Source organism: Macaca thibetana, chromosome 7 (assembly GCF_024542745.1).
Source record: "Macaca thibetana thibetana isolate TM-01 chromosome 7, ASM2454274v1, whole genome shotgun sequence".
In the NCBI taxonomy this organism is placed as follows: Eukaryota; Metazoa; Chordata; class Mammalia; order Primates; family Cercopithecidae; genus Macaca; species Macaca thibetana.
The window spans coordinates 159,001,334-159,052,809 of record NC_065584.1 but is presented as its reverse complement, the minus strand read 5'-3'; the positions used below and the strand labels follow the sequence as shown (position 1 = coordinate 159,052,809).

At 47.5% G+C, this 51,476-nt stretch overlaps 1 protein-coding gene and 1 long non-coding RNA gene across 2 annotated transcripts; one reads left to right on the top strand and one right to left on the bottom strand.

Annotated features, from left to right (window-relative positions):
- The first annotated feature begins 19,961 nt into the window (after nucleotides 1–19,961).
- LOC126959982 (cholesterol side-chain cleavage enzyme, mitochondrial) lies at nucleotides 19,962–50,899 on the top strand. Its single transcript, XM_050799820.1, has 9 exons — nucleotides 19,962–20,300; nucleotides 40,687–40,842; nucleotides 43,469–43,668; nucleotides 44,703–44,906; nucleotides 45,557–45,717; nucleotides 48,921–49,087; nucleotides 49,347–49,425; nucleotides 49,894–50,091; nucleotides 50,557–50,899. The coding sequence occupies exons 1-9, from the start codon at nucleotides 20,032–20,034 to the stop codon at nucleotides 50,686–50,688; spliced, it is 1,566 nt and encodes a 521-aa protein (XP_050655777.1). The 5' UTR covers nucleotides 19,962–20,031; the 3' UTR covers nucleotides 50,689–50,899.
- LOC126959983 (uncharacterized) lies at nucleotides 25,182–37,546 on the bottom strand. The gene is made up of 3 exons (XR_007727687.1): nucleotides 37,468–37,546; nucleotides 31,265–31,457; nucleotides 25,182–25,872 (listed from the first exon to the last, which is right to left on the bottom strand). It is a non-coding gene; the product is annotated as an uncharacterized LOC126959983 (long non-coding RNA).
- Nucleotides 50,900–51,476: the final 577 nt, after the last annotated feature.

Here is a 51,476-nt window from a genome sequence, read left to right as displayed (position 1 = left end):
GTTGTATGATAATGACCACAATATACTTTAGAATATTTTCATTTTCATCATCCTAAGAATCCCTACACCCTTTATGTCCCATCCTCTAATCCCTCCATCCCTTCAGCTCTAAGCAATCACCAATCTATTTTCTGTCTCTTAGATGTGTGTTTTAAATGCCTTGTTTGCCAGAAAATAAGATTTTGGGGGAAAAAACAGAGAAGCTGTACTCTCCAATGATAAGTATAAGGTATAGTGCAGATTGTTGTCATGAAATGCTCTACATGGCACGTGTGTGTTTTCTGACCTACACATTTTTACCAAGTGGGCAGTAATTTTGTTGAAATGACTTGAAAACTCTATAGGTGACTGACCCTTGTTGTTTGGGAAAGTGGTAGGTGCAGGGTGATGCGGGGTGGGTGTGGGGGATTTACCTGGGCTGGGAGAATGGGTCTGGGGGTATGATATAATGGGAGGGGGTATGGAAGCAGCTCTGAGGGGAAGGCAACACAGATCAAGTATGTGGACAGGGAAGAGTTGACATCCTGAGTTCCATGGCAACCAGATTTGCCAAGGTCTTAGAGTGTGTCCAGAGTGAAGCCTGACCGCAGACCTCAGCTCAAGGGATCCAGAGCCCCTCTGAGTCAGCTGTACTGAATTATAGCCCCAGATCTGGGTCAACTGGGGAGAGATGACGAGGATTAGGATTCCAAGGTGAAATTCCTTTCTTCATGTTTTTCCAAGGCTGGGGAAGAGCCACTCTTGACTCGGGCCCTTGGGGCTGCCTCTGAGGCCTGCCTCTGCCCTTGCCTCACTCTAGTAACTAGAGTGGCTCTTCCCCACAGCCTGCCCTGTGTGAGGCCAACCCAAAAATCACTGCAGACTTCCACAGAGGAAGTTCCTGGCTGATGGTGGAGGGCAAGGCCAGAGGAGAAAGAGGAGGGGATGAGGTCTTTATCCCCCAGGGTGTTGGGTCACATTGCTCACTGCCCTGCACCTGTACCCAGGTCTGCTTCTCAGAAGCATGGCCAGGGCCTGAGAGCCCAGGCCTGGGCGAGGTACAACTCAGGTTTGAATTCCAGCCACAGTAAGGCAAGTGAAGATCTAGAAGAATCTTCCATAGAGGAAATGATCAGCCCAATTGATAAGTTGTACAGGCACTGAGATTGGTGTCTGAGTCCTCCCTATCACCCTGCTCTGAAGCCACAGCCAGGTGAGCCCTGCCCACTTGTTCCAAACTCCAGCCAGTCACTTGGGTCCTGACTCTTAAATTTGGAATCCAGGGAGGACTTTGAGTTGACTGCCAAAAATCATTAGACATTTAAGGAATCTTTTTTTTTTTTTTTTTTTTGAGATGGAGTATCGCTCTTGTTGCCCAGGCTGGAGTGCAGTGGTGCGATCTCAGCTCACCGCAACCTTCACCTCCTTGGTTCAAGTGATTCTCCTGCCTCAGCCTCCCGAGTAGCTGGAATCACAGGTGCATGCCACCATGCCCGGCTAATTTTGTATTTTTAGTAGAGATGGGGTTTCTCTATCTTGGTCAGGCTGGTCTCGAACTCCTGCCCTCAGGTGATCTGCCTGCCTCGGCCTCCCAAAGTGCTGGGATTACAGGCATGAGCCACCAAGCCCGGCCCAGGAATCTTCTAATATGAAAGGCAGGGATCAAAACAAACAGAAAAAGGAATTCAGAGGAAAAAGACTATGCAGAAAGTGAAAGAAAACTAAACGAACAAACCAAAAACGATATTTGATATCTTCAGAGAGTTAAGAGAAGCTGTTACATCCATATTGTGCCTACATCCAGACATAAGAAAGGGCTGTAGGAAATTAAACAACAGATTGTGGAAATAAAAATTGCAGTGGAAAGGCTGGAAGCAGCCGGGCGCAGTGGCTCACGCCTGTAATCCTAGCACTTTGGGAGGCCGAGGCCTGCAGATTGCCTGAGGTCAGGAGTTCGAGACCATCCTGGCCAACATAGAGAAACCCCATCTCTACTAAAAATACAAAAACTAGCCGGGCATGGTGGTGCGTGCCTGTAATCCCAGCTACTGTGGCCAACATAGAGAGACCCTGTCTCTACTAAAAATACAAAAACTAGCCAGGCGTGGTGGTGTGCACCTGTAATCCCAGCTACTTGGGAGGCTGAGACAAGAGAACTGCTTGAACCCAGGAGGCGGAGGTTTCAGTGAGCTGAGATTGTGCACTCCAGCCTGGGCAACAGAGTGAGACTCCATCAAAAAAAAAAAAAAAAAAAAAAAAAAAGGTTGGAAGCTGAAGTTGAGAATTATTTGGTGGGACAAAGAAATGGAACATGGGAGAGAAAATAAAACAACAAAGATAAAATCAAGAGGTTCACATATGAACCATAGGAATTCCTGAAGTAGGTAAGAGAGAAAGTAAGGGAAGAAATTATGAAATAAATTATATGAGAACAGTTATAGGGATTTGAGAACTTGTATTTCCAGACTGAAAGGACTCACCAAGTCTCTTGCCCAAGGACTGATGTGATGTGGCAAGGTGCATCGTGAGATTTCAGGGCAGCCAGAAGGTCCTGGGAGCTACCAGATGGGAATAAAAAGAATAAATGCAAGGATACAGGAACCAGAATAGCCTTGGACTTCCCAATGGCAGTTCCAAAAAGTGGAAGACAAAGGAGCTATGCTTTCAAAAATTACTTTAAAAGATTGAAAATTATTACCAACTTAAAATTTTACATCCAGCTAAACTCTTGACCAAGTGTGAGGGCAGAATAAAGATATTGTCAGACAAGCAAAGGCCTCAAAACTAAGCCTTTCATGCACTCTTTCTAAGCAAGTACTGAGAGGTACATTCAAGCTAAACAGGAGAGACATGGGGTAGGAAGAGAGGCAAGAAAAAGGAAATCTCCAAAATGATGGTGAAGGGAGGATAAAAGCTATGCACAGGCTTAGAGATAAGCAGCGTGGATCAGGGAAAGCAATGGCTGGGAGATGCTTCTAAGAAAAAACAAATGGATGGGAATCTGATTGGTTGATTGTGGAGAAGAGATTTCCATTCCCCTCTGGGAAATGGTGTCAGGAGTAGGGAGGGCTGGGGTTGGAGCAGGGGGTTGCCCTCTTTCCTTACAAGTTTAGTAATCCTGTTGATAGTCAGTTTTATGTACAGTTTTACATATAGTAGTAGCCTTGACTGATAATTTTATGTGCCATCTAGACACAGTTATTCAATCAAACACGAATCTAGGTGTTGCTGTGAAGGTATTTTAAAGATGTAATTAAAACCACAAATCAGTTAACTTTAAGAAATGGAGATTATCCTAAATGATCTGGGTGGACCTGGTTCAATCAGTTGAAAGGCCTTCAGAGCAGGGCTGCAGCTTCCCTGAAGGAGAAGAAATTCTGCCTGAGGAAAGTGGCTTCATCCCATCCATGAGAGTCCCAGCCTGCTCTTCCTGATGGGCTCCCCTACAGATTTGGGACTTGCCTAGCCAGTCTCATGATTTTATAAACCAATCAATGTCTTGATACATATCTCCTACCTGTCTTCTTTTCTGGTTGAGTCCAGACTCATAGAAGAACTACTTGAATTTTTCAACCACCTACATGGATTATTTTGATAAAACTACACGATGAAGTAAAAAATGAATAAATATTTTATTTTATTTTTTTGAGATGGAGTTTCATTTTTGTTGCCCAGGCTGGAGTGCAATGGCGCGATATTGGCTCACTGCAACCTCTGCCTCCCGGGTTCAGCTGAACCTCCTGCCTCAGCCTCCTGAGTAGCTGGGATTACAAGGGCCTGCCACCACACCTGGCTAATTTTTTTGTACTTTTAGTAGAGACGGGATTTTACCATGTTGGCCAGGCTGTTCTCAAAGTCCTGACCTTAGGTGATCCACCCACCTAGGCCTTCCAAAGTGCTGGGATTACAGGCATGAGCCTCCGTGTCCAGCCAGAGTAAATAAAATTTTAACCTCTCAGAAAACAAAGCAAAAAAATAAATAAATAAGAATTAATGCCGGGCGCGGTGGCTCAAGCCTGTAATCCCAGCACTTTGGGAGGCCGAGACGGGCGGATCACGAGGTCAGGAGATCGAGACCATCCTGGCTGACACGGTGAAACCCCGTCTCTACTAAAAAATACAAAAAACTAGCCGGGCGAGGTGGCGGGCGCCTGTAATCCCAGCTACTCGGGAGGCTGAGGCAGGAGAATGGCGTGAACCCGGGAGGCGGAGCTTGCAGTGAGCTGAGATCTCGCCACTGCACTCCAGCCTGGGCGGCAGAGCGAGACTCCGTCTCAAAAAAAAAAAAAAAAAAAAAAAAAATTAATTAGAAAAGGGATTAGAAAAAGGACTAGAAGAAACCACATCAAAATGTTTTTTAACACTTACCTAAGGGTGGTAAAACTACAGGGAATACAGTAGCAGTCCCTTTCACGCACATCCTGCATGTCCATGTGAAGAGACCACCAAACAGGCTTTGTGTGAACAATAAAGCTTTTTGATCACCTGGGTGCAGGCGGGCTGAGTCCGAAAAGAGAGTCAGCAAAGGGAGATATGGGTGGGGCCATTTTATAAGATTTGGGTAGGTAGTGGAAAATTAGAGTCAAAGGAGGTTGTTCTCTGGCTGGCGGGGTGGGGGGTCACAAGGTGCTCAGTGGGGGAGCTTTTGAGCCAGGATGAGCAAGGAGAAGGAATTTCACAAGGTAATGTCATCAGTTAAGGCAGGGACTGGCCATTTTCACTTCTTTTGTGGTGGAATGTCATCAGTTAAGGCAGGAACTGCCCATTTTCACTTCTTTTGCGATTCTTCACTTGCTTCGGGCCATCTGGACATATAGTGCAGGTCACAGGGGATAGATGGCTTAGCTTGGGCTCAGAGGCCTGATATTCCTGTCTTCTTATATTAATAAGAAAAATAAAATGAAATAGTGTTGAAGTGTTGGGACAGTGAAAATTTTTTGGGGGTGGTATAGAGAGATAAAAGGCAATGTTTCTCAGGGCTGCTTCAAGCAGGATTAGGGGCAGTGTGGGAACCTAGAGTGGGAGAGGTTAAGCTGAAGGAAGGTTTTGTGGTAACGGGTAGTATTGTGGGGTTGTTAGAAGAAACACTTGTTGTATAGAATGATTAGTGATGGCCTGGATGTGGTTTTGTATGAATTGAAAAACTAAGCGAAGACACAGGTCCGAATAAAAGAAGGAGAAAAACAGGTATTAAAGGACCAAGAATTGGGAGGACCCAGGACATCCAATTAGAGAGAGCCTAAGGAGGTTCAGCACAGCCCTGCCAGCAAAGATTATTTATTTATTTTAAGAGGGAGTTAAGAGTGGCGGTTTGGGGATAGCACCGGGAGACATCAGCTGTGGTGGCTTGGAGAAACAATGTAAACTGGCAGTGTAAACAAGAGCAGGGCATTTATGAGTACTTGAGAATGGCAAATAGGAGTATGACTAGACAGAAGATAGTAGGGATGACAAGTTTTTGGGGCACAGTCCAAGTTGGGCTGGTGTCTGGAATGAGACTGGGGCCTCATAAAAAGGAGTGTCCATACAGGAGCTCAAATGGGCTGTACCTTGTAGCATTCTGAGGACAGGCTCGAATTCTGAGAAGGGCAAGTGGTAAAAGTATTGTCCAGTCCTTTTTAAGTTGGTGGCTGAGCTTGGTGAGGTGTGTTTTTAAAAGACCATTAGTCCGTTCTACCTTTTCTGAAGACTGAGGATGGTAAAGGGTATGAAGGTTTCACTGAATACCAAGAGCCTGAGAAACTGCTTGGGTGATTTGACTAGTAAAGGCTGGTCTGTTATCAGGCTGTATAGAGGTGGGAAGACCAAACCAAGGAATTATGTCTGACAGAAGGGAAGAAATGACCGTGAAGGCCTTCTCAGACCCTGTGGGAAAGGCCTCTACCCAGCCAGTGAAAGTGTTTACCCAGACCAAGAGGGATTTTAGTTTCCTGACTTGGGGCATGTGAGTAAAATTAATTTGCCAGTCCTGGGCAGGGGCAAATCCCCAAGCTTGCTGTGTAGGGAAGGGAGGGGCCCTGAACAATCCCTGAGGAGTAGTAGAATAGCAGATGGAACACTGAGAAGTGATTTCCTTGAGGACAGATTTCCATGATGGAAAGAAAACGAGAGGTTCTAAGAGGCAGGCTAGCGGCTTGTAACCTACATGGAAGAGGTTATGAAATGACAACAGAATAGGATGGGCCTATGAAGTTGGAAGGAGATATTTTCCTTGGTGTAAAAACCATTTGCCTTGTGTGGGAAGAGATTGATAAATGGGAGTTTCAGTGGGGGAGTAGGTGGGAGGGACTGATGAGAAGGAGAAAAACTGGCCATGAGGGACAGAAGTTGGAAGCTAGCTGCTTCTTTAGCTACCTTATCAGCATAAGCATTGCCTTGAGCAATGGGATCTGACGCTTTTTGATGGCCCTTGCAGTGAATGACTCTAGCTTCCTTTGGAAGCAAAGTGGCCTTGAGAAGAGTTTTTATTAAAAAGGCATTAATGATGGAGGACCCTTGCATAGTGAGGAAACCTCTTTCAGCCCATATAACAGTATGGTGGTGCAGGATATGGAAGGCATATTTAGAGTCAGTATAAATATTGATGCATAGTCCTTTTGCAAGAGTGAGGGCTCGAGTTAAGGCAATGAGTTCGGCTTGCTGAGAGGTAGTGGGGGGGGGGGGGGCAGAAAGTATATGCATCAGGTGTGAGGAAGAAAATAGATTTTGGAAGTTATGAGAACTGTAGAGAGTGAGTTGAGCACAGTTTGTGATTTTGAGGGCCTCTAAAAGTATTAAAGCAGCGGCAGCCACCACACGCAGACATGAGGGCTAGGCTAAAACAGTAAGGTCAAGTTGTTTAGACAGAAAGGCTATAGGGTGCGGTCCTGCCTCTTGTGTAGGAACTCCAACCACACAGCCCTGCACTTTGGCTGTATGTAATGAAAAGGGAGTGATGAGTTAGGGAGAACTAGTGTGGGAGCTCTTTTTTAAGGAATGGAAAGGGGAGTGGGGAAAGGATTTAGGATCTGTGGGGTCAGCTAGGTTTATTTAGAACAGAATAGTGGGTTGTGGAGGGAGGTATTGAGGACAGGAGAGTATATGGGTTTGGCACCATGAGGTGGATAGGCAAAACAATTTGGTTGATAAGGCGCAGATCCTGAACTAACCTGTAAGGCTTGTCCGGTTTTTGGACAGGTAAAATCGGGGCTTTGTAAGGAGAGATTATAGACTTTAAAAGGCCATGCTGTAACAGGCAAGTGATAACAGGCTTTAATCCTTTTAAAGTGTGCTGTGGGATGGGATATTGAGCCGGGTAAGGGTAATTAGGTTTTAATGGGATGGTAAGGGGTGCATGATCAGTCGCCAAAGGGGAAGTAGAGGTGTTCCATACCTGTGGATTAAGGTGGGGAGATGCAAGGAAAGGATGTGAAGGAAGCTTTGAATTGGGGAAAAGAGTGGCAATGAGGTGTGACTGTAGCCCAGGAATAGTCAGGGAAGCAGATAAGTTAATTAAAATATCTCGACCTAAAAAGGGAACTGGGCAAGTGGGGATAACTTAAAAGGAGTGTATAAAAGAATATTGTCCAAGTTGGCACCCAGAGTTGGGGAGTTTTAAGAGGTTTAGAAGCCTGGCTGTCAATACCCTCAACAGTTATGCAGGCAAAGAAAACAGGCGTTTGAAAAGATGGCAATGTGGAGTTGGTGGCCTCCATATTAATTAAGAAGGGGACAGACTTACCCTCCACTGTAAGTTACCTAAAGTTTCTGTGATTGTCCAGGAGACTTCTGAGGCGATGGGGCAGCATCAGTCTTCAGCCACTAAGCTGAGAAGATCTGGGAAGAAGTCAGTCAGAGAGCCTTGGGCCAGAGTTCCAGGGGCTCTGGGAGTGGCTGCTGGGCGAGTTGGACATTCTGATTTCCAGTGGGGTCCTGCACAGATGGGACACGGCTTAGGAGGAATCCCAGGCTGCGGGGCATTCCTTGGCCCAGTGACCAGATTTCCGACACTTGAAGCAAGTTCCTGATGGAGAAGTTCCTGTAGGAATGTTTGACCACTGAAGCTTAGGCATGTGCGGCTTAGGCATTTTAAAGTTCTTGTGTGCTGGAGGTGCGGCTGGGGTTTTGTCTCACAGTGGAGGCAAGTAATTGTAACTTTTCTCTATTATTGTACACCTTAAAGGTGAGGTTAATTAAGTCCTGTTGTGGGGTTTGAGGGCCAGAATCTAATTTTTGGAGTTTTTCTTTTCTTTTTTTATGTCAGGAGCTGACTGGGTGATAAAATGCATATTGAGAATAAGACAGCCTTCTGGTCTTTCTGGGTCTAGGGCTGTAAAGTGTCTCAGGGTTGTGGCCAAACGGGCTACGAACTGGGCTGGGTTTTTCATATTTGATGAAAAAGAGCCTAAATGCTAACTGATTTGGGAGAGGTCGGATAAAGAAAAAGGAGCATTAATCTTGAGTGTGCCTTTAGCTCTAGCCACCCCTTTAAGAGGAAACTGTTGGGCAGGTGGGGGAGGGCTAGTCTCGGAATGAAACTGTAAGCCGTACCAGGTGTGAGGAGGGGAGGTGATAAAGGGATTATAGGCTGGGGGAGCAGAACCTGAGGAAGAATTGGGACCTGGCTCAGCCTGGAGAGGAGCAGCCTGGGGAGGAGGATAGGTCAAATAGGTTCATAAAAAAGGAAGATTGGAAAGACTCAGTAACACTTGGGGTTGGGACTGAGGGGACAGGCGGGAGGGAAAGAAGGAAGATTTGGGAGGAGTTGCATTGGGAACAGAGACTAGGGAGGGACCGATGCGTAAAAGAATGCCTGGACATCAGTCACCTCAGACCATTTGCCCATTTTATAACAAGAATTATCTAGATCTTGTAGGATGGAGAAATCGAAAGTGCCACTATTTGGAACCATTGTTGTGTTTGTATTGGGGTTAAGCGGCATTGCAGAAGAAAATCAGGCATTTAGGTTTTAGGTCAGGTGTGAGTTGAAGAGGTTTTAAGTTTTTGAGAACACAGGCTAAGGGAGAAGAGGGAGGAATGGAAGGTGGAAGGTTGCCCATAGTGAAGGAGGCAAGTCCAGATAAAAGAGAGGGTAGAGACATGGAGAGAAGGTGTGGGGGGTCCTTGCCCTCCTGGAAAGTGGAGCGAAAAGAGAGGGTAGAGACACGGAGAGAAGGGGTTGGGGGGTGCTTGTCCCCCGGGAAAGTATAGAATGGATGGGCAGTGCTTGCCCCCCAGGAAAATGGAGAGAAAAGAGAGGGTAGAGACATGGAGAGAAGGGGTGGGAGGTGCTTGCCCCCCAAAATAATGACACTGGCCACTGAGGGTGAAGGATCAAGGCAGGCATCCCCCTGGTGATCAGACACCTCTGAAACGTGGGTGAATAATCAGGCAGGCGTCCCCGCAGTGATTAAACACCAAGGTAAGACTGTCTTCCCGAGTCCATGACTGGTGCTGGAGTTTTGGGTTCATGAATAAAACGCGTCTCCTCTGTATCTACCAGAAAAGGAAAGGAACTGAAATTAAGAGAAGGGAGAGATTGAAAGATGGAGCCAAGATTGAAAGGAGAAAGAGGTTGAGGGATAGTGAGAGAGGTTGGAGAAGAGAGTAAAAAGAGGCCGCTTACCAGATTTAAAATTGGTGAGATGTTCCTTGGGCTGGTTGGTCTGAGGACCTGAGGTCTTAGGTGGATCTTTCTCATGGAGCAAAGAGCAGCAGGACAGGGGATTGGTCTCCTAAGGGAGGTCCCCTGATCCGAGTCATGACAACAAATTTCACGTGCGTCCATGTGAAGAGACCACCAAACAGGTTTTGTGTGAACAATAAAGCTTTTTAATCACCTGGGTGCAGGCAGGGTGAGTCCAAATAGAGAGTCAGTGAAGGGATATAGGGATGGGGCTGTTTTATAGGATTTGGGTAGGTAACGGAAAATTACAGTCAAAGGGGGTTGTTCTCTGGCGGGCAGGGGTGGGGGTCACAAGGTGCTCAGTGGGGAAGCTTTTGAGCTAGGATGAGCCAGGAGAAGGAATTTCATAAGATAATGTCATCAGTTAAGGCAGGGATTGCCCATTTTTACTTCTTTTGTGGTGGAAGGTCATCAGTTAAGGCAGGAACTGACCATATTCACTTCTTTTGTGATTCTTCACTTGCTTCGGGCCATCTGGATGTGTATATGTGCAGGTCACCGGGGATATGATGGCTTAGCTTGAGCTCAGAGGCCTGACAGTCCCCATAACAAATCTTTTGCCCTCCTTTCCATCAAGTCACAGTTTGCCATGAGACTTTCTCACTTTGGTTCCCAGACTGTCCCCTTAAGGAGTTAAAGCGTGTAAATAAATTAAAAGTAGGATTATCTGAGCTGGAACAAAATGTTTGGAGTAAGTTTGAAATATGAGTATGACAGGCCGGGTGCAGTGGCTCATGCCTGTAATCCCAGAACTTTGGGAGGTCGAGGTGGGTAGATCACCTGAGGTCAGGAGCTCAAGACCAGCCTAACCAACATGGAAAAACCTTGTCTCTACTAAAAATAGAAAAAATTAGCCAGGCGTAGTGGCATAAACCTGTGATCCCAGTTACTTGGGAGGCTGAGGCAGGAGAATCACTTGAACCCAGGAGGCAAAGATTGCGGTGAGCCGAGATTGCACTATTGCACTCCAGCCTGGGCAACAAGAGTGAAACTCCATCACACACACACACACACACACACACACACACACACACACACACACAAAAAAAAAAAAAAAAAAAAAAAAAAGGAAGAAAAGAGTATGACAAACTTTTAGCAATATAGTTAGCTGTTTACCAGGGTATCACTCACAGTTCTTAGTTGTTAACAGCAGAATTCACTCTAGCTAACATGTAGTACAAAAAAAAATGTATTAAGGGGACCATGTGCCTCACTAAATCTCTAGGAGGGTCAATAATCAGGCTTGGATGCCAAGGTTTCAGGAATATCACTGAACTCACATCTCAGAGCTGCCCTGGAGGCCACCCACTGAACCCCACAGGGCTCAGGCACTGCAGCTGTCCCAGGGTGGAGGTCCCTTCCACCCCATATGTCAGACTGGGTTTCACATGGTGCCTGTTTCATCATGTTGCTACCTTCTCAACAAAGATTTCATGAGGGTGCATCTGATTGGTAGAGCTCAAGTCATCTGCCTGCATCCCAGTTGCAAGGTATGCTGGGAAAGAGAGTTTCTGGCTTTTTGCCTTGAGTTGAGGCATAGAGTCATTAGCCGGAGAATTTCCAAAAACTCTGGAAATTTGTGCCTGGACAACCTACCCCCGGATGCCCAGCTGTTTTGATAAAAGCCAGGACCACATTCATAGGCCTCATAAACAAAGAGAGTCCAATGGCCATCATCTGGGTCACCAGGACGACTGTTAGGTGTGGTGATGCTGCCACCCTTACTGGGATCCACTGAATCAACTGCTGCCCCTTCCTTGCCAGATGTCAGTAAGTGCAGAGCTTCTCAGGGCAGCTGGCTTCTAGTACCCATCTCCTTGTTCTCTTCACTGTGTCAGGGTGGCCCATGCTCTGCCTGCAGTGACAATTTGATCTCTCGGGAGTCAGGGACCTCCTTCTTCCCACAGAATCTGAGGAGGAGGAAATCTGCACCAAAGCTTATTTGGGGCTTTTTCCTACTCAATGAGTCTGTGTCCTTTCTCTAAGGGTCATTGTTTTTAATACTGGAGAAAGGATTACCTAGGCAAAGATGCAGAGCTTTTGTTTACACTTTTATTGAGGTAACATATTTAATAAAATGAAACAAATCACAAATGTATAGTTCAGTGAATTTTTACATATACAAACACTCAGCTTAAGAAAGAACATCTCCAGCACTCCAGAAAGTTCTGTTGTACCCCCTTCCAGGCATTACCTGACAAGAGAAACACTTCTAACACCATAAATTAATTTTGTCAATTCTTGAACTTCATCAAAATGGAATCCAACAGTGTGTACTCTTTTGTGTCTGGTTTCTTTCATTCTAACATTAATAACTCACAGGATTTTAATTTTCTGGTTTGTCTTTTTCCTCAGCATTCTATAATGAACAAATACAACTGTAATTTAAAAAATAATAATGCAACACTTTCCATTTACATAATATTTTCAGAAAATATACAGTATTTTAAAATCAGGAAACTATACAAAACAGTTTATAATCACATATATATATACAATCACATGCTGCATAATGACATTTTGGTCATGTGGTCCCATAGATTATACTACTTTATTTTTACTGTACCATTTCTGTGTTTAGCTATATTTAAACAAATACTTGTGTTTGTGTTACAATTGCCCACAGTATTCAGTACAGTACATGCTGTACAGGTTTGTACTATGCCATGTAGCCCAGGTGTGTAGTAAGCTATACCATCCAGGTTTGTGTCAGTGAACTCTGGGTTGTTCACACCTCAGTGAAATAGCCTAAGGAGGCCAGACGTGGTGGCTTACACCTGTAATCCCAGCATTTTGGGAGGCCGAGGTGGGTGGATCACCTAGGTCAGGAGTTCGAGACCAGCCTGACCAATATGATGAAACCCCATCTCTATGAAAAATACAAAAATTAGCTGGGCATGGTGGCTGTTAGGCAGGAATCTAGACCCAACATGGCGGTGTTACCCGGTGTAGCAGGCCTTTTGTTAAAGACTCCCTTCACCCTTGTACACACCCGCAGACTTACATGCGTCAGAGTTCTGGCTGGGCAACCACCCTCCCCCATGACCTGCAGCTCACCTGCATTCCACAAGTTCGTAAACAGCAGTTTTGGTTGACAGTTTCCAAAGACCCCTTCCTCATGACCCTTACTCAACTCCTGCCTTAGTAGTTTCAAGACCCCCCAGGCCCTGTTTGCACAACCAGCTTCCCTACCTCTTGGGCTATTAAAAAACCCCTACCTTCGGCCGGGCACAGTGGCTCAAGCCTGTAATCCCAGCACTTTGGGAGGCCGAGACGGGCGGATCACGAGGTCAGGAGATCCAGACCATCCTGGCTACCACGGTGAAACCCCATCTCTCCTAAAAAAATACAAAAAAAAACTAGCCCGGCGAGGTGGCGGGCGCCTGTAGTCCCAGCTACTTGGGAGGCTGAGGCAGGAGAATGGCATGAACCCGGGAGGAGGAGCTTGCAGTGAGCTGAGATCCGGCCACTGCACTCCACCCTGGGTGACAGAGCGAGACTCCGTCTCAAAAAAAAAAAAAAATAAAATAAAAAAAAAAAAATAAAAAACCCCTACCCTCCTCCCTCAGCGTGACTTCCTCAGCCCGCACCTTTGGACTGAGGAACCTCGCCCGCGAGTCCTAATAAAGGGTATTCTCACTGCCATTTGCCTTGTGTCTTCATTCCCGGTTTGGCTCCAGCCTCAGTTTACCCTTACAGTGGTGTGTGCCTGTAATCCTAGCCACTCGGGAAGCTGAGACAGGAAAATCACTTGAACCCAGGAGGCAGAGGTTGCAGTGAGCTGAGATCACGCCACTGCACTCCAGCCTGGGCAACAAGAGTGAAACTCTCTCTCTCTCAAAAAACAAAATAATAACAATAATAAAAGAGCCTAAGGTTGCATTTCTCAGAACATATCCCTGTTGTTCATTGATGTGTGTCTATACAGTGGGGCCATAACTAAGACATATGTTACCCCAAGCTGGCAAGATGGCTCTGAGGCCCCTCATTTCCCCCAAACATAGGTTGTCTGCATTCTTGACCAATGGCTGCCAGGGCATGGACTCCGCTGCAGGGGCCAGCAGGAGGCCCAGCTCAGGCAAAGGCACAGGCAGATATTTCAGGAGTCTGCTAGGACTGGCACTGAGGGCAGAGACAGAGGGGTCTCCCTGTCTGTCATGCACGTCTGTGTGAAGAGACCACCAAACAGGCTTTGTGTGAGCAACGTGGCTGTTTATTTCACCTGGGTGCAGGCGGGCTGAGTCCGAAAAGAGAGTCAGCGAAGGGAGATAAGGGTGGGGCCATTTTATAGGATTTGGGTAGGTAAAGGAAAATTACAGTTAAAGTGGGGTTGTTCTCTGACGGGCAGGAGTGGGGGTCACAAGGTGCTCAGTGGGGGAAATTTTTGAGCCAGGATGAGCCAGGAAAAGGAATTTCACAAGATAATATCATTGCTTAAGGCGAGGACCGGCCATTTTCACTTCTTTTGTGGTGGAATGACATCAGTTAAGGTGAGGCAGGGCATTTGCACTTCTTTTGTGATTCTTCAGTTACTTCAGGCCATCTGGGTGTATACGTGCAAGTCACAGGGGATGCGATGGCTTGGCTTGGGCTCAGAGGCCTGACATTCTGCCTTCTTATGTTAATAAGAAAAATAAAACAAAATAGTGTGAAGTGTTGGGGTGGTGAAAATTTTTTGGGGGGTGATATGGAGAGAGAATGGGCGATGTTTCTCAGAGCTGCTTCAAGTGGGATTAGGGGCAGCGTGGGAACCTAGAGTGGGAGAGATTAAGCTGAAGGAAGATTTTGTGGTAAGGGGTGATACTGTGGGGTCGTTAGAAGAAACATTTGTAGTATTGAATGATTGGTGATGGCCTGGATGCGGTTTTGTATGAATTGAAAAACTAAATGGAAGACACAAGGTAAGAGAAGGAGGAAAAACAGGCACTGAAGGACTAAGAATTGGGAAGACCTAGGACATCTAATTAGAGAGTGCTTAAGGAGGCTCAGCATAGCCTTGCCAGCAAAGATTATTTACTTACTTTAAGAGGGAATTTAGAGTGGCGGTTTGGGATAGCACTAGGAGATATCAGCTGTGATGGCTTGGAGAAACAGTGTAAACCGGCAGTGTAAACACGAGCAGGGCATTTATGGGTAGTTGAGAATGGTGAATAGGAGTATGACTAGACAGAAGACCGTAGGGATGAAAGTTTTTTGGGGTGCAGTCCAAGTTGGTCTGGTGTCTGGAATGAGACTGGGACCTAATAAAAAGGAGTGTCCACACAGAAGCTCAAATGGCCTGGAACCTGTAGCATTCCGAGGACAGGCCTGAATTCTGAGAAGGGAAAGTGCTAAAAGTATTGTCTAGTCCTTTTTAAGCTGGTGACTGAGCTTGGTGTGTTTTTAAAAGACCATTAGTCCGTTCTACCTTTCCTGAAGATTGAGGATGGTAAAGGATATAAAAGTTTCACTGAATACCAAGAGCCTGAGAAACTGCTTGGGTGATTTGACTAGTAAAGGCTGGTCCGTTATCAGACTGTATAGAGTTAGGAAGGCCAAACCGAGGAATTATGTCTAAAATGACCGCGATGGCCTTCTCAGACCCTATGGGAAAGGCCTCTACCCATCCAGTGAAAGTGTCTACCCAGACTAAGAGATATTTTAGTTTTCTGACTCGGGGCATGTGAGTAAAGTCATTTGCCAGTCCTGGGCGGGGCAAATCCTCGAGCTTGATGTGTAGGAAAGGGAGGGGGCCTGCACAATCCCTGAGGGGTAGTAGAATAGCAGATGGAACACTGAGAAGTGATCTCCTTGAGGATAGATTTCCATGATGGAAAGGAAATGAGAGGTTCTAAGAGGTGGATTAGCAGCTTGTAACCTACATGGAAGAGGTTATGAAATGACGCCAGAATAGAATGGGCTTGTGAGGCTGGAAGGAGATATTTTCCTTGGTGTAAGAACCATTGGCCTTGTGTGGGAAGAGACTGATAGGTGGAAGTTTCAGTGGGGGAGTAGGTGGGAGTGGCCTATGTGAAGGAAGAAAACTGCCGTGAGGGATAGAAGTTGGAATGCTAGCTGCTTTTTTAGCTAACTTATCAGCATAAGCATTGTCCTGAGTGATGGTTGGGGGAAGAAAATAGATTCTGGAAGTTATGAGAACTGTAGAGAGTTGAGCATAGTTTGTGATTTTTAGGGCCTCTAACAGTATTAAAGCAGTGGCAGCCGCTGTGCGCAGACATGAGGGTTAGGATAAAACAGTAAGGTCAAGTTGTTTGGACAGAAAGGCTACAGGATGCGGTCCTGGCTCTTGTGTAAGAATTCTGTCTGTACTAACCATGCCTAGGAAGGAAAGGAGTTGTTGTTTTGTAGAAGGGATTGGGGTTTGGGAGATTAGCCAGACACCATCAGCAGGGAGAGTAAGTGTGTATTTATGAGAATTATGCTGGGATAGGTAACAGATGAGGAAGAAATTTGGGCTTGACTGAAGTAATGGGGGCTGTCCGTGAGGCCTTGCAGCAGTACAGCCTAGGTAATTTGCTGAGCCTGATGGGTGTCAGGGTCAGTCTAAGTGAAAGCGAAGAGAGGCTGGGATGAAGGGAGTAAAGGAATAGTAACGAAAGTATGTCTGAGATCCAGAACAGAATACTGGGTTGTGGAGGGAGGTATTGAGGATAGGAGAGTATATGGGTTTGGTGCTACGGGGTGGATAGGCAAGACAATTTGGTTGATAAGGTACAGATCTTGAACTAACCTGTAAGCCTTGTCTGGTTTTAGGACAGTAAAATGGGGGAATTGTAAGGGGAGTTTACAGGCTTTAAAAGGTGATGTAGCAGGTGAGTGATAACAGGCTTTAATCCTTTTAAAGCATGTTGCGGGATGGGATATTGGCGTTGAGTGGGGTAAGGGTTATTGGGTTTAATGAGATGGTAAGGGGTGACTGATCAGTCGCCAAGGAGAGGTATCCTATACTTGTGGGTTAAGGTGGGGGGACATGAGGGGAAGACACAAAGGAGGCTTTGAACTGGGGGAAAAGGCAGCAATGAGGTGTGGCTGTAGCCTAGGAATAGTCAGGGAAGCAGATAATTTAGTTAAAATGTCTTGCCCTAAGGGCCGGGCGTGGTGGCTCAAGCCTGTAATCTCAGCACTTTGGGAGGCCAAGACGGGCGGATCACAAGGTCAGGAGATCGAGACCATCCTGGCTAACTTGGTGAAACCCCGTCTCTACTAAAAAATACAAAAAATTAGCCGGGCGTGGTGGCGGGCACCTGTAGTCCCAGCTACTTGGGAGGCTGAGGCAGGAGAATGGCATAAAACAGGGAGGTGGAGCTTGCGGTGAGCTGAGATCTGGTCACTGCACTCCAGCCTGGGTGACAGAGCGAGACTCCATCTCAAAAAAAAAAAAAAAAAAAAAAAAGTCTTGGCCTAATAAGGGAACTGGGCAGGTGAGGATAACTAAAAACGAATGCATAAAAGAATGTTGTCCAAATTGGCACCAGAATTGGGGAGTTTTAAGAGGTTTGGAAGCCTGGCCATCAATACCCACAACAGTTATGGAGGCAAAGGAAACAGGCTCTTGAAAAGAAGGTAATGTGGAGCGAGTAGGCTCCGTATTGATTAAGAAGAGGACAGACTTACCCTCCACTGTAAGAGTTACCCAAAGCATCTGTAATGGTCCAGGAGGCTTCCGAGGCGATGGGGCAGCGTTGATCTTCAGCTGCTAATCCAAGAAGGATTGGAAACGAGTCAGTCAGAGAGCCTTGGGCCAGAGGTCCAGGGGCTCTGGGAGTGGCTGCCAGGCGAGTTGGACAGTCCAATTTCCAGTGGGGTCCCGCACAGATGGGACACGGCTTAGGAGGAATCCCGGGCTTCGGGCATTCCTTGGCCCAGTGGCCAGATTTCCAGCACTTGTAGCAAGCTCCTGGGGGAGGAGGTTCTGGGGGAACCTCTGGCAGCTGCAGTTCAGGCGTTTGGAGTTGCGTGCTGGAAATGTGGCTGGGTTTTGTCTCACAGTGGAGGCAAGGAATTGCAACTCAGAAATAAGTTGCTACTTGGCTGCCTCTACTCTATTATTGTACACCTTGAAGGCGAGGTTCATTAAGTCCTGTTGTGGGGTTTGAGGGCCGGAATTTAATTTTTGGAGTTTTATTTAATGTCAGGAGCAGAATGGGTAATAAAATAAAATGCATATTAAGAATAAGATGGTCTTCTGACCTTTCAGGGTCTAGGGCTGAAAAGCGTCTCAGGGTTGCTGCTAAACAGGCCATGAACTGGGCTAAGTTTTTCGTATTTGGTGAAAAAGAGCCTAAACGCTAACTGATTTGGGAGAGGTCGGATAAAGAAAAAGGAACATTAACCTTGACTATGCCTTTAGCTCTAGCCACTTTTTTAAGGGAAATTTCTGGACAGGTGGGGGAGGGCTACTCACAGAACCAAACTGTAAGCCAGACTGGGTGTGAGGAGGGGAGGTGATAAAAGGATTATAGGGTAGGGGAGCGGAGGCTGAGGAAAACTGGGACCTAGCTTGGCCTGGTGAGGAAGGAAGAGAGGTCAGATGGGTCTGTAGAAAAGGATGATTTTTAGAAAGACTCAAAGATGCTTGGGGTTGGGACTGAGGGGACAGGCGGGAGGGAAAGAAGGAAGATTTGGGACGAATTGCATTGGGAACAGAGACTAGGGAGGGACCGATGTGTAAAAGAATGCCTGGATGTCAGGCACCTCAGACCATTTGCCCATTTTATGACAATTATTTAGGTTTTGTAGGATGGAAAAATCTAAAGTGCCGTTTTCTGGCTATTTAGAGCCATTGTCAAGTTTGTATTGGGGTCAAGCGGTGTTGCAGAAGATAAGGCATTTAGGTTTTAGGTCAGGTGTGAGTTGAAGAGGTGTTAAGTTCTTGAGAACACAGGTTAAGGGAGAAGAAGGAGGAATGGAGGGTGGCATGTTGCCCACAGTGAGGGAGGCAAGCCCAGAGAAAAGAGAGAGTAGAGATACGGAGAGAAGGAGTTCGGGGGTTCTTGCCCTCCAGAAAAGTGGGAAAGGGGTCGGGGTGTGGAACTAAGGGATTGGGGTGCAAAAATAAGAGGTCAGGGCACAAAAATAAGAGGGGGTGCAAAAATAAGAGGTCGGGGTAGTTGCCCCTCCCCCAGAAAAGCAGAGAAGGGGTAGAAACAGAGAAGGGGTTGGGGTGCTTGCCCCTCCCTCAGAAAAGCAGAGAAGGGATAGAGACAAGGAGGGTAGGGGTTGGGGTGCTTGCCCCTCCCCCAGAAAAGCAGGACTTGCCGCCTAGGGTGAAGGACCAAGGCAGGCGACCCTGCAGCGTGGTCAGACACCACTGAAACGTGGGTGAGTAATCAGAGAGGCGTCCCTGCAATGATTAAACACCAAGGGAAGGCTGCCTTCCCCAGTCCGTGACCGGCGCCAGCGTTCTGGGTCCACGGATAAAATGTGTCTCCTTTGTCTCTACCAGAAAATGAAAGGAATTGAAATTAAGAGAAGGGAGAGATTGAAAGGTGGCGCCAAGATTGAAAGGAGAAAGAGGCCGAGGGATAGTGAGAGAGGTTGGAGAAGAGAGTAAAAAGAGGCCGCTTACCCGATTTAAAATTGATGAGATGTTCCTTGGGCTGGCTGGTCTGAGGTGGATCTTTCTCACAGAGCAAAGAGCAGGAGGACAGGGCATTGATCTCCCAAGGGAGGTCCCCTGATCCGAGTCATGGCACTAAAATGTCATGTGCGTCCATGTGAAGAGACCACCAAACAGGCTTTGTGTGAGCAACATGGCTGTTTATTTCACCTGGGTGCAGGCAGGCTGAGTCCGAAAAGAGTCAGCGAAGGGAGATAAGGGTGGGGCCATTTTATAAGATTTGGGTAGGTAAAGGAAAATTACAGTCAAAGGGGGGTTGTTCTCTGGCGGGCAGGAGTGGGGGTCACAAGGTGCTCAGTGGGGGAAATTTTTGAGCCAGGATGAGCCAGGAAAAGGAATTTCACAAGATAATATCATTGCTTAAGGCGAGGACCGGCCATTTTCACTTCTTTTGTGGTGGAATAACATCAGTTAAGGCAAGGCAGGGCATTTGCACTTCTTTTGTGATTCTTCAGTTACTTCAGGCCATCTGGGTGTATACGTGCAAGTCACAGGGGATGCGATGGCTTGGCTTGGGCTCAGAGGCCTGACACTGTCATTTGGAGAATCTCACGCTGCAGAAATTCCAGACTGAACCTTCATATCGAGTAGGGGAGGAGCTGTCTGTGGGTTAGAGCCTGCAGGAGGAGGAAGGACGTGAACGTTTTATCAGCTTCTGGCATGGCCTTGAGATGGTAGTTATAATCTTGGCCCTGGTGGCCCAGAGCTACAGTCATCCTGGCAGTCCCCACTGGAGTGGAGCAGGTACAGTCACAGCTGTGGGGACAGCATGCTGGCCAAGGGTCTTCCCCCACGCTCAGTCTTGGTCAAAGGCTGCCAGACTTTTCTGAGTGCCCCCAAGGAGAGGCTGGGGCATCTCAGGGTGCCCACCAGTGAGGGAGCTGGCATCTCCACTCGCAGTCCTCGCCCCTTCAATGAGATCCCCTCTCCTGGTGACAATGGCTGGCTAAACCTGTACCATTTCTGGAGGGAGACAGGCACACACAAAGTCCACCTTCACCATGTCCAGAATTTCCAGAAGTATGGCCCGATTTACAGGTAAGTCTGGCAGAGGGTGGGAGCTGAAGGAACAGGGAGGAGGAGGGGCCCGGGCAGCCCTGCTGTGCTCCCTACTCCCCAAACAGGCTGTTCTCTGGTTCCAAACTCCTGTGGGACTTTTTCTTTCTTTCTTTTTTTTTTTTTTTGGTAATACAATACAGAAATATATCGGCGATATTTGAAAATTCAACATTTGAATCTGCGAATGTCTTAAGTACTCTAAAACAGGCATCTATTTTTGAAATAATTGGTGGCAAGACTGTCAGCCATCTGTAAGGAAGCTCTTTAATGGGTCTAAACCCCAGGTCTGGCCGGGCATGGTGGCTCACACCCATAATCCCAGCACTTTGGGAGGCCAAGGTGGGCGGATCACTTGAGATCAAGAGTTTGAGACCATCCTGGCCAACATAGTGAAACCCTGTCTCTACTAAAAATACAAAAATTAGCTGGGTGTGTGGCAGGTGCCTGTAATCCCAGCTACTCGGGAGGCTGAAGCAGGAGAATGGCTTGAACCCAGGAGGCAGAGGTTGCAGTGAGCCCAGATCCCGCCATTGCAATCCAGCCTGGGCGACAGAGTGAGATTCTTTCTCAAACAAAACAAAACAACCTCCTCCGTCTGAGGAGGGGCGACTGGTGAGGCTGAGTTTTGAACTCCTGGCCCTAGCTGTCAGCCCAGCCAGCGAGTTTTAAAAATTGGGGGAGAGGCCGGGCGCGGTGGCTCAAGCCTATAATCCCAGCACTTTGGGAGGCCGAGACGGGCGGATCACGAGGTCAGGAGATCGAGACCATCCTGGCTGACACGGTGAAACCCCGTCTCTACTTTAAAAAATACAAAAAACTAGCCGGGCGAGGTGGCGGCGCCTGTAGTCCCAGCTACTCGGGAGGCTGAGGCAGGAGAATGGCGTGAACCCGGGAGGCGGAGCTTGCAGTGAGCTGAGATCCGGCCACTGCACTCCAGCCTGGGCGGCAGAGCGAGACTCCGTCTCAAAAAAAAAAAAAAAAAAATTGGGGGAGAGCCGGGTGCGGTGGCTCACGCTTGTAATCCCAGCACTTTGGGAGGCTGAGGCAGGCGGATCACTTGAGGACAGGAGTTCGAGAGCAGCCTGGCCAACATGGTGAAACCCTGTCTCTACTACAAAAATAAATAAATAAATAATAAAAATAAAAAAATTTAGCTGGGCATGGTGGCGGGGGTCTGTAATCCCAGCTACTGGGGAGGCTGAGGCAGGACAATTGCTCGAACCCAGGAGGTGGAGGTTGCAGTGAGCCGAGATCATGTCACTGTACTCCAGCCCTGGGCAACAAAAGCGAAACTCCGTCTCAAAATAAATAAATAAATAAATAAATAAATAAAAATAAATAAGGGGGAGGGAAATTTGAAGTTCAGAGCAGAATGAAAAGGTCTCAGCGTGGTCAAGTTTGGCGCTAGCGACAGCCCCAGCATTCCTCCCAGCGCACGACGCCGCCCGGGCCGCGCTATTCCGAAACTGGGTCCGCCCTCGCGTCCTCCCGGGCCCGCTCCTGCGCTCTTCGCTGGCCGCTCACCTCCGCCTCAGCCCGACGCAGCCCGAGCTCATCCACCCCCCGGGTCCGCCCCCGTTTACCTAAGGGCGAGGTCTAGGCGCTCGGCCCCGCGGCGGCCCCACCGCAGGTTCCTAGGTCCCCCTCACCCTGCCGCCAAGGTCCCCAAAACGGACTCCGCGCGCTTTGAGGTGTTACGGGGGCGCTGGAACACTGGCTCCGCTGGCCCTGCCAGGAGGCGGCGGCGAAGCAGGGAGCGACCCGGGATACGTTTCTCCGTTTCTCCGCTCGGCCTGCTCCCCGCCTCTGCTGGCCTCTGCCCTCGCTGGCTGCGTTCACGCGAGCCCACCCGAGCCCACCCGAGCCGACAGTGGCGAGCTACGGTGACGTCCGCGCGGCCGGACCTCTCGTCCAACTTCTGATCTTACTTCTTCCAGGCCTGGGATGGTGGTGGGTATAAGGGAAAGTGCTCCTACTTCCCAGGCCTGAGGCCTCAAGCTTCCCCAGATCCCACTCCCTTTGAAACTTTCGGAGAGAGGTGGTTAGAGAACAAGCCCTACTAAATGCCTTCCTACATCCTTACCTTCCGCACACCTTGCAAGCGAAGTTTGTTGTCCCCATGGTCAGAGGAGGAGACTGAGGCTCAGAGAGGTCACCCAGCTAGATTCCTGTCCTGCTGGAGTGCTGATCTCACCCTGGGCCCTGAGGCTCTGAGTTTGTTCCTTCCCTTTCCCAAGAATCGGCGGGCTTCCTGCTAGGAGGAAAGGCCTTTTTTTGTCCATGGGCCTCTGAGCCCCCAAGGCTTGTGACTTTTTCCTGGGAAAACTGCTACAGCTGTTTCCACCGTGGGCAGCCTTTCAGCCACACCTGGGTTCTTTGCTAAGAGTCCCGTTGAGAGGGAAGGGAGGTGGCGTAGGGGTGGTTGGGGGCTGGGAGGGGAGACTGGAGGGACAGTACGTTTTCCTCTAAGTGGAAGGCCTTTACAACTCAGAGCATTCTAATGGGTCAGTCACGAAGGGGAAGCGTATAATGTGTTGGCTGGCTTGATGACTGGGCTGGGGGTGGGTGGGAGGGCAGGCTAGTTTGTGTTGGGGCTTCAGCTGCTCCCTCCCTCCCTCTCTCACAACTCCTTTAAAGTCCAGACTGCCCCTTTTGATAGCTGGTTGGTGGCGGGGAGCTCCTTCTACCCCGCACCCCACCCTATTCAAGGTTGAGTGCTGGGCTTGGGAGGTTGCTCCCCAACCACCTTCCTCCCCATCTCTCCTAGGCCTATTGGTGCTTCTGTCCCGTGCTCAGGTCACATAGATCTCTAGTTATCCTTGCTTCCTCCTCTCTTCCCTTTTCACCACTTCCTAGACCCTCAGTAGCAACTCCTTATTTTATTAAACTCTTTTGTTACCGGTGGAGGGCGTGCAGGTTCTTGGTGTCTTGACAAAATGCACAACGTAAGGAAGGAAGGAAGGGATTTACTGAAAATGAACTTATATGCCACAGTGTGGGAGCAGGCGGAGCGTAGGGGCTCAAAGGCCCTGTTACAGAATTGTGGGGTGTTTACCCCCTAGAGGATTCCATTGGCTACTTCAGATACACCTTATGTAAATGGAGAGGATGAAGTATTCAAGTTACATGGTCACACACCCTATGGAGAGGATATTTCCTGTTATAGCTGAAGTGTGAATCGATCTTAGGTTCCCTGTCTCCCGACCCTATTTTCCTGCCTCATCTGCCCCTTCAAGAGATGTGATCCCCATAAATCTTTATGGGAGGCAGAGGGACCGATGGTCTTTTTTCTGTAACTGCTTCATGCCGGCTTGGGGCATAGTCCCTACCTATTGGGGATCACGGTAAATCTCCTACCACTGAATTTCTATAATCTTCATTTGATGTATTTCTCTATAGACCACAAGTGCCAGCAGCTGCACAGATACTTCTCTGTTTAGCCAGTTCTATTATAACTTTCACAAGAGAATTTAGGGTCTGTAGCCTTTAGAGTAGAATTTGCTATAGAACCTATCATGAAGGATGCATTTCTAATCATTGCTTCTTTTACTTTAAACCGTGGAAAAAGGACCTAACAAATGATGCCCTTTTGGAAGAGTGAAGGACTTCTGGCGATGTGCTCTTTAACCCACGATGTGGGTTATGTGGAGTGAATCAATTTTTTGTTTTTGACTGATTATGAGCTAATGCATGTACCATTAAAGTTTCTTACCCACATTGGGCCTTTATCCTTTATCCATGTATAAGGCTGGCTGCAAACTCCTTCACAAATAAAAGTGTACCCCATAAGTGCACATAACAGACCCCTTTTCCACTTCTATTGTTTGTAGAAGGCATAAGCAAGAAAAAATACTCAAAGATAAGAGTTTCATGACAGTAGAAGTCTTAATCTGTGAATTTGGGAAAAGCTGTTCACATCAATGATGCCATCTTCTTCTTGGGAGAAATTTCCCTGGTTAGTTTAACCTTAAGAGTCCCAATGGGTGCACAACTCCAAGAGCATGGAGGAACCCTTCTCAGTTGTGAGGTTATGAACCGAAAGTTCAAGGTCCTGAAGTTTTGCTATAGTATAGATGGCAAGGACAGTCTTTCTCTGATGTTTCCAGAAGATTCAAACCATAAGAAGCTTTTTTTAATCTGGTGAAAATACACTGTAGCATAATAATCTACTGTTATAACATCAGCCCTCTTGCATGGGAAAGCTTTTCTACAACCAGAAAACATGCATGGAAAATAACAATGGAATGAAATCCCTTTATAAAACGTTTAAATGGCTGACCAGATGACCAAATGTACCTGAAGCTTTGTTTTCCCAGGAATATGGGATCAAGCATTGGTTATAAAAAATTTTCTGTTGTTGTTATTTAGTTTTTATTTCATAGTCATAAACTTTAACTCCACTCTGCAGTCCAGCTAGGCATGGAAGGGAACTGCAGTAGAGCACAAAGATACAGGATACTGCGAGCAAATGGGGTGGAGGATGCTGTCCTGAGCTACAGAAGGAATGGTCTGGTGGTTAAGACAAAATGTGAGTCAAACTTATTAGAGTTGTCTACAGTCAACAATGCTGATCTTCTTCCTGGTCTTGCCATTCCTGGATCCAAAGTGCTCCATGGCCTCCACAATATTCATACTTCTTTCACCTTGCCAAAGACCACATGCTTGCCATCCAACCACTCAGTCTTGGCAGTGCAGATGAAAAACTGGGAACCATTTGTGTTGGATCCAGCACTTGCCATGGACAAGATGCCAGGACCTGTAAGCTTTAGGATAAAGTTCTCATCATCAAATTTCTCCCTGCAGAGGGACTTGCTGTAGCAGGACAAGCCGCAGACAACACCTCTCAGACACTGAGTTGTAAAGGAAGGGCTTTATTCAGCTGAGAGCATCGGCAGGCTACTGCCCTAAAATCTGAGCTCCCCGAATGCACAATTTCTGTCCCTTTTAAGGGCTCACAACACTAAAGATTTCATATGAAAGGGTCGTGATTGAGCAATCTAGGGGATATGTGACAGGGGTTTCATGCACTGATAGTCAGAGAGAAACAGAACAGGGCAGGGAGTTTCACAATGTTCTTCTATACAATGCCTGGAATCTATGAATAACATCGGTTTCTAAGTTATGAGTTGATTTTTAACTACTAGGTTTAGGCCAGGCAGGCTCAGGCCTGGTTTTGGGCCTGATGCTGGGCTGCCTGTCTTTGGTTTCACTTCGTTGTTTTTTCTTAAAACAGGTACTAAGTATAAAACAATATAAAACAATATGAGAGGGCCTCTCTCTTTCCTCATTGCCACCAGTGCCATTATGGCATGTGAAGTCACCACCCTGACACATAAACCCTGGAATAATTCTGTGAAAGTAGGAATCATTATAACCAGATCCTTTCTCTCCAGTGCTCAGAGCGCAAAAGTTTTCTGCTGTTGTTGGAACATTGTCTGCAAACAGCTCGAAGAAGACACGGCCCAAGGGCTTGCCATGACAGCGATATTGAAGAACACGGTGGGGTTGACCGTGGCTGATAGTACAGGGTTCCTGGTGGCAGTGATGGCGTCTGCAAAGCCACAGGTTATAAACTAAACTACTTTAAACAGTTTCAGTATTAGCTGGTTTAACACGAAAGTCTGTTCTTGATAAGTAGTTAATTTTTTTGTTTGTTTGTTTTACGTGGGTTAGTAGCTTTATACAAGGAAATTTGGTCATTTCTGTGTTTACAATAACTTAACATAATAGCTATAATTGTGATTGGTAACATATACTTAGATATTAGAATTTTAGAAATCCCATACAATTTTGGAATATATATTAGTATTATTCACAAAAATCTAAAGAAGATTAAACATCATTTTGGCAATTCCCTGTGACTAAACATGGCAAATAATCCTGTTTACCTCTTTTCTGGGTGTTTTCAGGGGCCCTCTGATTCATCCAGAAAGCCAGGCATTAGGAAAGACAATCTTGAAACTGAAGTTTGATTTTGGAATTCCAGATTACCATAAATTATTTATTTTGCCAAAATGATGACTTGGAAATTTTAAAGAAGCAAAAACTTCTTATAACCTTCTACAAGACAAACAAAAAAAGCAAAACAAAACAAAAACCCAACCCAACACGTTCTACTGTTCTTATACATCTTGCATGTAAAACTGTTTCCAGTAGTCTTAATTCCATGTTATAATGGCGAATTTGTTTTTTTTGAGGCAAAGTTTCACTCTGATTGCCCAGGTTTGAGTGCAATGGCATGATCTCAGCTCACTGCAACCTCTGCCTCCTGAGTTCAAATGATTCTTCTGCCTCAGCCTCCCCAGTAGCTGGGATTACAGGCATGCGCCACCATGCCCAACTAATTTTGTATTTTTACTAGAGATAGGGTTTCACCATGTTGGTCAGGCTAGTCTTGAACTCCTGACCTTAGGTGATCCACCCACCTCAGCCTCCCCAAATGCTGGGATTACAGGTGTGAGCCACCACGACTGGCCTAAAATGGCGAATTTTAACGTAAAACCTGGTAAGTTAGGCCAGGTAAGGTGGCTCACGCCTGTAATCCCAGCACTTTGGGAGGCCAAGGCAGGTGGATCATGAGGTCAGGAGTTCAAGACCAGCCTAGGCAAGATGGTGAAACCCTGTCTCTACTAAAAATACAAAAAAAAAAAAAAAAAAGTTAGCCAGTTGTGGTGGCAGGTGTCTGTAATTCCAGCTACTCGGGAGGCTGGGGCAGAGAATTGCTTGAAACTGGGAGATGGAGACTGTGGGTGAGCTGAGATTGCACCACTGCACTCCAGCCTGGGGGACAGAGCGAGACTCTGTCTAAAAAAAAAAAAAAGGCCGGGCGCGGTGGCTCAAGCCTGTAATCCCAGCACTTTGGGAGGCCGAGATGGGCGGATCACAAGGTCAGGAGATCAAGACCATCCTGGCTAACACGGTGAAACCCCGTCTCTACTAAAAAATACAAAAATCTAGCCGGGCGAGGTGGCGGGCGCCTGTAGTCCCAGCTACTCGGGAGGCTGAGGCAGGAGAATGTCGTAAACCTGGGAGGCGGAGCTTGCAGTGAGCTGAGATCCGGCCACTGCACTCCAGCCTGGGCGACAGAGGGAGACTCCGCCTAAAAAAAAAAAAACAAAAAAACAAAAAAACAAAAAACTGGTAAGTTAAGTTCTGATAAGGTTTGACCACTTCCAGCACAGCTAGGGGCATGGCCAACTCCACATGTCCCCAGGCCTTACCTAGCTGGAAAGCAGTCAAGTTCAACAATTTTCAAAAGCCAAAGAAGCAGTTTATCACGTTAGAGGATTTAGCAAACCTAGTATTTGAACATAATGTACACCACATGTTTACATTTTGAAGACAATTGTATTTTTCCAATAATCTTGAAAACTGTCTTTATTTCACAAATATTGCTAAAGTCACGGGAACTAAAAGGCATTACACTTTCTATTTTTCTGACAAAATATTTGACCTAAGCTCTTATTAAACCAATTAATTTAAAATTTTACAGAGGAAATATACAGTGACTTTTACTTTATATTTAACCAGTTTGCAGAGAGAGAGAAAGAGCCCAGAGACTGACTCATAAGAAATTCTTATCCTTTTGCCGGCATGCCAGATTTCTGGGTTTTCTCTTTCACACACATCCGTGTGAAGAGACCACCAAACAGGCTTTGTGTGAGCAACAAAGCTTTTTAATCACCTGGGTGCAGGCGGGCTGAGTCCGAAAAGAGTCAGTGAAGGGAGATGGGGATGGGGCTGTTTTATAGGATTTGGGTAGGTAATGGAAAATTACAGTCAAAGGAGTTGTTATCTGGCTGGCAGGGGCAGGGGACACAAGGTGCTCAGTGGGGGAGCTTTTGAGCCAGGATGAGCAGGAGAAGGAATTTCACAAGGTAATGTCATCAGTAAAGGCAGGAATAGGCCATTTTCACTTCTTTTGTGATTATTCAATTACTTCAGGCCATCTGGATGTAGGTCACAGGGAATATGATGGCTTAGCTTGGACTCAGAGGCCTGACATTCCTGTCTTCTTATATTAATAAGAAAAATAACATAAAATAGTGTTGAAGTGTTGAGGCAGCAAAAATTTTGGGGGTGGTATGGAGAGATAATGGGCGATGTTTCTCATGACTGCTTTGAGCAGGATTAGGGGCAGCGTGGGAACCTAGAGTGGGAGAGATTAATCTGAAGGAAGATTTTGTGATAAGGGGTGATATTGCGGAGTTGTTAAAAGGAGCATTTGTCATATAGAATGATTGGTGATGGTCTGGATGCAGTTTTGTATAAATTGAAAACCTACACAGAAGACACAAGGTCCGAATAAGAAAAGGAGAAAAACAGGTATTAAAGAACTAAGAACTGGGAGGACCCATGACATCCAATCAGAGAGTGCCCAAGGGGGTTCAGTGTAATTACTTGTTTGGTTGGTGAGTTTTTGGGCTCTATTTTTGACAAAAGTCTTTTTTTTTTTTTTTTTTTTTTTTTTTTTTTTTTTAAAGTTGGAGCCTGAGCTTGGTGAGCTGTGTTTTTAAAAGACCATTAGTCCGTTTTACCTTTCCTGAAGATTGAGGATGGTAAGGGATATGAAGGTTTCACTGAATACCAAGAGCCTGAGAAACTGCTTGGGTGATTTGACTAATAAAGGCCGGCCTGTTATCAGACTCTATAGAGGTAGGAAGGCCAAACCAAGGAATTATGTCTGACAGAAGGGAAGAAATGACCATGGTGGCCTTTTCAGATCCTGTGGGAAAGGCCTCTACCCATCCAGTGAAAGTGTCTACGCAGACCAAGAGGTATTTTAGTTTCCTGACTCAGGGCACGTGAGTAAAGTCAATTTGCCAGTCCTGGGCAGGGGCAAATCCCCAAGCTTGATGTGTAGGTAAGGGAGGGGGCCTGAACAATCCCTGAGGAGTAGTAGAATAGCAGATGGAACACTGAGAAGTGATTTCCTTGAGGATAGATTTCCATGATGGAAAGAAAATGAGAGATTCTAAGAGGCAAGCTAGTGGTTTGTAACCTACACGGAAGAGGTTATGAAATGACGACAGAATAGGATGGGCCTGTGAGGTTGGAAGGAGATATTTTCCTTGGTGTAAGAACCATTTGCCTTGTGTGGGAATAGATTGATAGGTGGAAGTTTCAGTGGGGCAGTAGGTGGGAGGGACTGATGAGAAGGAGAAAAACTGGCCATGAGGGACAGAAGTTGGAAGCTAGCTGCTTCTTTAGCTACCTTATCAGCATAAGCATTGCCTTGAGCAATGCGATCTGATGCCTTTTGATGGCACTTGCAGCGAATGACTTCATCTTCCTTCAGAAGTAAAGCGACCTTGAGAAGAATTTTTATTAAAGAGGCATTAATGATGGAGGACCCTTGTGTAGTGAGGATACCTCTTTCAGCACATATAAGTATGGTGGTGCAGGATATGGAAAGCATATTTAGAGTCAGTATAAATATTGACATGTAATTCCTTTGCAAGAGTGAGGGCTGGAGTTAAGACAATGAGTTCGGCTTGCTGAGAGGTAGTGCAGGGGGGCAGAAAGTATATGCATCAAGTGTGGGGAAGAAAATAGATTTTGGAAGTTACGAGAACTGTAGAGAGTGAGTTGAGCACAGTTTGTGATTTTGAGGGCCTCTAAAAGTATTAAAGCAGCGGTAGCCACCACACGCAGACATGAGGGCTAGGCTAAAACAGTAAGGTCAAGTTGTTTGGACAGAAAGGCTACAGGGTGTGGTCCCGCTCTTGTGTAAGAATTCCACCCACACAGCCCTGCACTTCAGCCGTGTGTAATGAAAAAAGGTTGGGATGAGTTAGGGAGAGCTAGTGTGGGAGCAGCTTCTAGGGCTGTTTTTAAGGAACAGAAAGAGGAGCAGCAAAAGTTTTAGGATCTATGGGGTCAGCTAGGGTTGCTTTTGTGAGTTTATATAATGGTTTAGTGAGGATGGTAAAACTAGGTATCCAAAGTTAGAGTATCTAACCATGCCTAGGAAGGAAAGGAGTTGTTTTGTAGAAGGGGTTGGGGTTTGGGAGATTAGCTGGACACGATCAGCAGGGAGAGCACGTGTGTTTTTATGAAGAATTATGTCAAGATAGGTAACAGATGAGGAAGAAATTTGGGCTTGACTGAAGTAATGGGGGCTGTCTGTGAAGCCTTGTGGCAGTACAGCCCAGGTAATTTGCTGAGCCTGATGGGTGTCAGGGTCAGTCCAAGTGAAAGCAAAGAGAGGCTGGGATGAAGGGTGCAAAGGAATAGCAAAGAAAGCATGTTTGAGATCCAGAGCAGAATAATGGGTTGTGGAGGGAGGTATTGAGGACAGGAAAGTATATGGGTTTGGCACCACGGGGTGAATAGGCAAAACAATTTGGTTGATAAGGTGCAGATCCTGAACTAACCTATAAGGCTTGTCTGGTTTTTGGACAGGTAAAAGGGGGGAATTGTAAGGAGAGTTTATAGACTTTAAAAGGCCATGCTGTAACAGGCAAGTGATAACAGGCTTTAATCCTTTTAAAACATGCTGTGGGATGGGATATTGGTGTTGAGCCGGGTAGGGGTGATTAGGTTTTAATGGGATGGTAAGGGGTGCATGATCAGTCACCAAGGAGGGAGTAGAGGTGTCCCATACCTGTGGATTAAGGTGGGGAGATACAAGGGGAGGATGTGAAGGAGGCTTTGAACTGGGGAAAAGGGCGGCAACAAGGTGTGGCTGTAGCCTAAGAATAGTCAGGGATGCAGATAATTTAGTTAAAATGCCTAGACCTAATAAGGCAACTGGGCAGGTGGGGAGTCCCAAAAGGACTAAAAAGGAGTGCATAAAAGAATATTGTCCAAGTTGGCACCAGAGTTGGAAGCCTGGCCATCAATACCCACAATAGTTATGGAGGCAAAGGAAACAGGCCCTTGAAAAGAAGGTAATGTGGAGTTGGTGGCCTCCGTATTGATTAAGAAGGGGATGGACTTACCCTCCACTGTAAGAGTTACCTAAAGCATCTGTGATTGTCCAGGAGGCTTCCGAGGTGATGGGGCAGCATCAGTCTTCAGCCGCTAAGCCGAGAAGATCTGGGAAGAAGTCAGTCAGAGAGCCTTGGGCCAGAGTTCCAGGGGCTCTGGGAGTGGCTGCTGGGCAAGTTGGACAGTCTGATTTCCAGTGGGGTCCTGCACAGATGGGACATGGCTTAGGAGGATTCCCAGGCTGTGGGCAATACTTGGCCCAGTGGCCAGATTTCTGGCACTTGAAGCAAGATCCTGGGGTGGGCGGTCCTGGAAGAACGCCTGGCCACTGTGGTTCAGGCGTTTTGAAGTTCTTGTGTGCTGGAGATGCAGCTGGGTTTTATCTCACAGCAGAGGCAAGTAATTTTAACTCAGAAATGCACTGCCTTCTGGCTGCCTCCTCTCTATTATTGTACACTTTGAAGGCAAGGTTGATTAATTCCTGTTGTGAGGTTTGAGGGCCGGATTCTAATTTTTGAAGCTTTTTTCTAATGTCAGGGGCTGACTGGGTGATAAAATGCATATTGAGAATAAGATGGCCTTCTGATCATTTAGGGTCTAGGGTTGTAAAGCGTCTCAGGGTTGCTGCCAAATGAGCCATAAACTGGGGTGGGTTTTTATATTTGATGAAAAAGAGCCTAAATGCCAACTGATTTTGGAGAGGTCGGATAAAGAAAAAGGGCATTAACCTTGACTATGCCTTTAGCTCCAGCCACCTTTTTAAGAGGAAATTGTTGGGCAGGTTGGGGAGGGCCAGTCATGGAATGAAACTGTAAGCTGGACTGGGTGTGGGGAGAGGAGGTGATAGAAGGATTACAGGGTGGAGGAGCAGAAGCTGAGGACGAATTGGAGCCTGATTCAGCCTGGCTGGGGAGCGACCTGAGGAGCAGTCTGGGGATAAGGGGAGAGGTCAGATGGGTTGGTAGAAAAGGAAGATCGGAAAGACTCAGCAACACTTGGGGTTGGGACTGAGGGGACAGGCAGGAGGGAAAGAAGGAAAATTTGGGATGAGATGCATTGGAAACAGAGACTAGGGAGGGACCAATGTGTAAAAGAATGGCTGGACGTCAGGCACCTCAGACCATTTGCCCATTTTACAACAAGAATTATCTAGATCTTGTAGGATGGAGAAATGGAAAGTGCCATTTTCTGGCTATTTGGAACCATTGTCTAGTTTGTATTGGGATTAAGTGGCATTACAGAAGAAAATAAGGTGTTTAGGTTTTAGGTCATGTGTGAATTGAAGAGGTTTTAAGTTCTTGAGAACACAGGCTAAGCAAGAAGAGGGAGGAATGAAAGGTGGAAGGTTGCCCATAGTGAAGGAGGCAAGCCCAGAGAAAAGAGAGGGTAGAGACAGGGAGAGAAGGGATGGGGGGTGCTTGCCCCCCAGGAAAGTGGAGAGAAAAGAGAGGGTAGAGACATGGAGAGAAGGGATGAGGGGTGCTTGCCCCCCCCAGGAAAGTGGAGAGAAAAGAGAGGGTAGAGACATGGAGAGAAGGGGTGGGGGTTGCTTGCCCCCAAAATAGTAGTGCTTGCCACTAAGGGTGAAGGATCAAGGCAGGTGTCCCCACGGTGATCAGACACCTCTGAAACATGGGGGTATAATCAAGCATTTGTCCCCACAGTGATTAAACACTAAGGGAAGACTGTCTTCACGAGTCTGTGACTGGCGCCAGAGTTTTGGTTTCACGGATAAAATGTGTCTCCTCTGTCTCTACCAGAAAAGGAAAGGAACTGAAATTAAGAGAAGGGAGAGATTGAAAGATGGCACCAAGATTGAAAGGAGAAAGAGGTTGAGGGATAGTGAGAGAGGCTAGAGAAGAGAGTAAAAAGAGGCCACTTACTGGATTTAAAATTGGTGAGATGTTCCCTGGGCTGGTTGGTCTGAGGACCTGAGGTCTTAGGTGGATCTTTCTCATGGAGCAAAGAACAGGAGGACAGGGGATTGATCTCCCAAGGGAGGTCCCCCCATCCGAGTCACAGCACCAAATTTCACGTGCATCCATGTGAAGAGACCACCAGACAGGCTTTGTGTGAGCAATAAAGTTTTTTAATCACCTGGGTGCAGGTGAGCTGAGTCTGAAAAGAGAGTCAGCAAAGGGAGATAAGGGTGGGGCTGTTTTATAGGATTTGGGTATGTAATGGAAAATTACTGTCAAAGGGGGTTGCTCTTTGGCTGGCAGGGGTGGGGGGTCACAAGGTGCTCAGTGGGGGAACTTTTGAGCCAGGATGAGCCAGGAGAAGGAATTTCACAAGGTAAAGTCATCAGTTAAGGCAGGAATAGGCCATTTTCACTTATTTTGTGATTCTTCAGTTACTTCAGGCCATCTGGATGTATACGTGCAGGTCACAGGGGATATGATGGCTTAGCTTAGGCTCAGAGGCCTGACACTCTCCCTGAGTGGCCCTAGGGACCCTGCTTGACAGTATGCAAACAAACACATTGCAATGAATTAAGAATATTCATAAATAGTTTACAAATTTTGGAGAAACTAGGCAGAGAGAGAGAAATACGACTAAAATTCTATTTGTGACGGTAAACTCAACACACTTAAAGTATCAGGGAGCCTAAAATCCAAAAGGTTAGTTTAAGGATAAAAAAGCTAGTATGCCCCATTAATTCCTGCAGGCCCAACAAAGGTAGCTTAGGAATTCCAGATAAATGAATGAATGATTACTTGCTAGAAATGCATAGGACCACAGAACTAAATGAAAACCTTCCACTAGGAACTAAGAAAAATCATGGTTTTATGTACATGCATACACAAGCAAAGTCAGAGGAGAATAAACAGCAAACAAATGAAAACTAGAAGCAAAAACAAATAAGCAGGAAACCAACCCTAACTTTTCCTATTCAATTTACCCTGGAGGCTGCAGTGTTACCTAGGGCCCTCAAAAACCAACATAATGAATATTTTATTCCTGATACACAATTCAGTATCCTTAAGTTCACTAATATTTTCATACATCATATGCAATTAACAAATTCACTTGGCTGGGCGCGGTGGCTCAAGCCTGTAATCCCAGCACTTTGGGAGGCCGAGACGGGTGGATCACGAGGTCAGGAGATCGAGACCATCCTGGCTAACATGGTGAAACCCCGTCTCCACTAAAAAATACAGAAAACTAGCCAGGCGAGGTAGCGGCCGCCTGTAGTCCCAGCTACTCGGGAGGCCGAGGCAGAAGAATGGCGTGAACCTGGGAGGCGGAGCTTGCAGTGAGCTGAGATCCGGCCACTGCACTCCAGCCTGGGTGACAGAGCGAGACTCCGTCTCAAAAAAAAACCAAAAAAACCCAAAAAAACCAAATTCGCTTTAGGCATATGACCAATAAGTACTACAGCACTATCCACGCAAAACAGTAAACACAGTATGAAGCAATGCAAGCATGTATGTGGAATTTGGCTCCACACTAAATCCAGCTTCATGCTTAACTATATTAAAAAAAGAGTTGCCAAACTGCTGATGCATTTTTACAATACTTCTTGCTTTAATCAAGACTAAGAGCTTTAACTATAAAAATGTTAGTTAGCCAAATGTTTCCAATTCTTTATCATGTTTTAAAGGATATTTTATTATTTAAACTTTTCCACATCTTTCTCCCCTTTTTAATGGTACCTTACTACATTGTTTCATAAATAACCTTTTCAAAACTGTAACTTGAACTAACTTTTAGATAACTTCTGAATTAGACAAAATTATTCTTTTCTTTTTTTACTAATAACCCTTTTGGACACATTTTGTATACAGAATTACGTATTAACTGGAAACCTTATCCTTAGTAATGTAAAACTTCAGTGAAACCCTAAAAAACAAGAAATCCTGAACTCTCAGATATGGGCATTTATAGATAAGAATGATTCCACAATTTTAGAAACATATTTCCCCATATCACAACCCTTTCTTACTTGGAAATGACCCAGATATTAAATGAGCACCAAAAATAACTTTAAGATTTTAATTTACACAAAAAGTTTACCTACAGCATTTATCCCATTCAGTGTACTCAATTTTTACTTTTAACAAGGGAGACATGAAACACTAATTAACATATGTAAAAGGAACATCGGTTTGGTCCTGAAAGGTGGGACAACTCAAGGCAAGGAGTGGGCTTGGGGGCTTTCAGATCACAGGTGGGAGACAAACGTTTGTGTTCTTTTGAGTTTCTGATTAGCCTTTCCAAAGGAACCAATCAGATATGCGTTTATCTCAATGAGACTTTGAATGGAATGGGAGACAGGCTCGCCCCAAGCAGCTCCCAGGTCGAATTAGCACTGACATTTAAAAATATCTAGTGGTGGCTCATGCCTGTAATCCCAGCACTTTGGGAGGCCGAGATGGGCGGATCACGAGGTCAGGAGATCGAGACCATCCTGGTTAACATGGTGAAACCCCATCTCTACTAAAACAGAAAAAATTAGCTGGGTGTGGTGGTGGGTGCCTGTGGTCCCAGCTACTGGGGAGACTGAGGCAGGAGAACGGCGAGAACCCAGGAGGCAGAGCTTGCAGTGAGCCAAGATCGTGCCACTGCACTCCAGCCTGGGTGACGAAGTGAGATTCTGTCTCAAAAAAAAAAAAAACCAAAAAACAAAAAAAAACTAGTGGTGGCTCACGCCTGTAATCCCAGTGCTTTGGAAGGCTGAGGCAGGCAGATCACAAGGTCAGGAGTTCGAGACCAGCCTGGCCAACATTGTGAAACCTCATCTCTATTAAAAAATTTAAAAATTAGCTGGGCGTGGTAACACGTGCCTGTAGTCCCAGCTACTCAGGAGGCTGAGGCAGGAGAATTGCTTGAATCTGGGAGGTGGAGGTTGCAGTGAGCCGAGACTGCATCACTGCACTCCAGCCTGGGTGACAGAATGAGACTGTCTCAAAAAACAAAACAAAACAAAACAAAAAAACTAGCAAAGACAAACATAAAATTCGGACAAAATGTATACTGATAATACTGAAGGCATTTCTATTTTTATTCTACCAATATTTTTAAAGCTAGCTTGTTTAGTAAAGTTATACTTTAAGTCACATGATCTTGAAAATTGGTTAGACTTATTTACTTAATTTATGAGTGCTCTTTTACGTATAAGGCAATTTGGTAGACACAACATATAACAATAAGTGTACATACAAATAAACACATCTAGACATGTATACACACACATAAACAAAGATTCAATAGCTTGGAACCTTAGCCATGAGATAGCAATACAAGCTTGCCGGGTTTTGCCCCAATAGATAATCCAATGAAGGCTGTGAACCGAAATTGTGGGTAAAGCAGTCTGCATGGCAGTTTGATTTTTAAAGGCCAAACCTCCCAAGACTTCAAAGGAGGGTGTCACGTGTTAACCAGGCTCCCTGCTTAGAGCTGCAGCACAAAAGCCTGGATACATGCAATGCTATTCCACTTTCCAATTCAGCAGTATACTTCAGATTCCAAAAAGCATTGCAACTGTGAGAGAAAATTCTAAGGAGGGCTAGACCTCAGAACCTCTGCCAACAGCATCCTCTTTGGAGTGGTTGGGGTCCAATCTTAGAATCCCAGATATCTCTGGCTTTAGGTGGGCATCACACGCAGGTTTTCCCCTCCAGAGCGTACTATGAGCTTTATAAGAATAGCCATGAACTGTAATGTGAACTGGATGCCGCGTGGGCTTTTTTTGTCCTTAGCTAGCTGAGTACTATGAGGGAAGAATTTAGCATAAGAAAAGAAGGTTTAAGCCTCCAGAAACGTGTACGAGTTTGCTCCCAGCAGCACCTCATGTAGGGATCAGGAACCACAGGCAAAAAGATTTAAAAAAAAAAGAAGTCCTTCCCGCTTTGGGACAGGGCAATTATCCCCTTTCATTCCTAGGCCTTCAGGCAGTACTGGGGAGTGACCCCAGCCTCAATTTCCAAGGAGCTACTAGGAAACAGCCGCTGAAAGACTGAAAAAGAAAGAGAGGAAAAAAAAGAAAAAATAAAAATAAAAAAGACCCAGGTCCCTTAAGCGAACCGGGCAGTGGCAGTCAGGCTGCTTCTCCACATGGAAACCCCTTAGTTTCACCGGCCGTGGCCAGAAATCTGCCCTGTTTAGGCACTGCCCAGCCAGAGTCCCAAGTTGGAACGGAAAAGAGAAAGAGAGGAGAGAGGTCCTGTATGGAGCAGAAAGGAAAGGGAGAAAAACGAATCCCAGACTTTACCTCTTCCTCCTGGCTGGCTGGCCAAAATATATGTTACCAGTGGAGAGTGTCCAGGTTCTTGGTGTCTTGAACAAAGAATTCAACAAAATGCACAAACAAAGCAAGGAAGGGATGAAGGGATTTATTGAACATGAAAGTGCACTCCACAGTGTGGGAGGGGCCTGAGCATAGGAGCTCAAGTGCCCCTTTACAGAATTTTTGGGAGTTTAAATACCACTTAGAGCATTCCATTGATTAATTCGGTATGCCTTATGTAAATGGAGAGGATGAAGTAAAGTTACAGTAAAGTTGTGATCATACCACTGCACTCCAGCCTGGTTAACTGCATAGCCCTATTATTTCCCGTCACAGCTCAGGTATGAATTGGCCTTATGTCCCTGCCCCCAGACCCTATGTTCCTGCATCACTTTGTGTTTTCTGAGTCACTTCCATCTGAATCTTGCAACATGTCCCTGTAGTCTGTAGTTGATGTTATTTCCCCATTTTACAGATGGGGAAACCGAGGCCCAGTGAGAAGAAGGGTCTTGTCAATGTCACACAACTCATGAGAGCAAAGCCATGGCGGGAACTGGAATTGTCTGACTTCCAGCTCTGTGTGTCATTATACTTGAACTTATAGCTAATAAACAATAAACTTCTGAATAAATGTGAGGAATTTAAAATACAATGTTTGTGGGTTTTTTTCCTAACACAAAGGCTGTTCTTGTTTTATAGAGACCAATTTAGAAAATACAGAGAAACAACAGATACAATAAATTCCAATTGATTTAACATTTAAGTATCATTAAGTATGTGAATATACTATATATGCTGCTTGTGTTGTCTCACAACAATATATCAAGGAATTCTTTCCTTTTTTCTCTCTGTAATATAGAATTATTTTATTTTTTAATTTAAGAGAAAGTGCTGTTCAGTGGTCCTCAGACTTTTCTGGGGAAAGATCCCATTTCGTTTATTTGTATCTTCTTCCTTTTTCTTGATCTATCGTATTAATATTTATTTTTTTTGAAACAGGGTCTTGCTCTGTCTCACAGGGTGGAGTACGGTGGTGCCATCATAGCTCACTGTAGTCTTGAATTCCTGGGCTCAAGTGATCGTCCCTCTCCCTCCTCGGCCTCCCAGAGTCCTGGGATGACAGCCACTGTGCCTGGCCTCTAATATAATTTTAAAAGGCAGCATAGTAGTCCACAGTATGGACTTTTTTTTTTTCAGCTGGTTCTTAAAGTGAACATACAACCTACTCTTGACTTTGTTGCTGTTAGACATGAGGCTGCAATGGACATCCTCATCCATCAAGCATCGTTGCTGATATCAGATCATTGCCTTGGGCTAGATTCCCAGAAGTGGAATTGATCATGATAACAGTAGTTCAAAGGCTTGGCTGAACTGGGTTAGGGGTATGGAGCTAGTTAGTGCAAAGACATGTGGTAGCTGGAAAAACACTGAGGGGATTTTCTGGGAGGCCACAGAACAGGTGAAGGCCTGAGACTCATCAAGGTAGGCCCAGGCTTTCTGGCTCAGTGGTTAAAGCAGTACTATGAGGGGGAGAGAGAGAGACAGAGAGAATGCGTACACATGTGAGCACACTTGGCTTGTATCTGTATGTTTTTATGATATTTTGCCTAAAAGTATATCTTAAATTTTCTTTTTTTTTTTTTTTGAGACGGAGTCTCGCTCTGCCGCCCAGGCTGGAGTGCAGTGGCCGGATCTCAGCTCACTGCAAGCTCCGCCTCCCGGGTTCACGCCATTCTCCTGCCTCAGCCTCCCGAGTAGCTGGAACTACAGGCGCCCGCCACCGCGCCCGGCTAGTTTTTTTGTATTTTTTTAGTAGAGACGGGGTTTCACCGTGTTAGCCAGGATGGTCTCGATCTCCTGACCTCGTGATCCGCCCGTCTCGGCCTCCCAAAGTGCTGGGATTACAGGCTTGAGCCACCGCGCCCGGCCTATCTTAAATTTTCTTAGACAAAAGGCAGAGGCAAGCAAGAAGTGGAATTTTCTGTTGTTCTTTAGTAGTTGTATTTTTATTTCTTATTTTTTGCTTAAACAACAGAATTTTCTGGCAGTTCTGGAAACTAGAAGTCAGAGATCAAGGTTTTGGCTGAATTGCTTGCTTTCTTCTGAGGCCTTTCTCCTTGGACTTAGATGCCATCTTCTCCCCGTGTGTTGACATGGTCTTTCCTCTGTGTGTATCTGTGTCCTCATCTCTTCATGTAAGAACACCAGTCATATGTCACAGTTGCATTTGGCTAGGCACAGTGGCTCACACCTGCCATCCCAGCACTTTGGGAGGCTGAGGTGGGAGGATCTCTTGAGCCCAGGAGTTTGAGACCAGCCTGGGCAACATGACAAAACCTCATCTCTACAGAAAACACAAAAATTAGCAAGGCCTGGTGGTGCCTGTAGTCCCAGTTACTTGGCTGGGCTGAGGTGAGAGGATCGCTTGAGCCTGGGAGGTCAGGGCTGCAGTGAGTCATGATCACACCACTGCACTCCAGCCTGGTTAACAGAGACCCTGTCTCAAAACAACAATAACAACAAAAACCCAGTTGTATTTAATAGAGACTGTCTGCAAAGCGATTTGCAAGCCCTTCTCCCCTGCCTGTATGTTGGGGCCTGATGTTTTACTGAAGTTTTATTTTAATAGAGACAAAGTATGTTGTTGGGTGACCGCTGACTCTTAGGGGCAGGGTGGCCACTCCCTGAATTTCAGTTGTAGAGTCTGACAGGGATTTGGCCTGGAATATGGCCTACCTTGCAAGCTATAGTGAGTCACTCCAGCAGTGACATGAAAGTGTGCCATGGTTCTGAGCTCTGTGGATGGGTGAGAAGCTGGGGCTGCTGTGGGTGTGGACAAAGGAAGAATGTGTGAGGAGCGGAGGACTTGCTGGTCCGCGGAAGTCTCTGGGGTGGGCTTTGGGCTGGCCCTGGGGATGTGCTGTGGGACAGCAGAAACAGTGATCATAAAGCTGTCACTTGTAGAATGTTTAACAAAGGTCACATCCATATACTTTCTATCATCTTGTCCTTCAGCAACGCTCTGAGACAGGTACTGTATTTGTCTCCATTTTACAGAAGAGGAAACTGAGACTCAGAGGGGTTAAGGGCCTTGGCTCAGGTCCCACAGTCAGCAAGTTGTGGAACTGTGAGGCAGCTGTGCTGAGCCTGTATCCATAGCTCTCCTTGGATCCTTCCATCAGCACCTCTCCTCCACCCCTCCAGGGAGAAGCTCGGCAACGTGGAGTCGGTTTATGTCATCGACCCTGAAGATGTGGCCCTTCTCTTTAAGTCCGAGGGCCCCAACCCAGAACGATTCCTCATCCCGCCCTGGGTCGCCTATCACCAATATTACCAGAGACCCATAGGAGTCCTGTTGAAGTGAGTCCTGGGCCATCTCCCGGGGACTGGAGGGAGGTGGTGGGAAGCTGTGGAGAGAGCAGAGGCTGGGGGTGAGAGGCTGAGGCCAGGCTTGCCCTGTGCCTCCTAGCAGGGCCTCTAGGTGAATTCCTGTCATTTTCCTACCTCCCTAAAACAAATGATGGTGATGATGATGATAATGATGAATTGCTCTGCCAGCCTTCAGGGAAATGGTCATGCTGAAGATCCTAATGAATAATTAAAGATGTGGCAAAGTTCTCACTATTGGTTTGCTCACTGAGTCCCACCTTACTGAGCATCCTCGATGAGTCAGGACTTGTGCCAGGAACTGGAGATACAGTGACAAATAAAGCAGGGACCTGCCACCGTGAGTCCCATACAGGCTAAAGGGGCAGTGAGACATTTGTCCTACATAGGGACAGATCGGTGTATTTAAGTGTAGTGGATACCGTTTTCTACCAAATTGTTCATAATTTTTTTTTTTTTGAGATGGGGTCTCATTGTGTCACCCAGGCTGGAGTGCAGTGGTTTGATCATGGCTCACTGCAGCCTCTGCCTCCCTGGCACAGGTGATCCTCCCACCTCAGCCTCCCGAGTAGCTGGGATTACAGGTGCGTGACCACACCCAGTCAATTTTTACATTTTTAGTACAGATGGGATTTTGCCATGTTGCCCGGGCTGGTCTCGAACTTCTGGGCTCAAGCAATCCTCCCGCTTCAGCCTCCCAAAGTGCTAGGATTATAGGCATGAGCCACCACACTCACACCATCAAAAATGGAAAATGCAGGGCAGGGCGCAGTGGCTCATGCCTGTAATCCCAGAACTTTGGGAGGCCAAAGCGGACAGATTTCTTGAGCTCAGGAGTTCAAGACCACCCTAGGCAACACAGTGAGACCCTGTCTCTACAAAAAATAAAAAATAAAAAATTAGCCGATGTGGTGGCACATGCCTGTGTTCCCAGCTACTTGGGAGGCGGAGGTCAGAGAACTACTTGAGCCCAGGAAGCAGAGGTTGCTATGAGGAGAGATTGCACCACTGCACTCCAGGCTGGGTGACAGAGCCGGATCCTGTCTCAAAAAAAAAAAAAGAAAAGGTAAAATGTAACCATATCAAGTGTGAGTGAGGCTACAGAGCAACTTGGGCTCTCATCTATTGCTGGTGGGAGTGTAGACTGGAGCCACTACTTTGGAAAATAGTTGGACATTTTCTCCTGAAATGGAATATTTGCATACCTGTGACATAGCAGTTTGATTTCAGGGATATACTCCAAAGAGTATCCCTGCTTTGGGGAATGTGTAGTAGAATGTTTGCCGTAGTACTGTTCATGATATTAAAAACCAGAAAGCTACTGAAATGCCCAATAGGATTGTAAGTGAGTGAATTGTGGTACACACCAGTCAAAATGAAGGGACCCAGTCTCCCACAGCAATACAGATGGTATTTAGAACAGTACAGCTAAGCGAAAAAAGCAAGTCTGACAAAGCATGACAGCTTTTCTTTTCTTTTCTTTTCTTTTTGATGTGGAGTCTTGCTCTGTCACCCAGGCTGGAGTGCAATGGTGCGATCTTGGCTCACTCCAACCTCCGTCTCCCGGGTTCAAGTGATTCTCTTGCCTCAGCCTCCTGAGTAGCTGGAATCATAGACACCCACCACCATGCCCAGCTAATTTTTGTATTTTCAGTAGAGACGGGGTTTCACCATGTTTGCCAGGCTGGTCTCGAACTCCTGACCTCAGGTGATCCACCTGCCTCAGCCTCCCAAAGTGCTGGGATTACAGGCGTGAGCCACCGCGCCAGACCGACAGTGTTTTAAAAGAAGTTAAACACAAGTATATATTTTGTAATAGTACCTTTTGGGAATAAATGGAGAACAGATAAAATTAGACACAAACGACAGCAAGGGATTCTGGTGGGTGGTCTCCTTAGAAGGGAATGAAGGGTGTGGAAGAACCAGGAGGGCAAGTGTAAGTTACTGTCAAGTTCCTAGCTTCTGTGGTGGGTAGTAAGTTTATTATAACATTCTTATCAACAAAACACCCCTAAGTCATGAAGAGGACTTTGCATGGATTGATGAATTTCAAAAGTGTGTCATGAATTAAGGTTTATTATGACCAAACCAGTTCTGGGCACCTGAAGTCCCCCGGCAGAAGTGAGTAATGGGATGTGTTGGGGGTGCAGAGGAGGAGAGGCTGGTCACTTTTGTTTGTGCGAGAGTCAGAAAATGTTATATAGAGGGGCCCTGGAGTGTCATAGGTGAGCACTGGCCAGGAGGAAGTGGGGGTGGCATGGAAGGCATGCCTGCAGCTGAGGCAAAGACTGGAGAGGCTGAAAGTTATGCAAAGGGTTCTAAGAATAACAGTTCCTGGTTCTCAGCAGAGGGAGTGCAGGGGAGTTGGAGTTTTGCTCCCCTTCACTCTCTTTTTTCCTTTCTCTTCTCTCAGCCAGGCAGAGGAGGGAGGAGGTGAGAGGCAGAGGGTGCTGGGAGAGGTGAGGGTAGAGGCCCTGGTGAGAGTGCTGGATGCTGTGAGCTGTGACTCAACTTCCTGGGAAAACTGAGTCAGCCCCCTCTGTGTTCACCTGGCCTGGGGTCTGTGACCATGAGGGCATGTGGGCCCATGTTTTCTCAGGAAGTCAGCAGCCTGGAAGAAAGACCGGGTGGCCCTGAACCAGGAGGTGATGGCTCCAGAGACCACCAAGAACTTTTTGCCCCTGTTGGATGCAGTGTCTCGGGACTTCGTCAGTGTCCTGCACAGGCGAATCAAGAAAGCAGGCTCCGGAAATTTCTCAGGGGACATCAGCGATGACCTGTTCCGCTTTGCCTTTGAGTGTAAGGGGCTTGCACCTGGCTGGCACTGGGCATGGGGGTGGGAGAACTCAGTGTTTACTCTCTTACCTTGAGGTTCAGCACAGACCCTGCAGAGGCATCGAGACAGGCTTCTGGGATGAGCCACTGATCATATCCTCCACTGCCTGCTACTCAGAGGCAATTTAAGACCACCCTGGGCAACAGAGTGAGACCCCTTGCTCTGGGGTTCTCTCATCTGGCATTCTCTCTCATCTGGCATTTGTGCTGTAGGAGCAGGGGTCCCCAAAATACAGGTCCCTATTGCCACCATCCTCCAAAGCCAGAGCTTGGCTTGGACCTTCATTCTGCAAGTCTCCACCTCCTGGGCTGTAGACCTTTGGAGTCTGGTAGGGTAGAGGAGAGTTCAGTGGTTAATCTGAGGTAGGCATTGAAGAATCTGTAGGAATTACCTACGTGGGGTAAGGAAGTCAGGCAGTATAGGCAGAGGGAACCGCACATAAAAAGACCCTGTGGCTTGATGAAGATCGTGTGGTCGTAGCAAAAGATTTGGGGTACCCAGAGCTTTGTATGAAATCAGTATTCAAATTCCTCACCTGGTAGGTGGGGAAAACTTGAGGCTGTTGTAACTTCTTAGGTCCAGCAAGACTAGGTCCTGGATGGTTAATTATCCAGGGATTTATGACCCTCAGTTTCAGGAAGTATTTAGCCAATTTAGCCAATTACAGATGGGGAATCTCTCTTGGTGGAAGTGTGGGCAGAGCAGTTGCACTCTGGGCTGGGCCCCCTCTCAGCTCTGCCGGAGACCCTGCTTCCCACCTTTCAGGTCCTCCACATGCCCCTCTGCAGGACCTGTGTGGCTGCCAGAGGTCAGCTTTCTCAGCCTTGCATCTTAGCCCATTAGGACTCAGGCCTCAATTTATTTACTGAAGGAGGCTGAGGGTAGGGGCAAGAGATCCTTTGTGCTGAGAGAGGTGAGGGTGGAGGAGTCCCTGGGAGTTGTGGCTCTCAGATGGCCCCGTTGGAAATGGCTCCTCAGCCTCTGCCTCTCCCTGCAGCCATCACTAATGTCATTTTTGGGGAGCGCCAGGGGATGCTGGAGGAAGTAGTGAACCCCGAGGCCCAGCGGTTCATTGATGCCATCTACCAGATGTTCCACACCAGCGTCCCCATGCTCAACCTTCCCCCAGACCTATTCCGTCTGTTCAGGACCAAGACCTGGAAGGACCATGTGGCCGCATGGGACGTGATTTTCAGCAAAGGTGAGGGCTCCTCTGGCTGTGCTCTCCTCCTTGGAGTCCCAGGCCTCAGCCGGCTCCTTGGTCTCAAGCTATCTCAATGGGCGCTGACTTGACCTGTAGGAAACCCACACTGTGGTGGGCAGCCACGGGTGTCAGGAAGACCCTGGGACCCCGGGAATGGCGGATGGAAGGCTGACTGTTGGGGATTATTAGATTTTTTCTGGAAAAAGAGGAGCAAAGATGTCTGTGATTTTCTTCAAAGGAGCTCATGCTCCTTTGGGTGAAGGGCTAGTGTCTGAGCCACTGCTGTGCTAGATGACAGGGACTTGGGTGGGAGTGATGGGGAAGGTTGGGTGGAGAAGGCTGGTCAGGGTATGGCAGAGTCAAATCCCACCTCTGCCCCTTACACCCACGTGACCTTGGGCAAGTGACTATCTCTCTGCACCTCTGTTATCTGTAAAATGGGAATGATGTCACATACCCCAAGAATTCGATGAAAAAACAGATATGAAGGGCTTAGTACACAGAGTAAGTGCTCAGTAAATGGCAGCCTAAGAAGCACAGGGCTCTGGAATTGCCAGGCCCTTGGTGCCGCCTTTCACCACAGACTGCCCGCCTTCTCGGCCGCCTGCAGGGAACCTCACTCTTTTTTCTTTCCTCCTGCCCCACAGCTGACATGTACACCGAGAACTTCCACTGGGAATTGAGACAGAAAGGAAATGTTCACCATGATTACCGTGGCATCCTCTACAGACTCCTGGGAGACAGCAAGATGTCCTTCGAGGACATCAAGGCCAACGTCACAGAGATGCTGGCAGGAGGGGTGGACACGGTAAGGTGGCTGTAGGGACAGCACCTTGTTCCCCTCTGTGCCCACGTGCCCCTTCCCCACCAGGCTCCTCGTTGTCTGAAACCCTGTTGTTCAAGGTGTTCCTACTCATGTAGGATATGTCTTCCTCCTTGCCTCCATTTCCAAAGCGCTAATCTCCTAGGGTGGTGAGGTCACAGTCAAGTCACCCTGGGTATGATTTGAGACTGATCAGCCATTTTTCTTTGCCTGTGAGAGAGGAGTGGCCGGGCATGGTGGCGAGGTCCAGGCTCCACGTGGAGTCTCCATAGGAGGAGGTCCCCTCTGGAGGCTAGCTCTGTCAGAGCCCTGCTGATGGAGGACAATGTCCCCAGCTCCTGGTGGAGAACACACTTGCTCAAATCCGGGGAAGCAGGCAGGAGCCCGGAAACATTGGGAGGCCGGGGCATTTGCTGTGGGCTCTGCTGTCCAGGGTCTTTTTGTCATCCTTCCTCCTTCCCGGCCCAGCCCTCAGTACCCTACGGTACCCCCAACACCCAGAGGCATCCCCTGTGCTCTTTCCATAGCAGCATGGCACCCTAGAAACTTCTTTTTCCGGATATTAAGAATGATCAGTCCTGGCCAGGTGCAGTGGCTCACGCCTGTAATCCCAGCACTTTGGGAGGCCGAGTTGGGCGGATCATGAGGTCAGAAGTTCGAGACCAGCCTGGCCAACATAGTGAAACCCCATCTCTACTAAAAATACAAAAAATTAGCTGCGCCTGGTGGTGGGCACCTGTAATCCCAGCTACTCGGAAGGCTGAGGCAGGAGAATCGCTTGAACCCAGGAGGCAGAAATTGTGGTGAGCTGAGATCATGTCACTGCACTCCAGCCCAGGCGATAGTGCAAGACTCCATCTCAAAAAGAATACAGTAGACCTCAGATGTCCTCGCGTGGCTCAGAGGGGAGGGGTGTACTGGTTTGCTAGGGTCGCCGTAACAAAATCCCATTGACTGGGGGATTGAAACAACAGCCATTCATTTTCTCACAGTTCTGGAGGCTGGAAGTTCAAGGCCAAGGTGTTGGCAGGCTTGGTGCATTCTAAGGCCTCTCTCCTTGGCTTGTAGATGGCCGTCTTCTCCCTCTGTCTCACATGGGCTTCCCTCTGTGTCTGTGTCAGAATTGTCTCTCCTCATGAGGACACTAATCAGAACTGGATTAGGATCCTCCTCAAGGACTTCATTTTACTTTAAAATCTTTAAAGGTTCTATCTCCAAATATAGTCACATTCTGAAGTTCTGAGGGTTAGGTCTTCAGCAGATGAATTTTGGGATGGGGTATACAGCTCAGCCTATAACAAGGAGGCAGCAATGTGAATGGAAGAATAGCATACTGCAGTGACGGAGGCAAGCACCTGCCACTGACAAAGCTGAGAGGCAGGGATTGGCTAACGTGGCCGTGAAGGACACGGAGAAGGCTCCACAGAGGAGCTAAAATTCAACGGGCGTGTCTTGCAGGCTGTTGCCAGGAGGAGAGAGAAGGAATAGCATTTCAGGACTAGGGAGAGGCACGTGTCAAGCCCCTGGGGTGAATCACTTTTGTTCCTAGGTATTATATCTGTGTTACACTCTGATGAAGGAGTTTCAGTTCCTGAGACAGGCTGCAGACGGGGCCTTTGAGCATACCTTAAACATAGTTCATTGTCTATTATGTAGAAGAGATCTTCAAAAATCACTCACCGGCACCAAAGAAACAATTACTGTGAGGTAACATTTATTAAGCACAAACTATATGGCAGGCAGGGTCCTAAGCTGTTTACATATGTTACCTCGTTTAATACTCACAGACAACACTCTAAGGTATGTTACCATCATCCCCCTTTTTCAGATGCGGAAACTGGAGCACAGAGAGGTTAAATAACTTGGTCAAGGTCACACAGCTAGTAACATAGTTAACTAACTTATTAAATCCCAAGTACCTCCCTATGGCAGGCCTTGGCAGTACTGAGATGAATACACACATTGGATTAGAGTCTTGCAGAGGGAGCACATCTGTGCTTCTTAGGTGGGGAAGGGAATTCCAGGAAGAGAATCTAGCATGGGGAAGACTTCTGGGCTTCAGGGGCTGTGTGCCACTCCATGTAGCTGGAGCATTAGGTGGATGTTGGAGAGAGAGGTGGGGAGTAGGGGATGGGGGAGCAGCAGGCAGGTGTTGAGGGGCCCTGTGGCTCAGACCTGAGCCTCTGCGTTTCAACTGGGAACCAGTCAAGGATTTTAAGCTGAGAAGGAGCTGTGTATTGTTTCAGTTTCCTCATCTGAAAAAGGGGATGATGGTAACATACCTTAGAGTGTTGTTTGTGAGTATTAAATGGGGTAACATATGTAAACAGCTTAGGACCCTGCCTGCCATATAATATGTGCTTAAGAAATGTTACCTCACAGCTTGTCCTTGTTGCCCCTGCCAGGAGAAGCGGGGAGGGTGTCTAAGTCTGTCAGACAAAAATATGATCCTTGGTAAGATAATGTGTCAGCAACCCATGTCCTAGTCCCCAGCAGGGAGGGCTGCTCCAGGCTGGAGTCCCAAATGGGCCTGGTTTGTCATCACTGAGGATCTGGGACTGTGGGGTTTGACGAGGGTCATCCAGATGTCTGGTGAAGGGCTAGTGGTCACAGCCTGTGGCTTATGTTGAGATTAGCTAATTAATTTCAACACACAGCACACACTAATTGCAACACTGATAGGAAACATCTGGCTGGTCCGGTTTCAGCCTCTTTGAGACTTACTTGAAGCCATGCTGCTATAGGTGAATGCTAAGGTTTTAGGAAGTTCTATTGGAAAGAGGGGTGGTTGTTTAACAAGGCATTTCAAAAGGAATGGCAGTCAGTCTGTAGTGCAATCATTACAGAAGGATTTGGCGTCTAAGGGCCTCTGGAATTCTTTGGAAGAAGGCATTGGCTGTGTAGTTGACACTCTACTTGCTGGGGCTCATGGTGACATGAGGGACGAGGGCCGGGACAAGTGCTGCCCTGAACATTCCTGCCTGGCCAGCAAGAAAGGCTTCTTGGACATTTGCCTTTTAGACAATGGAATGTGTTTTGCTTTTGCAGAGGATTTTCTTGGAGACAGGGATGGGGGTTGGGGGAGAAAGAGGTTCTTGGAAATGAAAATTTAGCATGGGGTCAAGGACCTCAAGGGGCCCTGGAGTGACAGGCCCTCCTGGTCTTCTGTATGCCCTACTCCCCACCAGACGTCCATGACCCTGCAGTGGCACTTGTATGAGATGGCACGCAACCTGAAGGTGCAGGATATGCTGCGGGCAGAGGTCTTGGCTGCGCGGCGCCAGGCCCAGGGAGACATGGCCACGATGCTGCAGCTGGTCCCCCTCCTCAAAGCCAGCATCAAGGAGACACTGAGGCAAGCCCACATCCACCCATGCCGCCCCAACTCCAATCCCTGGCTAGGGGGAAAGGGTTACGAGGATGGGCTGGTGGAGGAGGTTGGAAGCAAGGAGTGAAAAGTCTGGAGGAGAAAGAAATAGAGCCAGAGCCCCACCCCCAGATCCTCCCAGGCTGCTGCAGCTGGGGCTGAGATGCCACACATCTCAGGGTGTGGGGCTCTGGGGGCTGTGTCTAGCCTTTGGGTCCATTAGCTTCTGAGTGCCCTCCTCCCGCAGACTTCACCCCATCTCCGTGACCCTGCAGAGATATCTCGTAAATGACTTGGTTCTTCGAGGTTACATGATTCCTGCCAAGGTAGGTGCAGCCAGCAGGCTGCAGGCTCTGCCAGTCAGAGAGGGCTGGGACAGGCTGGAATTATAGACAGAGGGTGGTGCTGGGGCCCTGGTGGGGCCCTTGATGGCAGCAGTCCAAGTCTGAGTGAAGGGCAGAGGTGGTGGGCATGGTGGGTGGTGACCTCTAGGATGTTATTGGAACCCATGGTTAGGAGGGAGACTTCATGGTTTGCCTGGGTCTGAGGAAAGGGTGGGACAATCACCCTAGCCTTGTGTCTTCAGCCATCCCCGTTTCGTGGGTAAGGATCACGGAGGGCCGGGGCCTTGTTCAAGGCTGCACAGTGGGCAGAATGTACTGCGCTGGAGAGCCAGGCAGCTATGCTGGGGAGTAGGAGTGGTGGTGAGAGGGCAGGGGACTGGGGAAGGGGGTTTTTTGCTCAGGGCTGTGGGGAGGTGGGGCTTACTCAGGCCTCTGATCACCTTGCCCCAGACACTGGTGCAGGTGGCCATCTATGCTCTGGGCCGAGAGCCCACTTTCTTCTTCGACCCGGAAAATTTTGACCCAACCCGATGGCTGAGCAAAGACAAGAACATTACCTACTTCCGGAACTTGGGCTTTGGCTGGGGTGTGCGGCAGTGTCTGGGACGGCGGATCGCCGAGCTAGAGATGACCATCTTCCTCATCAATGTGAGTCAAGCTGGGGACATCTAGGCATCCTGGGCTGGCCCTGGCCCTAATGAGGGCACCAACCTTCCTCCTCCCATCTCTGTCCAGAGCTCAAGGAGGTCAGGGCTGGGGAACGTCTACCTCCAGTTACTTGCTTTCGCTGTCTCCCACAATTCCCTGCTGCCCCCGCTTTCAGGTTCAGTCACTCATCACCCACTGATGCCCTGGCCATCCATTCTCCATGGTGGTGATGGGATGGGATAGGGCAGAGGTTTGTAGACGAGTTAAGGTCTAGGCCTAATCAAGGAAATGCAGCACTAAGGGTGCATTATCAGGCACTGTCCAGGGTTACACCAGGAGCTGGTGGTTAACTCCTTGGAACTCCTCAAATCACACTCCCCAGGCACTGCCTATAGGTGAATGGGCCTCGCTAGGGAGACAGATCCTCCACTGCCCTCCCCTAAACCTACCATCTGCCTTTCTCAGATGCTGGAGAACTTCAGAGTTGAAATCCAACATCTCAGCGATGTGGGCACCACATTCAACCTCATCCTGATGCCTGAAAAGCCCATCTCCTTCACCTTCTGGCCCTTTAACCAGGAAGCAACCCAGGAGTGATCGGAGACGATGGCCTGCAGCCACATGGGAGGAAGGCCCAGGGGGTGGGGTCCATGGGGGCTCTACAGCTTCAGTCCTCTGTCCCCAGCCCTGCCCCTTTCTGCCCAGCCTGCTGAGCAGGTAGAATGGGTTCTCAGTGGTCACCTTCCTCAGCTCAGCTGGGCCACTCCTCTTCACCCACTCCATGGAGACAATAAACAGCTGAACCATGTGGTGTCTTGCATTCCACCAGACTCATTAGGTGTTCATCACTCCCGTGGAGATGCTCCCTGGGTTAAAGCAGGATCTGGGGCATGCTCGGGAGACCCCAGGCAGCCACACTTGAAGCCACCTCTGCTGGGACCCCCTCACCCATGGCAGCTCAGGAGCCAGCAGAATCAACTCCAGGCTCCCTGGGGCAAGGGGTGAGGCAGAGTGGGGCAGAGGAGGGGAGGCAACTGTCACTGTGCCAGGAGCTACAGAAGCGTCAGGCAGAGGGACAAAGGAGAACTGGGGAGTTCTGTGGAGAGAATGGGGTGGCCCCAAGTACTGTGGACCAGTACTGCCTTTCTGAGTGGACCTGTCCCGCAGGGGTAAGGCTTGCACAGGGCTCTGCTTGGGTGAACCCTGGGTGGGAGTTCCCTGTGGGGCATGAGGACATCCTGCCAAGGCCCAGCCAGAGTCCTGGGCATGGCTAAGGCCAAGACCTGTGGGTGAGAACCCCTGCTACTGAAGGGCTGGTGTGAGGTGGCTGACAGGGGACGAGAGGCCAGCCTGCTTCCTCTACCCTTCCTGGGCCTCCTCTGGGC

Excerpts from the sequence above, each read along its gene's own strand:
- LOC126959982 (XM_050799820.1), top strand. The coding sequence starts at position 20,032 with ATGCTGGCCAAGGGTCTTCCCCCACGCTCAGTCTTGGTCAAAGGCTGC. Across the intron at positions 43,669-44,702 it reads GTTCCGCTTTGCCTTTGAGT|CCATCACTAATGTCATTTTT; the intron begins GTAAGGGGCTTG and ends CTCTCCCTGCAG. Across the intron at positions 45,718-48,920 it reads TGGCAGGAGGGGTGGACACG|ACGTCCATGACCCTGCAGTG; the intron begins GTAAGGTGGCTG and ends ACTCCCCACCAG.